The sequence below is a fragment of the Neophocaena asiaeorientalis genome, unplaced genomic scaffold, assembly GCF_003031525.2.
Source record: "Neophocaena asiaeorientalis asiaeorientalis breed wild unplaced genomic scaffold, Neophocaena_asiaeorientalis_V1.1 scaffold205, whole genome shotgun sequence".
NCBI classification, from domain to species: domain Eukaryota; kingdom Metazoa; phylum Chordata; class Mammalia; order Artiodactyla; family Phocoenidae; genus Neophocaena; species Neophocaena asiaeorientalis.
The window spans coordinates 1,123,473-1,195,561 of NW_020174369.1; the positions used below are offsets into that span (position 1 = coordinate 1,123,473).

At 45.4% G+C, this 72,089-nt stretch overlaps 1 protein-coding gene across 1 annotated transcript; it reads right to left on the reverse strand.

Annotated features, from left to right (window-relative positions):
- Window positions 1-9,075: 9,075 nt before the first annotated feature.
- Window positions 9,076-50,398, reverse strand: PLPP3 (phospholipid phosphatase 3). The gene is made up of 5 exons (XM_024756221.1): window positions 50,222-50,398; window positions 35,807-36,087; window positions 35,344-35,401; window positions 24,298-24,474; window positions 9,076-10,995 (listed from the first exon to the last, which is right to left on the reverse strand). The coding sequence occupies exons 1-5, from the start codon at window positions 50,396-50,398 to the stop codon at window positions 10,870-10,872; spliced, it is 819 nt and encodes a 272-aa protein (XP_024611989.1). The 3' UTR covers window positions 9,076-10,869.
- Window positions 50,399-72,089: the final 21,691 nt, after the last annotated feature.

Below are 72,089 nucleotides of genomic sequence, written 5' to 3' on the forward strand. Positions count from 1 at the left end.
ATTGTGATTTATTTAATCGTTTTCCAATTAGTCAACATTTAGATTGTTTCCAATTTCCTTATGTGCCTTCAGCACACATTCTTGTACATAAACTTTTGTCTTTATTTCTGATTTTCTCCTTATGATAAATTCCTAGAAGTAACATTAGTAGAGCAAATTATATGTCCATGCTAAGGCTCTTAGCACTTTTGTCAAGTTGCCTCAGAGAAACTTCTTAGAAATGCAAATCTAATCATGTTACTCCCTTTTGAAAAGCTCCAGAGATACTAGTTCAGACTTCTTAGGTAGGTATACAAGACTGCATGATTTGGCCTCAACTTACCTCTCTGACTTCATCTGCCATTGCTTTCCCATGCGATCCCTTTATTTCAACCACATCAAGCTATATATCAGCTCATGAAATGCGTCAGCCCTTTGGACATGGTTGTGTTCTCTGCCAAGAACACCATGCTCCCTTTTCTTTATGTAGCCATCTCCTACTTCTTGTTTCAAAATTTAACATTAAGCAACATCTATATAAGATAGAAAATATCTTCAACTTAAATGCTTCTGGTGAGTTGGGCTCTATACTAAAATATCATTTCATTTAATCATTATAACCATTTTGCATAAGTATTATGTTATCTCCAACATCCAACTGAAGAAACAGAGGTTCAAGAAGTGAGGGGTTTATGTAGTTAAGTGGCAGACTGGAGATTTAAACCCAAGTCTATCTGACTCTGAACCCATGTTCTTTACAATTTGCTTCCTCTCTGATCTTCCTGTCATTTAGATTCCTCTTTTTTGGGTTTCCAGAGTATCCTGGGCTTACTTTTGTCTTTCTGTTTGTCCATCCATCAGTCTCCCTCGTTAGACTGTAAATTCCTTGAGGACAAGAACTATGTCTTATTCAAAGTGTAGGGGCTCAGTGAACATTCACTGAATGAATGAGGAATGAATAAACAAACACTGGCTGTACTCTTATAACTCTGACCTCAGTTTTCCTTAATTTCCTTTGCTCTCACTGATGATGATTTTATGAGCTTGTCTCCTTGGGGGATCACCACTCATTTCCTCTGATGTCTTGATTCACGCTGGGGTCCTCCAACTGAGCAGAGGTGACATCATGGTCGTGGAACTCCCCTGCCAATCAAGGTGGACCCCCAGACAGCCTCTCGTGAATCAGGCAGAAAGAGAAAGATGTCGAGTGAGAGTGCCAGTAGAAAGTTTCTGTTTGCCCACACATGCCAGAGTAATGAGAGGGAAGGAAACACAGAAATAGAAGGCAGAGGCTTAATGGGATGGAAAGAGGCCCCGGTGTGAGGCAGGAACTGGCCTTAAAGGATTAAAAAGAAAATGAAAAGTGAAAACTTGGCACATAGCTTCTACTGGAGTTAAAGAGATGAGGTCCACAGGAGTCATTGTTCACTGAGGCTGTACCACTGATGTCAAAACTCCTTCCAACCCCTCGTTCCAACACCCTGAATTCAAGGGCAGTGCAGTGCTTACTTAGGTACAATGGATTCCACCCCCCCACCCCCCATAAAAGGCACCTTCCATGGGGCGAGTTTCTGAGAGCTGCTTGGACCACATATTCCACAGTTTGGGCACCAAAGTGGCAATTATCCTTTATTCCCCTTCTCCGCCGTCACCACATCATAGCATCCCCACAAATGCCACCTAAGAGTTTGTGTCACCCACTCAGAAGAAGCAGAGTGAACACTCACGTACATGCATATACTTGGACACACACACACACACACACACACACACACACACACACTTGCGTGCATGCCCAGAGATACACAATTGTGTATTGGCAAATACGTGTACATCCTTGCATATATAATTCACACACACACACACACACACACACACACTTCCAAACATATACTAAAGAAGGGACTCTCTAGTCATCTATTCAATCAAAAATAATTAATTGAGTACTTACTCTGTGCTAGCCACTGTGCTCCATCCTAAGGAAATGAAGGATAAGACATTGTCATTGCCTGCAAGGAGTTCACAGTCAATAGGTGAGATAGTTGGACTTCTAGTCAATTGCAGAGCAAGAGGACAGTGGAAGGCCAGCAAAGCCATCCAACACAACCTCTGGGCTCAGAGTTTTCCCAGGTAGGTGGAGGCAGATCTGATTCTTGACAATCACTAGGAAGAGGTAGCTACATATGCAAAAGTGAAGTGATATGAGTTTGGGAGAATTGCAAGCAATTCAGCATAGCTGGATTTTAGGGGACAAGGGGAAAGGTAGGTGTATCACAAGAAATAGGGGTTGAGGGATAGGAAAATCCCAGATCATGAAAGGAATCCCATGCTGAAATTACAATTCTAGCGACATGGCAGACTTCATGAACGTAGAACTACCTCTCCCAGAAAAAACACATAGAAATACTGAATAAAATATAACAGTTTTCTCCACTGAATATAGTTCCCTTCCTCTGTTAATACATGGACCAGATCAAAAGACATTCCATGTATCAGAAATAAAAGGAGAGTATAAAACCAAGGTAATAACTTCTGGCTGAAGTTGAAGTTGGAGAGGCACATAAAAGCCAAATCACACAGTCTTATATATCCATCTAATAGGACTGAACTATTTTCTGAAATCCTTCTTTAGAAAGTTTAAAAAGAGAATAACATAATTTGATTGCATAGCCCAGGGTCTATGAACCCCCTGGGATTCCTTCCTGGTGGCAGCAAATACAAAACTGCTTTTTAGAGACCAGGATGCATGGGACTCCCATAGACAACAGAAATCCTGCTATAGATAAGCTCACAATAAAAAATTATAAACCACACACACTCAACCTATTTAGTGTGTAAGATGAAAATTAAAATTCAGAGGGATTTTACTTATTCACACTTATCAGATTGTTAAAATGTTAAAGTCCAACAGTACCAGTTGTTGAAGATGGAAATCAAATAGAAATTACATATGCTGCTAGTGATAGTATAAATTTGATACAACTACTTCTGAGAGCATTTTGGCAATAATACCTGTTAAAGTGGTGACGCGTATACTCTACCATCTAGCAATTCCATTTCTTTGTGTATTGGGACTAAAGGGAGAAATACATAAAGGAGCCTACTTCTGCACCGTCTGCAATAGCAACAAACTGGAAACAATCTAAACGTCCACCAGCTTTATAGTGGATTAATGAGGTGTGGTTTACCCACACAGAGATGCTACAGTGTTAAATGAACATTACGGATCTGTGTGCCATCATGTATAAATCGCAAAAACACGATGTTCAGTGATTAGAGCAGATTATAAAAAACATACTACTTTGATACCCTTTATGTATATGCTTATTTAAAACTCACTAAACAATTCTATATAGGGCTCATGGATGCATACATATGTTGGGTCAAGTAAGAAAACCTGATTTGAAAGGGCACGCACCAAATTCAGGATAATAGTTACCTGGCGGAGAGACTGTGTGGAATGAAGGGACTGGGCTAAAACTGTATCTCAACCGCTTCTTTCTTAACAACAACAGTATCTGATCTGGAACAAATAGGGCAACATGCTAATCTCTTATAGTTGAGTGGTAGGCACACGGTTCTCGTGTTATTCTCTGTATTGTATTACATTTTTTGAAATAAATTCAAATTTAAAAAGAAGAATAAATACCATGTGAAGGATTTTATTCCCTGAGCAGGTGAGTGGCATGGTCAGATTTGTGTTTAGAAGGTTCCCTTTGGCCGCTGTATGGAGGAATTCTTACAAGAATGTAGACTGAAGAAGTGATACCTGGTAAAGAGGCTATTGCAGTTGGTTAAAAAAGACTTAATGGGGCCTCACATAAACAAAGGGAATAAAGGAAAGGGATGAGTTTGAAAGCTATTTAGGAAGTAAAAATTGCCAATATCTTGTCAATCTTTTTATTTTCCTTTGGTATTGAACAAATTTCCTTCTGTTCCCTTTTTCAGTTGAAGTGTGACATAGCAATAGACAAATACATGAATCGAAATGTACTGCTTAATAAATTTTCACAAAGTGACTACCACCCACACTAAGTCCACCTAAGGCACTGGTCAACTGCTCTGTGAGGTTCTGGCTTTTTCCTTATGGCTGGCAAGGTAGCTGCCAGAGCCCCAAACACCATACCCTCACAGCACAATGCCGAGGGAAGGAAGCAGCAATAACCAGAATAATGAGACATCTCAAGTGCTTTCCTGTTTTCTCAAATACATAGAACATGATCAGCTGAATGGGGGCTGGGAAAGTCAGTGATCCCCTTTTTTAGAATCTGTGATAGGACATGAGTAGAGAAAAACAAGGTTGAGTATCATTATGACAGTCAAATAATTTCCTTGTTTTCCTACCAGGCCCGATTCAATGCTAGGAATCAAGTGGTACAAATATTTATTTTGGTTCAAGTGTGTTTTTCTGACCAAGGTATAATCATTGCTCTGGAATTTTCTGCTCTTACTGAACTCCTTGAAATGTATTGTTTTTGCTTGCTTGTTTTGGGTTTTTTCTTTTTTTCCCCAGTTTTATTGAGATATAATTGACGTACAGCACGGTATAAGTTTCAGGTGCACAGTATGTTTGACTTCCATATATTGTGAAATGATTACCACAATATGTTTAGTTAGTATTCATCATCTCTTATAATACAAAAAATATATATTAAGAAAAATATTTGCTCCTTGTGATGAGAACTCAGGATTTATTCTCTTAACCACTTTCCTATATGCCATACAGCAGTGCTAACTACATCATCATGCTGTACATTACACCCCTAGTTCTTATCTTGTAACTGGAAGTCTGTACCTTTTGACCACCTTCATCCAGTTCCACCTCTCCACAACCCCTGCCTCTGGTAACCACAAATCTGATGACGTTTTCTATAAGTTTGGTTTTTCTTTTTCTTTTCGTTATTTTTACATTTCACATATAAGCGAGATCAAACAGTATTTGTCTTTTTCTGTCTGACATTTCATTTAGCATAATGCCCTTCAGTTCCATCCATGTTGTTGCAAATGTCAGAATTTCTTCTTTTTTATGGCGGAATAATATTCCATTGTATCTATATTCCACAACTTCTTTTTAATTTTTTTTATTTTTTGCGGTACACGGGCCTCTCACTGCTGCGGCCTCTCCCGTTGCGGAGCACAGGCTCCGGACGCGCAGGCCCAGCGGCCATGGCTCACGGGCCCAGCCGCTCCACGGCATGTGGGATCCTCCTGGACCGGGGCACGAACCCATTTCCCCTGCATCAGCAGGCGGACTCTCAACTACTGTGCCACCAGGGAAGCCCCTCCACAACTTCTTTATCCATTCATCTGTTGATGGACACTTAGGCTATTTCCATGTCTTGGCTATTGTAAATAATGCTACTATAAACATGGGGTGCAGATATCTCAACACAGGATTTTCATTCCTTTCAGATATATACCCAGAGGTGGAATGGCTGGATCATATAATAGTTCTACTTTTATTTTTTTGAGGAACCTCCATACTGTTTTTCCACAGTGGCTGTCCCAGTTTACCATGCCGCCAGCCGCGCACAAGGGTTCCCTTTACTTCACAGCTGCACCGGCAATTGTTGTTATATCTTGTCTTTTTTTTTTTTTTTTTACGGTACGCGGGCCTCTCACCACTGTGGCCTCTCCCGTTACGGAGCACAGGCTCCGGACGCGCAGGTTCAGTGGCCATGGCTCAGCGGCCCAGCCGCTCCGCGGCATATGGGATCCTCCTGGACCGGGGCACGAACCCGGGTCCCCTGCATCGGCAGGCGGACTCTCAACCACTGCACCACCAGGGAAGCCCTATATCTTGTCTTTTTGATGTTAGTCATTCTAACAGGCATGAGGTGATATCTCATTGTGGTCTTGATTTGCATTTCCCTAATGATTAGTGATGTAGAACATCTTTTCATGTACCTGTTGGCCATTCATATACTTCTTTGGAAAAATGTCTATTCAGGTCCATTGTCCATTTTTACATTGGGTTATTTGTTTTTTGCTATTGAGTTGTATGAGTTCTTTACATTTGGGGATATTAACTCCTTATCAGATATAAGGTTTGCAGATATTTTTTTCCCATTCAGTGGGTTGTCTTTTCATTTTGTTAATTTTTCTTTTGCTGTGAGTTTGCCTGTTTTGAACTTCATAAAAATGAACTCACACAGTATGTATTGTTTGTGCCTGGTTCCATTCACTCAATATTCTTTCTGTGAAATTCAGTCATATTGTGCATTGCAGGGGTTTGTTCATTTTCATTGCTAAATGGTATTCCTCATGTGAATATTTAATTACACTTTTTAATGATCTTTTTAATTTTCACTTTTTAACTCAGTTGTTGATGGGGATTTGAGTTGTTTCCAGTTTTGGTGAGAACACATACATCCCTCTGTTGGGTGTATATTTAGGAGTGGAATTTCTGGGGGATGGGGTATGCATATTATTGGCTTTAGTAGATACTGCCAAAGTTTCCAAAATGGCTGTACCAATTTATATCCCCACTTGCAGTGAATGAAAGTTCAATTGTTTCACCTCTTCACCAACATTTGTACTGTCAACGTTTGTACTATCTCACTGTGATTTTAATTTGCATTCCCCCATGACTAATAAAGCTGAGCACACTTCTGTGTTTATCTACCACGTGTATATCCTCTCTTAGAAAGTTTAAAAAATATGTTGTCTCTCTTTTTCTTATTCATTATTATTTACAAACTGTTTGGGTATCAAAAGAAAACTACCAAAGCCTCCCTAAGCCTATATTCATCTCTGACAACTGGGGCCATTCATGCCTCATCTTTTCTCCTAAGGAGGTGAGGAGAATCCAAATGTGATGTGTGCACTCAAGTTTTTAGAAAACTGCAAAGGGCTGTTGAAGGCACAATTATCGTCATTGGAAGGGTTGGTTCATGCAGAAGCTGGAATGTTTTTTCAGGGTTGAATGTCCTAGAAGGGATGCTTACCAGAGATAGGGAGAGGGTCCACATGGAGGACGTCAAAGTCTGACTCATTCTACTTATGACCCTGCAACACCTCCCCTCCTCCCCTTATCACACTACCGTAATTACTTGTCTCTTCTCCTAGACCTACATCTGGCAGAGCTCTTTTCATTCATGTCATTGGTGTAGATAAGTGGTACACACAGGCTTTGACCCTTGGTAGATCTCAGAAAAACCACCATCAGATAGGACAGAGTCCTCCAAATGACGTCTCTCATAGCTTCCTGTATTCTTTCTTCATAACGCTCTTCTTACTTCTTAATTACCTATTTGTGTGATTAGTTGTTTTTTTTGCATTCTTCTCTAGCCCATAATTCCCTTGAAGCTGAGACCCCGTCCCTTTTATCCACTGTCCTATCTCATGTGTTTACAAGTGCCCGGTACAGATTACTTAATTAGTATTAATCAACAAATAACTGAAATAATTTATATCTGAATCCCAGAGCTGCGCCATACTATGGCACAGCCCCATCTTTCCTTAAGCGCCCATGAAATGGCGTTCTCCCTCCTTGAGACTAGTTTAATTCACCAAGTGTTATTGGAAAGGTATAATGGGAAGACAGGGAGACAAGCAGTATGGAATGACCTGATTTGGTCTCCCCGGCTCCCCCACTAACTTGCTGTGTATCCCCCTCCTCCTGCCAGGAAGTTATTTTGTCTATCTGGAACTTTGTTCCCCTAGATTGGAAGGAAAAACTTTGGACTCTGGCCTTAAGAATCTCCCTCGCTGCATCGTGGGGTCCAAAGTTACAACTCCACTTACAGGAAAATGCTGAGTTAGGACAGGGACCTGAGTGAGGCTTGTGTAGCAGCGAAGAGCAGGCTGACCTTGGTGGCAGAAAAGAAGCCACAAGCCACATGGGTTTATTCCCAGGCCCTGAAATCAAATGGGAGTTTGCCTGGCTGCATTTTAAAATTGCTTGAGACCAATGATTCCCTCTTTCCTTCCATTTTCTCTTTTGACTAGGAATGTCTACAACTGTTATTCTATGCCTGAATTTTGGGAGCAGATAACTTATTTCTTAAGTTTCACGGATTCATAGATGGAGAGGAATTGTGCCTCAGGATGGATTAAACCCAGAACCTCATCCTTACCTTATTTAGATGATGTAGTTTGATAATGAGATTTGAGATTTTGAATTGATGCTATAATGTGTTGAGACTTTGGTGAATGTTGGGATAGGGCGAATGTACTTTGCATGTGGGCTGGATGTGAATCTTTGGCGGCCACAGGTAGGCAGAATAATGGTCTCCTCAAAGATGCCCATGTCCTAATCCCTGGAACCTGTGAATATGTTATGTGACATGGCAAAAGGGGAATTAAGGAATTAAGGTAGCACATGGAATTAAGGTTGCTAATCAGCTGACTGTAACCTCCAGGAAATGGAGCCCCTAAAGACTCCAGAACGAGAAGATAGTACATTTGTGCTGTTTTAAGCCACAAGTTGGTGGTAATTTGCGACAGCAGCAAAATAGGAAATGAATCCAAGCTCTGGCACACAGTTTACTCCTCTACGACCTTAAACATCATCTTTGCATTCCTTAGCAGTCCTTATTTCTCAAAATAAGAACTGCTGGAAGGATCAAAAGTGACAAATAGGCCACAGCGCCTGGCACGCAGGTGCTTAAACAATGTGAGTGAACGTCCAGCTTCCCCTCTTCTTCCAGGCTGGGGAGACACAGGGAAGGAAAGCAGGGGGCAAATACCATTCTTAGCGGTGCAGCCTCCTTCCTTTGATGTCGCCGGCTGGGTAAAGGACTCCCTTTGTTACCTCCCGAAGCACACCTTATCTACAGCCTGCTCCTTGTCTGCTTTCGGGGACCCACAGCTCCCCCTGCCCCGAGGAAACCCCCCTTTTGATTACAGAAGCTCTTTAGAAGACCCTGAGAGGAGAGCAGGACCGGAGCTCTCTCTGTTCACTCTGCAAACAGGCTCTCAGAGATGAAAGTGCTTGGGGCATCCCTATCGACAGTACCATGGCCACCATATTTTCCATTGAGAGAATCCCACAGTGATGCCCTAAGGCGAGGCGAGGAGCACAGCCTTCAAGTCCCCCTCCTCCCACCCACCCAAGACCAACCCCCTCAATCATTCCGAGCTTCCAACTCCCTCCTTAGTTGTTATGAGCTTTTATTTAAAAAGCACCTTTAATACAAGTATAGTTTCGCAGATACAAGTTTTCACTTTGTATTCTACAAAAGTCTTTGAATATTATTCTCTTTACAAAATGGAACCTTACAAAAATACTGACAATTTAATGTTTTTATACAGTTTTCTCTAGTTGCAGTTATTTCTTTCATTGTAAAAACAATGTCTAGCACAGAACTACAATATTTTAGTTGATATTAAAAAAAAAATGAACTCCATGCTTTTGAAAGCAGCTAATGTAAATAACACAGGTCGAGACACAGTTTATAGTCATAGTGGATATAGCTAAAATTGTTTCAGAAATAATATTTTACATAGTTAACTTTTAATGTTTTATACATTATTTATATAACATTTATATATAAAAATCATAGCTTGCTATAAGTTGAAATGAAAGGACGGCTTCTGTTGTAAGGATGTACATGTGGTTGACCCATGTGGTTACATTTAGCCCTTTGAAAGGTTTGCATCTGAGATCTGAAAGCATTTCTTCCTTCCTCCTTTCCTCAAAGGTTCAGTAGAAGCGGTCCCTGTCTGCTGCCTCGAGTGGGACCTTGCTTGGAAGGGCACTTACGGAGAGAGGATGAGGAAACTCTGCGGAGATTTAACCCACGTGTTCTGCCCAGCAGAACCTACCAAGAACTGCCCTAGAGATCAACCCCAAGACAATAGTGCTTTACACAGCTTAGCAAGAGCGGCTCCCCCAGAGACCCCCACTTTATCTGGAAGGGCAGCCTCTGGGATGTGAGACTGTCTGCTACTCTGGCTCATTCAGACTTTGAGTAGCCAAAGGGTTGCTTCACTTTTCATTCTGCCCCCTCCACTCCTTCATCTCTTGCATGGAAGGCTGCTTTCCATCAGCTGATGGCAGACCACATCTTTGCTCGTCTCCGGGCACTCCCAGGCAATCCCGGTGGGCACCCAGCAAGGGTTTCCAGGAAGAAAGCAGTGACCGAAGCTAACCATCACTACTTGAGCGTGGCAGCGCCCTGGTGATTGATGTACACAACATCAGCATCCTGTAATTGACATCCCAGGCTGGTGCATCAAGAGAAGACACGGGAGGGCCTGTGCCCTCGAGCGCTTCTGAAATTGTGCTATTTGTGAAATTCACTCATCCACAAAGAGTCACCTAATCACTAAAGTGAGGGACTGTGGTTGCTGGCCTACGGGCTGAGGAAGTGAGTGATAAGGCTTCACAACTGGAAATTTGGATTCAGGATCTGATCGCTTAACTGAGCAAACGTGCTCTCTTCTTATAGTTAAAAACAAACAAACAAGATTCCTGAACCAAAGTCACAGTGGAGAATCGAGTGGTGTGGACAGAGAGACACAACAGGGGAGCCCCCGATGGCTATTTTCTTGATTCACTGCTATTTCTGGCATCGTGTGCTACAAGGTGAATTTGAGCTTTTCCAACAGGCCTGGGATTCCTCAGGTCACACAGGTGACCGGCAGGCTCTACTCAAATCATCTTAGTGTTTGTTCCAGAACAAGCCTGTGTTCACTAGAACATGAACACTTAAACCAACTGCACATCCAGCATCCCCGCACTTGCTGTTACTTTGCTGTTGTTTCCATATAGATGAACACTACCTATTTTGGAAGGCCACAAGGTAAGACTTTTTTTTTTCCTTTTTAAAAATCAGTCGGGCAAAAAGTTTTTCCCTACATTCTACTGTCTGATGAGATAGGAGAGCAGCAAAAACTTGCTGTCAGCAGTCACTTTCCAAAAACAGCTCAGGAGGTGGGTAGTACCTACACCATGTTGTGGTGATTGTTCCTGTCGATAATGTCCACAGGTGAAAGGATGTCCTTCCTGATAGCAGGAGGAGGCAGGGAGAGTGTCGTCTTGGTCTTGAAGAGGTCAGACACGAAGAAAACCTAGAAGCACAAAATCAGAGATCCCAATCAGTCACTGACATCTGAGCCTTGGGGAGAGGCAAAGGCAAGACCATAGGAGCATAGACTTTAGAGAAAGGCGCCCCCAAACTGTAGATCTTTGAATACGGAAGGACCAAGGAGACCACAGAGTCCAATTCTTCTTGTACAGAGAGGAAAACTGAGGCCCAGAGAAAGGCACTGACACGCCCGACGTTGCACAGCCATGGCAGGGGCAGCCCGCACTTCCGTGGGCTCTCAGTCCAGTGCCCCCTATGTGCGAGCCCCACTTCCTTATTTCTCAAGGTAAATGAGTAGCAGTGAAAGATAAGTTCTCACACAAAGGAAGCAAGTCATAATTAGTCACCGTCACTAGTCCGTGATACTTTCCCTTTCCTCACAAAGGAATCTAGGGTGTAACCAAAAGAGATCAGCCAGTATGAATTCCTATCGGCAGGCGCTGGAGCAAGGAAGCAGTCGCTATCACCTTTTCCTGAAAGCCCAGTGATGTCAACAATTTGATGGGGGTCGAGAAGCCAGGGTCTCCTGACTGAAGGAGTCAGCAACTAACCCGGTGGAAAGGTCAACAAAAATTCTCCTATCGCTTATTCCCAACCTCCTTCCTCCTCCTGAGCAAGTGCCCTCACGGAGTCGTTCTTAGAATCGCTGAGAAACGTTTACTTGAACGCTCACCCACAAGGGTATAAGGATGGCTCGGGCAGAGTTCCAGTCTCAATTAGCTTATGATGAAAGATTCAAGAACTTGCTAAGTTACCAGAGTAAGAAAAATTTATGCTTCGTATTAGGTGGCAAAATAAATACACAGATATCCATTTGAGCCATTAAGCAACAGGCGTTTGTACTAAGTAGCCATAAGAGGCAGCTGTCAGTCATGTAATTTAATAGGAAACATATGGCTGAGTTTAGCCACTAGTGTTTTAGTGGCTAAAACACTTCAAAGGTCCTATGGCTAACGGCTCTCTGGATGGAAGTCTGTCCTGCAGATGGTCACGTGCTCACTAATAATGACGGCCCTGTGACTTCATTCAGGGCACATTATAGGCAAGAAAATGAAGTTCTTAATAAGACTGCACCAATACCAAGGCTCTGCAGCCAGGGCCTGGCCACAGAAGTGACTTGGATCCTTTGCTGAACCAATTTCCACAGTGTTCTCTCTGTAGATACAGCCATCAGCAAAGTGCAATCAAAATCACAGCAAGACACAGGCGATGCTGGTCACCCCAGGAGAATGGGGTGACTAGAAGGCAAATGGGAAGCAGAGGCTTATTTACTGGCCACCATAAAATCCTTTGTATTGTATGTTTTGAATTTTTGTACCCATTATATATATATTACTTAAACATTTCATTACTAGTTTTTGGTTAAAAAAAAAAAATATATATATATATATACAGAAAGAAGGCTAGGCGATTTCTATCCTACAGCAAGAAAGTGAAATATTAGCCAAGAAATGGAACATTTTAAGACATTTGCAGCCTGAGTGCTATTGAAGGTACCATTTTGCAAAGGAAAAAATTAAGCCTTTTGTCTCTTTCTTTTCTAAGGAGGTGTGAACAGTGAGAACCGTGGCACAGAAAGGTTTGTCTCGTAGCCAGGGCCAGCTTGAGAACCAGGAGAGAAAAGGTTTGTACCCAACCCTGCCAGGAGGCCCTAGGCTCCCCTGCACGGGAACCCTTTACAAACAGGTGGGGAAGGGGGGTTTCAGGTGGCCCCAGTATAAGGAAATCTGAACAAACATGATTAAAGTTATAGGAGATCATTAAACTTTTCAACTCTTCTCTGACAGGTGGAGAGCCCATGTCCTCATCTCTACCTGGAAATTACCTTCCCCTTCCTCCTTCACTTTGTCCCCGAGGAAGAGATTTCGGTCAATCTCTCCATCGCTGGCTCTGAACTCCACTTTCTCCAGCCTAGCAGCGAGCACCACCAAATAAGGGTTCTTACGGATCTCATTTCTTAGAGATCTTTCTCCCAGCCTGTGTGCCATGTGCTGAGGGCAAAGATGGCAGGGGACACCCTCACACAAACATCCCTCCCTTCAAGATCCCGATACCACCTCCATCTACTGGCTGACTTCCCAATTTAATTTCCTGAGCTCATATCCACTACATGTTAAGAGTTTCCGTTTCCGAACTGCAAGATAGGAATGAAATGAAGGTTAAAGGCAAGAATGTACTTGATAAGAACTAAACCTGCATCTGGCACATAGTTCAATAAAGGCGTTCCTTGTGTGGGTACCAAGGTCGTGTCTGGGCCTAGAGTAAGCTACGTCCTCTCGTGTCTCCAAAACTTTGCCCATCAGTCTTTCTTCCTAATGAGAGGCTTCCTGAGGATGCAGCCCAGCCCTAATCATCCCACATCACCCACAGCCCTTTGCATTGAGCCTTGCACACACCAGGAGCTTATAAAATGTTTGCTGTTGAATTCCTCCATTTCTTTCCACTGGAAACAAACGCTCTGGCCTTGGATCTTATCGGCAAGGGAGAACGCCTACGGATGTCAGGGGGACCACACCCTCCCACGCCACATGCACACACCCCAGCGGCAAGATAAAAAGTGGAGTCGGGTCCAGCAGGATCCCCCCTTAAGCTGTATTTTGCCTTCAGCATGGCCTGAGGTTACGCAAACACTTTTTGGGGGATCATGAAACACGATCCCGTCAAGACTCAAACAGGGCTCCGTCTTCATGCTTGAACAGCAGAATACAAAAAGAACTAGGAAAGGCCAGTTCTATTTCCTGCAGAAGATGATTTCCACCTGGAAAGAAAACCCAGAGGCCCAGGCTGGGAAGGGTCTATACGAATTAGGTGGCTACCCCAGGTCTGAGGGACAAACCCACTCCCAGCCCACAGCCCCACTGCACAGACCTCCTCTGTGGTGTGAAAGAGCCGATCAGACGACAGTCTTGGCAAACACGAAATCTAGGCGTGAAGCACCAGGGAGAATTTTAAGTTCTCCTATCCTGAGCATATGCTTTCAATTCCATTTCTCTTCTCCTCTACCTTTACAAATTGCTTTTTTGAAAAGTGCAATCTGTAAACACTTATTGAACATCTGCTCCGTGCCAAAGCCCTGAGATGATAAATATACAGAAGAGAGAGAGTTCTTTGCCCTCCAAGAGCTCACAGGGCAATGAGGGAGAGATCCGGGTAAATAGAGCAGTTACAATAGTGTTCTGAGGATTATGACAGAGGGAAGCCGGGGTGTTAAAGCAACACAGAGAATGTGGCATCTAACCCAGGCTGAAGTGGAGGGGAGAGGGCCTTAGAAGGCTTCCCCCAAAGGAGGTACATTTGAGCTTAGCTTTGAAGGATAAGTAGGAGTAAGCCAGGTGGTGAATGCCAGGAATGTTATTCTAGGCAAAGGGAGTAGCGCGTGCAAAGGCACAGGAGTGAGGGAGCCCAGCTCGTTCAGGAGCCGCAGGGAGCTCAGTATAGGGAGGGCTGAGCGGTCAGGGAGGCTGGAGGGGGAGCCAGATACTGAGAAGGGGTCTGGCACAGCCCGAGGAGCCACTGTCAAGGCTGAAACAGGGAAGCAGCACGTTGGGAAGACTTGCATTAAGATCATGATTCCCTAAGAAGGAGAAGGCGTCAGAAAGGGAGCATAGGGCCCGAAGACAGGGGTCCCGGTCAGGACACTGTTGCAGAATCTAGGAGAGGATGAGTCCTGTAAGATCACCATGCAGTGAAGACAAAGAAGAGATGGGTGTTTGAAACGTTGAGGACACAACTGCCGGTGATGGAGGCGGCATGTATGTGTGCAGGGGGACATAATGCTTTTATTTCTAGTTTTGTTTTCAACTCTAGAAATCTCTCACTTGTTCCCAGCGAAACTCTTAAAGTTCGGGTAACTACGCTAGGGGGAAAATGACAGCTCTGCTTTCCTCTGCCTTCTAAAATTCTGACTCCCTCAAATATTTGCTTGGGAAAGTGGTTCTGACCTTCTCGCGAGTCAGAAAGGCAAGCTCTTCTGTGATCTGAGGGTGTAGTAATCTGATTCAGACAAGCACTCAAGACAATGAAGCCCTTCCACCAAGAGCAAACACACAAACAAGGCAACTCCTGGCTGGAGGAATCCTGTTGGCGGTAATGAGATGAGAAATGTACAGGAGTCTCCTTCTAAATGGCGACTCTTGTTACTGTGCCATAGGGTCACCACCTCCCACTCTCCATCCTACACATGTAGCACACGCTTTGCTCTTGGTAGTGGGACAGACTTGTCTTTAAATCCAAGTTTTGCCATTTTCAGCAAAATACCTGAATGAGGGATACAATGCCTACCTCAGAGGTTTACTCAAAGGATTATATGATGTCACAAAATGAGCAAGTGGGGCTTGTTAATAAACAGAGCAATGATCACTGGCTTGCGTGTTCAGTGCCTACCCACATCAAGTCACGTCTCTTCCCCTGCCCCTTGGGTGGAAAGAAAAGAAACAAGAGAAGGAACCAGAAACAAGGAAAATTAGAGAGGGGAAAATTGAAATGATTGAGAATATGGACAAATAGGTGAAAGCCTGTATAGATTCAAGCCAGACATGAGATGGGAGTTTTCCACAGGGCAGATAGGATATGCTCTCAAAGTCCAATAATTTCTGGGGCTACTTTGGGGAATGAGTCAGCACAATCAAAAAGGAAGATGCTTCCAATGTCTCGTTGCCAGCATTCACCAGCTCTGGAGATGCCCAGAGCACACAGCCCAGCCTGGCCTAGGTGCTGCCTGCCTGGAGCTCACCAAGAACCACTGGCCAGAAACAAAAAGTCTCGTCTGCAGCCAGGTTTCCACTCCCATTGCTGCAGACTGCTGAGTCAGCAAGCCCTGAGTGTCATTTTGTTAAGGGCAGATTATGACAACAAAATTGTCCTTTAAATATTTCTGGAGTCCCTGAGTGTTTCAAGTCCTGAGAACTCCTTGAGAGAACTCCTTGAAGACAGGCACCACATCCTTATATATTGAAATTTTTATAAGCCCTCGTTGAGCTTAGATGCCAACACAGAGCAAATAAACATAAGAGTGGAAGAATTTTGGAATCTCAGAATCAGAACAGAGTTGTCTATTCCAATGTTTCTCAAGGTACAATCTTCAGATCGTCTATCTCCGAATCAGCAGGGTGCTTCTTGAAAAAGCGGATTCCTGGGCCCACCCAGACCTACTAGAAGTGTGGCCTAGAATCTGCATTGAACAAACACTAGTGGTGTTTGTTATGTAGGCTCGAGTGAGGAGAGCCATTAGTGGACAGTCCATGGAGATGAACAGACGGGCTCAAGCCATAGACTTGCCACTCACTGGCTGTGTGTCTTAGACATCTTGTAATCTCTCTGAGAGCAGCTTCCTTATCTATACACTGGGCTCCATGAGCCCTATCCTTAAGCTGCTCGAATCTGCTCTCTTTGGTACCCATGCTGAACTTTTAATGAACTTCTGTCTTCGCATGAGGCCTACAGGCTCGAGTGCAGACATAATGCTATAAATGCTATGTCATGCTTCCCCTTTAGACAATGAGATACTCAAGCAAATGAACTGTGCTCAGAGCCCAGCAAGCGTAGCCTCAATGAATCTAGTCCACCCCTCTGTGAGGACAGAAACCATGGGCTGCCCCTGTTGCATACACCCTGATGCCCTGGTCTTGGGATATCCTTGGGGCATCCTGCTCTACCGTAATAAACAATCTCATTGATTAAGGAATAATTTTCTTTGCCTTGGGTCTCAGCTCACTCTCATGCCCTACGTATAATAAGTGCCATCTAAAGAAAAGTCATCTTTGGCAGCCCTGTCTTTTGACCAAATGGGAGTTACTTGATTGCAATAATTAGTTTTTGACCTCAGTAGAGGCCTTTCAGTGATTTTCTGGCACGGGAACTTGTCAGTGTCCATACTGAGTAATTTCCTGGTATATCTGAAAGGGCACTTGATGAGGTAGAAAGTGTCATACGAGGAGTCAGGCAGCAGGATCTAGTCCCCAAATTGCTACTGCTCTATGACCCAGGCCAAGTCACACTCTCGTCTAGACTTGCATTTATGCAAAATGAAGAGGTTTATGATTTCAGAGGATGGGTCTGCCCTGCATTTGTGTGCTACCATTATTTAAAAATCTACCTTCTCACAGTTTCTGTCAGGCTTAAATGGAAGAATTCACATGAAAACGCTTCTTACCTATAAAGAGCTCTTCAAATCCTCCCTCAGTTACCATCAGTCATGACCATCACTGCTACTGAGGGTCATGAAGGGAGCTGGTCCCGTTAAAAGAAGGAGGGTTTGGAGCAGCAGAAGAGAATAGGCGTCTGAGCCCTGTAAGGAGTCTCACAGGAAGGCACTTCTTGGCTAATACAAAGGAGGGTTTCTGGTAAGGAGGACCCAGAGGGCTGATGGCAGTCACTAAGATGCTAGATTCAGTATCAGCTAGAGTTCAGGAACACGGTACCCAAGAATAACAGAGGTTAGAGGAAGGCAGGGGCCTACTTCTAGAAGTCCCACCTTTTGAAGCTGAAAGGGTAAAGAGATCTACTATCATTGACTTCCCCCAAATATTCCACAAGTTCCAACATTCTGAACTTTTTAGGGTCAGAAGACATACCACGTTCCCATCCATCTCCATGTCTTTGTGTTATTCCTTCTGCATGAAATGCCCTTCCTTATCTTTTGTATCTCAGAAAATATCCATTCATTGCTCGAGATTCTCCTCCTCCAGGAATTCTTCCAGTCTTCCAGCACCCTCAAGAAGAATGAGCTCTCCCCTCTCTCAAGCCCCCACTGTCCCCAGGACAGGATCCCATCCTAATGGCTGTGCCCTTCTACCGCACTTGTGTGTTTACGTGCCTGTCCCCAGTAGCCCAGTGTTTTTCAAACTGCATGTCACAAGTCATTAGTAAGTTTAAAATCAATTTACTGGGCGGTTACTACCAGCATTCTTAAGGGTTAAAGTTAAAATGTTAGAATGTATCACATACAGTAAGCCTAAGTCTTATTTTGTGAAATATTTTAGTTATGTGTGGGTACCTCTATTGGGTTATAATGTATTTCTTATTACGGATCATGGCTGGGAAACTACTGCACTCAAAGCCCTTTAAGGACCAATTCTTTTCAGCTGTGAATATTTAAAACAAGGCGCCATACTTAACACGCAAAACACATCTGATCAATGCGTTGCATGTGTCAAGCATGAGGCACCTTTAATTCACTGAATCCTCCATCCAAAGATCAGGTGATGTTAAGACGTATCATCCCCACATCGCGGGGTGGGAAAAGGCAGCTTGAGAGGAAGTGACTTGCCCAATGAGTGGCAGGAATACAACTCCCCCTTCTGAGTCTGCCTCACCATCTACCCCATTCATCTCAGCAGGGGAATGAGAAAGGAGATTTTAGAAGAACTGTGCAAATTGTCATTATCTATTGGGGGGCAAAGTTTACCCCCGCCTCTGCTTCCTTCCCTCTCCCACACCCAGGGGTTCCTGGCACCCCTGCCCACCTGAGAGTAGAGGCCCAGGATGACAAGGTCAGCCCCAGGGCTTCTGGGCAAAGAGCTAGGCTTTTGCAGGGCAAGAAATGATTCGGGAGGTCATTTCATCCATTCCCCTGTGCCCAGGCAGTAGTGGAATGAATCCACTGGAAATAGATGGGAATCTCCTGTTACAGAAGATCTCACAAATTCAGGGCATAGACTACACGTGTTTGGAGTTTACTAGTTTAATCCTTTGAGATAGGATCAAGAGAGCCGAGATCTGGTTCCTACTCCGCCACCATGAGTCCTTGGGTGTGTCCCATCCTCTCTCTGTGCCCCATTTTCCCCTTGGGGGGCTGTCATCACTGAACCCTTCTTCCATTCACATTCTCACTTGTCCTTTCTCCCAGGGTCACCTAACTGCGGCAGAGACAAAGAACATCCTCGCCCTTCCCTACATCCTGGAGGAAGATAGCAGCACACAAAAGAGCGACTGCTGGCTGAGCCACACACCCTGCAAGAGGAAAACCAGGAAAGACTCTGCTGCATGTTTATGAAATTCACGAGCAGCTGCTTCCTCTGCTGCACCCACAGCAATGGCGGCCTGGCCCTGCCCTGACCCCTCCCAGGGCCCCACAATTTGCCATCTGTTGGAGGGTCAGGGAGGAGGTGGACAGATAGTCAAGTTGTCACCAGATAGGAAATGAACCGAGGTCTGTCGCTTCGTCCAGGTCCCTGGGTTACGCCAGGGGTGGGAATGGTGAGCCCAGCTGTAGAGTTCACATCTTGGGAGGGGTGGCTCTGTGTGTGTGTGTGTGTGTGTGTGTGTGTGTGTGTGTGTGTGTGTGTGTGTGAGCATATGCCTGTGTTTGCCTTGGCCTGTCTGTGTATCTGTGATTCTGAGTGCTGGTGACGGAAAGAGGATGGATGTCTGTGTCTGGGTACGACTGGGTCTGTCCCCGTGCCTCTGTCCTGTGCACCTCCGTCCACGTGTGTGAAGATGTACATCAGTGTGCCTTCCCTTCTGCCCCTGCGTGTCCGTGTCTCTGTGTTGAGTTCACGACACTGTGTAGGTTTTTTGTCTGTGTTGGCTGCCATTGCCCTCCTCCTCTGGAAAGCGTTCAGCTAGTAAGCAGTGAGGGAGGGGACCAAACCCTCTCCTGTTTGGCGTGTGATTTTTGTCTAGACACGTCTTTTTGCTGTGACAGGACTTACTCTCAACAGACCCGGGTAAAAGTGCTTGGCTGTCGTGGCCTGTTGCCCAAGGCTCTGCAGTGGCTGAGCCAACATTCTGGAGTGGTGCATTGTACTCCCTGGGGACTTAAAGACATGCCATGATCCCCAAATAGAGGTCACCTACACGGACACTGCATGGAGACAGCTCCGACTGAGAAGGCGGGTCCAGCTCAGTTACTACGAAGTCCAAAGTTGGCTGTGCCTCGGAATCTCTGTGGGAGAAGGTCATGGAGCTAAGGGCCTCCAAGATCAATTCAGATGAGAAAACTAGGCTCAAGAGGAAGTGTCTTGCCTGGGGTTACAGGCTAATTCATCACTCATTCTTTAGCCAATGCTTATCAAGTAGCTATTGTGTGTCAGCCACTGTACCAGGCACTGATGATGAACAACGAGAGGGTTAAGCCATGGATTCTGCTCTTAAGGCACCCATAGTCTAGTTGGGGAGACAGACATCTGAACAATTATGACAGAACCAGGCTGAATGTCATAGCAGGAAAAACATGCAAAGGACTATGGGAGCATTAGAAGACAGTTAGGCAATCTGTCGTCAGAAAAGACAGAAGAGAAGGTATGCTAGACTAAACAACAGCCCCCCCAAAGATGCCCACGTCCTAATCCCCAGGACCTGTGACTATGTTACCTTACATGGCAAAATGGACTTTGCAGATGTGATTAAGTTAAAGATTTCGAGATGGGGAGAGTAGCCTGGATCACCCAGGTGGGCCCAATGTAATCACAGGGGTCCTCGTAAGAGGGAGGCAGGAGAGTCAGAGTCACAGAAGGAGATGTGAAGATGTAAGCAGAGGTCAGAGAGAATGAAAGAGAGATGAAGATGCTACGCTGCTGGTTTTGAAGACGGGGGAAGGGGCCACGAGCCAAAGAATGCCGGCAGCCTCTGGAAGCTGGAAACGTCAAAGAAACAGACTCTCCCTAGAGCCTCCGGAAGGAATGCAGCCCTACCAACACCTTGATTTTAGCCCATTGAGACCCATTTTGGAATTCCGAACTCAAGAACTCTAAGAAAATTAATTTGTGTCATTTTAAGTCACTAAGTTTGTAGTAATTTGTCAGAGCAGCAACATGGGGAACTAACACAGGTTTCATCAGAGACGGGGTGAAACTGGAACAGTGTGCTCCATCAAAAGGGGACAGCTGTCTAAGATAAGAGCTCAGGGTGTCGAAAAATCTTGATAAGTTTCATGTGCCTGGAGGTGAAGGGACGTGAGAGGGGCAGGAGATGAGGCCTTATAAGAAGAGTCTGGGGTCTTCAGACCTGTCTCTGCTGGACCGCCCTGGGGTCGACCCTCTACCCTCTACCCTCTCCTTGTTACTTCATCCTCCTTAGTCCCCGTTTTCTCATCTTTTTAGTGAGGACAGTGATGGGTATAGGGTTCAAAATAGGATCTTTGGGGGCTGGAGATGGTCTATGTAAAGTGCTTAACATAGTGGCTGGCACGTGAGCTCTCAACGCACGTCAGCAAATATGATTTCCCTGTTGACGGGGGTCCATCGAAGCTTGGCTCAGGAGGTTATCAGGCAGAGTGGGAAATGGCTTCTGGGTTCCTTGACCTCTGTGCGATGGCCTTGTACCTCACTGGGCTGCCTTTTCTTGGTCCTCCTAACCAAGCTCAGGTAATGTCCCTGTGTTAAGATCCATTCATATCAGCCCCATTCACAGGCGAGAAGAGAACTTGGCTTTGCCTGGTATGTGCCAGGACAGCCTTGATTCTTGGGGGCAAGTTCTGTTTCGAGACACAGCAGAGCAGAGACCGCAGGCTCCTGCCTAGGCTGCAAGCTACCCGGTACCGCTCTGGAAAAGCACCCGATAAAGCTGCAAAACCCGTGAGGCAGATGCCCTTCAGCCACCTCACGGTCCCCTCCCCCAGCACGTGGTGTCCTCAGATGGCCTCTTGGTTCCCCAGACCCGTCTCTGGCTCAACTCAGGGTCTTGATCCTTATACTTCCTTTGATGGGAAGTGACCCACTGCCTTCTCTTCCCCAAGCTGAGCATCCTCAAGCTCCTAGGCTGACTCCAGTGTCTTGCCCTGGCCTCTCAGGTGGCTTAAATGAAACGGCTCACTCAGCGCGGGAGTGCTGAGCCAGCCAGGACCATGAGCCCCTGAGGACCAGGCTGGAAGTCAGGCACTGGGAGAAAAATGATAAATATCAAGTCCCTACCCTCATGTGTTCACAGCTAAGCGGGACAGGGAAAGATGTTTGTAACCCTTTTCTAAGCCATCTTGACACTGTAAAACAGGCTTTCAAACTGAAAGCAGCAACTGTATCAGCCCGAAGGGTTGGGAAGGCCCCCGACACCCTTAAATTCCGCTCTGTAGGCAGCTGCCGAGGCTGCTTATGCCTCGGGTGACTCCGGCCGCTTCAGCTCCGGTGACCATGCCTCCTTGCCAAGCACAGAGGGCAAAGCTTTGGAGTCAGTGATCATCCCGGGAGCCGCTGTCGACTAGCTCTGACCTCAGATGACTCGAGTCATCTCTCTGAGCCTCAGTGACCTCATCTGTAAAATGGCCGCGGTATACAACGGCTTCGTGTCCCTAAAAGGAGCCGATGAGTAAAGGACCCAGAGCAGAGCTAGCATAGAGTAGATGCTTGACAAACGCCAGGACCAAATTCCTATCCAGTGCTCCAGTGCACCCGAGCCAAACAGGATAAAAGTCAGACCCATCATTTCCCTTCTCGAAAATAAACCATGGTCCTCCCGGACACTTTGTCTCATTGTGCGTAGAGAGTGCTCTATAAAAGAGGGGAAGGCTATGAAGGACCCCCCCAACCTTTCAATTTTTTTAACTGGGGATTCGGGAGACTTTAATTAGGGCAGTGGCGCCGAGAAGGAAACACCACAGCAGGCCCCCGTGGGCTGACCTCCTGCCTAGAGCAAAGCTCAGAGGGCACGGTCAGCAAAGGGTTACCCTGTCGTGCAAACACCCATCCCCCACTGTCACTTCACATTAAAGGGCCAAGCTTCAGAGAACAAGCTCTCAGTGACAGCTGCTCTCATTAACGGTCTGCTCCCCCAATTTCTCTCCCTTCTAGCCTTGACTGAAAAGAAAAATGAAAGAAAGCAATGAATAAAGCCCTCAAAACAGCCAGTCCCTAGACTAGGGTTCCTGGGATGAGGCTGGCCGGCAGCTCAGATGCTACTTTCTTTGTGGTGTCCACTCTGATCGCCCCAACTCCCTGCCCCTCTTCTTGCCTCACCTGCCTGCCGAAGTGCCCTGGCCAGTCCCCGTGACAGTCCCTCGTTGTACTGTAGCTCCTGTGCTTGGCTTGGCTGTGAGCAACTAGACTGGGATTTTTTTGGAAGTAAGGGCTGTGCCTTATCCATCCCTCTGCCTTCAAGAGAACGTTCTCAAGAGTACTAGCTTTGTGTTGATTACACACGCATTTCACTTACTCTGAGCTAGAATCTCTGAGAGGCCTTGGTGACACAGGGAGAACAACATATATGTTAACTAGAGTCCCTGTCCCTGAGAAACAATTGAAAGGGAGACACACGTCCACAATTTCAACACAGGGTGACGAATGCAGGAAAGCAGGGAGGTTATTGCAGGGAGACATGGGGCTGCAGCCAGGCTGGAAAACCAGGAAAGGACCAGGGGCTGGCCTAGATCTCACTTCACGATTCTTACTGGGAATGAGCAACGGTTAAACTAACAATACAAGCTGCACTTGTGGTACTCGAACACGGATTCCTGCCGGACCAGGGTGAGTGCCCCTGAGTAGGGCCCAGGAAGGCACAATGTCAGAGGAGGTGCTCAGTTGTGTTTGCTGAAAAAAAACCCTCAAAATTTTAGCGTGAAATGTAATGTTGTACAGATTCAAAAAAAAAAAGTTTCTCTGTTTGACTCTTAAAAACAAAAACTTAGCAGGCCAAGAAAAAAGCAGAGATTCCTGAAGAGATAGCGCCTCAGAGGTAGAAAGCCTCATCCCCCCTCACTGGGAGTCAGAGAGGAAGTACGTGAAGGGGTAGGTCATTTGAGGCCAATCGGAATGTGGTCCATCCCAAGGCCATTCTCTAGGAAGCTCTGTGACTTGATTGTACAAAGCCCTCAGGCTAGGAGCGGGCTTAGCCTTCGCCATACTCCCACCTCCCCAGCCAACACCTAGTTTAGGGTCTGACCAAGTCCTGTAAAGGTCACAGTGGGAAGGGTAGATGTTTTCCAAGCAGCTGGGAAGTGCTTCTGAATAGTAAGTGATCACCAAAGCAGCATGTGAACAACCTGTGCGTCAGAGACTTAGACTCCTGACATGTGACCTGAGGCAAGTTTCTTCCCCTCTTGAACCCTGACTGCCCGCATGGATAGAGTGAGCGAGTAGAATAATATCTAAGACCTCTTGCTATTGCAACTATGAGCACGAACCTTCCGTATTTCTGGAGAAAAGGATTCACAGAATCTGTTGGATTAAAACTCCCAGGCTGGAAAGAAGCAGGAATTATCCTCATTTCACTGAAGGGCTCCTGGGGCAGGATGGCTCCTCAGACACCAAGCAGAGAAGAGGACTGAGCTCCCTGGCTTTGGTCACTGAGCTGGAAACATTTAACAAGCAAGCCATCCAGGGCCCTGCTTGTGTGCTGAGGACAAGAGGCTACTTACTATGCAGCAGGCCACCAGGGCTCCTTGAGCAAACCCCGCCAGGACATCACTGGGATGGTGCTTGTGGTCAGACACGCGGGACAGTCCTGTGTAAAAGGCCATCATGATCAGGGTGAACTGCAGGAGGGGCCGGAGCAGGCGGGCCCCTCGCCAAGTGAAGCGGGCCTGCAGGTACAGCTGGAGGGAGGAGACAAAACGAACAGACACTGAGTGACTGGCTGCTCCCCTGCATTCTAGCCCCAGGTTGACACACGGGACATTGCCACACATGGAACGGTCTGGAAGAAAGGGCATTCAACTTGGACTTGACCTCAAGCCCATGTTTTTAAACCTTGAGCCTTAGTTCCTCTACTAAACACTAAGAAAAATGGAGCTTTTCTAGGGAGGTAAGCTAATAAGAGCCAAGGAAAAGAATTCATGAGAATGGCCTTAGCACGCTGCCTGGCATGTACTAGACCCTCCAGAAACTTGAGTTTCCTTTTATCATCTTCTTGATTGAAACCAACTAAAGAATAGTAACTGGGGTTAGTAAAGGTTTCTTTTTACAATTGATGACAACTCATTCAATGCGCATGTGTGTTTTCCTGGAGATTACGGCTATACAATCCCTACACTACCTGCCTCTCAGGAGTGTCATGGAAACACAAGCATGATGATGGGGTGGGGGAGGGTGGTTTATTATGATAGTCACAAGGGAATGCTTCTGCTTCAAATGACAGCAACTCTATCAAAGAACAAGCTTCTAAGTCACCACTTGGAACTAGGGATTTTGCATTAGAATATGAGGAAACACATAAACCAACCAGACAATGCCAGAGAGCTTTCAAAGAGAGGTTGACAGAGACTGGACTGGGTGGGGTAGAAGAGTAACCTGAAGAAAAATGGAAGAAAAAAACCAAAAAGCCGCTCTGGCGGAGGCAAAGAAGTTGCAATGACGTCAGCTGGGCATTGTCCCTTGGAGTTATCTTGATGCAGTTTCCGTTCTAACCTCTGGGCACAGCAGACTTCTCAGGTTCCTGTGGGAACTTGGGAAATGAGGGGGAAGACACAACGGGACGAGGGGAACTTCCGACTACAAATCAAAGCAAGGCACTGGGAGACCAGAGAGAGGGGAAGAGAGCAGAGGGAAGGGGCTGACAGCCTAAAGATAGACCTGGACAGTGGCAAGGGAGTGACTCTGCCCTTCCTGAGACAAATGGACACCTTCCTTTGGGTGGTCAGGATTGACAAGCCAGCAGTAAACCTGAGGAGATAGAAGAGTGGAAGATTCCAGAGTCACTCTTGCCCGCGTAGGAAGAACCTCTAGCACTGAAACCTCAACGACTTGGAAGACAACTGCAAAAAAAACCCAGGCCCGGAAAACAGCAGGCAACTTTATAATCACTACGAAATTATATAAATGTATTGTTGGGAAATGTAAGAACAAATAAAAAATAATAAAGAGAACGCACTGATGATGTTGGCCACTAAACAAGTGATAAAAACCAATCGTTTTGCAAGAATAAAAAATACCCAGTTAAAAATCTAAAAGAAGAGATAAAATCATCATAATGGGGCCTTCCTGGTGGCGCAGTGGTTGAGAGTCCGCCTGCCGATGCAGGGGGCGCGGGTTCGTGCCCCGGTCCGGGAAGATCCCACATGCCGCGGAGCGGCTGGGCCCGTGAGCCATGGCCGCTGAGCCTGCGCATCCGGAGCCTGTGCTCCGCGACGGGAGAGGCCACAACAGCGAGAGGGCCGCATACCGCAAAAAAAAAAAAAGTCATCATAATGGCCAAGATGATGCTATAAATAGTTATTAGCTTACCAAGAACTGCATAGAGCCTTTATGAAGCCAAGGACATAAAGGACAATTTGAATAGATCGCTAGGATTTTTATTTATAAGAACACCCATTTATAAGAACCCTCAACTTATAAACTCAAAAGTTAATATGTAAACTTAATCAGATTCCTAGGAACATCCTAAAAAGGTTTAGAGAAAAAAACCTTAAAAAATTATTCTAAAATTAACCTAAAAGGCCAAACCTGTGGAACTAGCCAATAAATAAATAAATAAACACACACACACACACACACACACACACACGCACGCACGCACGCACACACAGCTCAATAAATAAGCCAGGCACTATGATAGGTGCTAAGGACACAGAAATGAGAAGTTATAATTCCTGCCCTACGAGCATACAGTTGGAGGAACATATGAAAACATGTAAGTGCACTTATGGGCTTTATAGAAACTAGGAAAGAAGTTGGGGGGACCAAGGTCAGTTACTAAGGGGAAGGTATACTTGACTTGAATCCTAAACATGAATAGGTATTTTCTAGGAGTTAAGGGGATGGTGTGTATGAGGGGGTGTGTATTCCAGGCAGAACAAAGGCTTATGAGACAGCAATCAGAGCAGCAGAGAACTTCTTGAAGTTCTGTAATAGCAGAAAAGGGGGTATGGGGCAGGGGATGGGGGATGGGGTGAAACACAGGGCTACAGAGGCAAACACAGGCAGTTCATGAAGGGGACTGGAGGTCAAACTAATGAACGTGGCCTTTATTTAGTAGGTCAGTCTTTCCCAAACCATACTCTATGGAATACTAAGGGTCTTTTTAAAAAAGATTGGTAAATACTAAATGTTTATTTTCATCACTTACAAGACATTATTTTTACAGAGTATCTACCTAATGAATCACAATTGGGAAATGGTACCGTAGGCCATGGTGTAAAATGATTTTAAGCAAGGTACTCAGTCCCAGAAAATAATCTGCAGGTCAAAGGCTACTCCCTCATTTCTGCTGAAATGACCCAACAAACAGCAGATTCTACAATCACGAATCAAAGAAATCTCTTCCTTTTTGAGAGTGAGAATGATGTGGATAGCTCCAACTCAACCCGGTCTCTAAGACACTAGCAAGTTCAGGGAAAAAGGACTAGGCCCTGTGTAGCGTGACCACCATGGTCTGGCCTTCCTCCAGCCAGTCTTGGCCATGGACAGGGGCGGGGTGGGCAACGGAAGGGGCACAGGTTTTCACCAGAAAAACCTCATTGGGGAATTCCCTGGTGGTCCAGTGGTTAGGACTCCATGCTTTCACTGCTGAGGGTGTGGGTTGGATCCCTGGTCAGGGAAGTAAGATCCCTCAAGCTGCAGGGTGCAGCCCCCAAAAAAAGAGAAAAACCTCATGGAGCCTCAGTTTTCGCCCATGTGAAATAAGTGTAACAACCACTGTTTCACAGGCTGTAGCACAGATTGGTGCTAAGTGCCTGGCACCATGTACTGCTCAAAAAACAGATGCTTTTATCCTCTAACCAGGGGTTTTTTTTCTCTTAATTTGGACCTAATAACCTCAAGGTTTTCTCATTTCCCTCAATTTAAAAATCTGCAGGTCCTCAAAAAATGACTGTTCAAAATCCTCCATCTCTCCCTGCCCCCTCCATGTAGACTTTAGGTCACGGGCCCTGGAGATCAGGGTGGGACAGAGGAAGGGTGGGTTTCCCAACCGGACGAGGCACACATCTCCCCTTCCACTGACTCAGATACTGAAGGCTGGAGCTTAATATAAGGAAAAAGCAAATACATGAGAGGAACTTGAGGAGGGAGGAAGAGACTTGTCATCAGAATAGCTTCAGAAAGGGAATGCTCAGGAATAAGAAAGAAGTGAGGGGCCATCTTGGGGAAAGAATCCCTTCGGGAAGCAGTCAGGCACGGAATGAGTGGGCAGATGGAAGCTCGCGCCCCCAAATCCATCAGCAACTGACACATTTATTGAGAAATGTCTCAAGATCTCAGGGTGGATCCTGGTGTCTATAGCTGGGGCACAGCAGTAGCAAAGTGAATTTTGGGGTGAGACAGCCCTGATTCCAGTCCCAGCTCTACCACTCACTAACTTCTCTAGGCCTCAGTCTCTTTCTCTGTGAAACCGGCAGGACAACATCTTCCTCTTAGGGTTGCCAGGATCAAATGAGACATCACAGGACCCTGCCTGGCGTGAGACAGGGACTCCAGGCACTCTTTATAGAAATCGATGTCACCCTTTCGCTTTGATAGATGAGATTGACTCAATGACTTTGTTCATTTCACCAAAACAAGCGAATTACTAAAGAAAGGATTGCACAATGACCTTTCACCCAAGGACTACTTTAGATTTGAAAAGTCAGCTGAGGGCAACAGGCTTTGAGGTTGACCAAAGGATCTGATAACACCCTCTGCCCTACCCCAATCTAAGTGCTGAATGGATTGGATTTTGCCAGTTGAAAGCCCAGTTCACAAGAGCCACTCACTCCAGGCCAGAGGCCCGGGCCTCACCAGAATCAGTGAGTACATTCTGGAACACCCTGCTCCCTTGGAAACCTGACCTGGGGATACTATGTGGGTCAGGAGGCTCCATTCATTCCCACTCCACAGGGGGCAGGTAACCCTTACTCAGGAGAGGGAGTCAAACCTTGTGGCCCCAAGGATGTAATGCCCTGTCCTAGACCAAATAGCAAGGAGCCTCTCCCAGAATCAAAGCTCCTGCAGGGGCTTCAGCAAAGTCCCAGGCACCCTGAAACGGGTGGTTAAGAAAGGGGTGAGCACAGCTGGACCTCTTCTGGCCATCTGCAGCCCTGAGGTCCTGTCCTCTCTGTCTTCAATTCCCCACCTGTGTGAAGGTCTCTGTGTTCAGAGAATCCACTTCCTGTGTGTCAGTGCAATGCCACAGAAAGTGCCTGACTTGCAAACAGAGCAACTGGATTTGAATCTTTTCTCTGCTACACACCAGCTGTCCGACCCTGGACAAGGCACTCTGCGTCTCTGGATTTCTGCTTTCCCATATGTCACATAAGGAGATTCGTTCACTTAAAAAAAAATACTGTGAGCATCTATTCTGTTCAAAACTGTGAAAGACACAGACATGAATAAAACAAGTTCCTTCACACAAAAAAAGAATATAATCTTTCAATCCCTTTCTGGGACTAAGATTTTTCTTCCAGTTGCTAAAATAAAACTGCTGATTGTAGATATGGAGTTTACAATAGAAAGGTGTATGTCTGTCCCCCCCACCGCCCCCCGATGTATATGAAAGTCCTCGGCACACAGAACTCACTCCAGAAATGGAGCTCTCTTCTTCCTGGTCTGAGCTTCAAAACTGGGATCCTGTGGAATTCTAACAAAACCTCCTTAGAAAGATCTGGCTGAGTTCAAGCCAGCTTGGGGCTGAACCAGCAAGTCAGACTGGGGTGAGTTTCACTGGGTCTTGCTAAGTCATTTGTGTTTCATTACACAATTTGCATACTGGTGAAACAGGTCTGTACTGTCCTCTGGCTTCATTTCCATTGCTCTTGGGAGCTCTCTGCTAAGAGTGAGAAGGAGGCTTTTGTCCTTCCACTGTCCCTGCCCTCTTTCTTCCTGGAAGTCTGTCCAAGATCGCTGACACCCATGGGAGAAACTTTCTCCCTTCTCCCATCTCCTCCATGGCTCAGGTTCACGTGCCTGGTGACTCTACGTGGTGCAGAACTGGGAAGTTATTCAACTACGTTCAGGACAAAGAGGAGTTTTTAGTTGACTTTTCTCCTCCTTTAGAAGGGAATCGGATCTTGTTTTCTGCCACTATCAGGGGGAGAAAAAGAAACTACTGGTTTGCTGAGCTCTTCGACACCGAGCGAAGTGCTTTAAATTATATCCCCTGCAATTGTTACAACCATCCTGGTAGGCAGACACCATTGTGCCCATTTTACAGATGAAGAAAGCAAGGCCAAGAGAGGCCATGTCACCTGCTCAAGGTAACAATGGGCCATGATTTCCATTGAGTAAGATTTGCCTCTTTTAAGTCCATGCTGTAACCACAGAACCACCTGGCTTCCTTAGGGAATTAGTGCTTTGCATGTCAAGTATTGGTCTTTTGTATTGGACTTCTGTCTCTGGAGAAGCAATCTGAGGGGACTATACAGGCGTCATGGACTAAAGGACAACCCGAATGGGACATATGGAACTTCAGGCTCCTCTAATTCACCTGTCACACACTTTTATAGCACGCACGTCTCAAACACAGGTGTATAGCTTTTGTAAGAGTTAGAATAGAAGAGTCTCTTACCAGATCTTAAGCTCAGGAGAGCCTGTAAACTGACTCAGAGCAGAGTTAATAGTCCTTTCCTCCGGGCTCCAATCCCTCAGTCCACCACTATCAGAGAACTTAGCCAACTGATTTGCAACTATTTAAATATTTTTCAGGCTTTCCTCACAAAATGTGAGCTCTTTTGGTGTCCCCAGGTGCTCACACAAGGTCTGGCATAGAACAGGTACTCAGAAACTGCTGGATGGATGGATGGATGGATGGATGGATGGATGGATGAGGCAGGCAGGAAGAAGAGGAAAAACATCTGGTGCTGTGGTTTATCCCCCCTTGGAAACAACAATCTTGTTCCCGGAAGGGGTTTCACCAGACACTCCCAGGATCTGTGGGCATGTGTTGTGGGCATACCAGACCCCACTGCTCCAGGATTCTAAACATGTTGAACAAAAGCTCAATGACTAACAACCAGAGGCCAGAGAACATGGCTATCAGAGCACAGCCACTTCCCTGGTACCCAACAAACCCTCTGACACATCAACAGTATTCACGGGCACCACAGTGAAGAGTCCAAAGGTAAACAGTTCAGCAAAGAGGCAGCAAAGGCCTTCCCTACATCACACAGGCCCTTTGTGATCTATCAAGTCAGTGATGAGGAGATGAACAAAGTTCTGATTGGAATGGAAAAGGAGCACGGCCTGGGAGTGTCAAAAGACGCGGGATTCATCCATCCATCCATCCATCCATCCTTCATCCATCCATCCATCCGTTCATTCGTTCATCATTCATTGCATACTTAAGTATCAGACACTGGGAAGTGAGAAACAGCAGTGAATCAAGAGACCAAAAACCTCTCCTTCATGAAGCTTATAATTTATCTGGTGGAGATACACAGAGTATGTCAGATGGTGAGAAATTGGGGGAAAAAATAAGGCTGCAAAGGGAGTTAGGGAGTATAGGAGGGGGCGTCCAGGGAAGGCTCCTCTGACAAAGTGTCCTGAGGAAGGGGAGGGGCGAGGTGCAATTCCCAGGAGAGGAGCTCGGCAGTCCAGGAAAGGGCTCACTCAAACTTGCTGTTGCCTGATCTGAGTTGCAAAAGGAGGAGCCGGGGCTGACGACCCCCAGGGTCTTCTCAGCTCTCACTGCACCCTCCACGCCCTGCTTCCTACCAGCCATCAAAGCCCTACTCAACTGAACGCCTGCAGATCCCACATCACCATCCTCCTTTCCACCTGTGCACCTGGCAGTCCTTCCAACCCTCCCACCATCCCGTGACTACCTAAGGGAAGCCTTCCCCGGCTTCTGCTCTCCACTCCAGCTTAGCCAGGGTGCCACAATTCTGAGCTTCCATAATAACCTATACACCCCGGGCCCTCCTGTAGCATGGACCAGACTATCGTTACTGTCCACCTGTTCCTCTAGACTGAACTCCCCAAGGGCCATGCCCATGCCTTGCCAATCGCTATATCCCCACCCCTGGCATGGGGCTTGGTGCATAATAGCTACTCACTAAATACATGCTGAATGATGAACGTTGAAAGCATAGGTGAGCTCCTTGAGGGCAGGGCCCATGTCTGATTCATCTAGCAGCCCCAGAAGGCAGCAGCATGCCTGGTACAACAGAGGTAACTCCAGGTGTGCTATGTGAATTGGTGCCTGGCTCCTGTGTTGCCATTTTATCCAGACAGCCAGGCCATCCTCAATCCCTGACCATGGAGGCGCGGGGCCAATCCAGATGTGGTCCTCTGGAGTTCAGACCAGGGCTCAAGGGTAGGAAGCACTGTTTATGTTTATATAGGCTGCGGGATTTCTCTGATTAGAATTTGCATTAATCTCTGACAGGCCTTAACCTCATCCTTAAGCTTCCATGCCCAGAGATAATTTGGTGTTTGGAGCATGGTTTTTCCAAGCTATCCATTTTACAAATCAAAACCTAATATGGAGCGCCCTCCAAAGCCACGGGAGGCTCTAGATGGTGGCTGGAACTGAAAGGCCTGGTGAAGGGATGGCTGGCGCTTCTGGTCCGCCACTCTCTGAACTCCGTGGAAATCTGGGCAAAACTGTCTCTGAGTGCCTCCCATCTTCTCTTTCAGCACGTAGTCCAAACTGCTTTTAAATAGAACCACAGAGATTGAGAATCAGAAGACACCTTCTAATTCCACTCTTACATTTGACGGATGGGGAAAGCAGGGCCCAGAGAAGAAAACTGGCAACAACTCTGCAAAAACAGACACAATTGTCTCCCCTTGACAGATGAGTATACTGAGGTTCGAAAACCTAAGTAATCAACTCCCGGTTCCACAGCTAGTAATTGGCATGGCCAGAGTCACCCAGGTCTGTCCGACTCTAAAGGCAAACATTGTCAATGCCATGCCCAGCTGGTTCAAACGGGCTTCTCCCCAAGGCTCCAGAGAAGCTGTGGATCACAGGCTGCCTTCATAAAAGCCCACGGGGCTCTGTGGGAGGCCAAGTGCTGCTCCGGCACTTCCTGCAGCCCAATATAAAAGCCCTGTCGGAGGAGTCTAGGGGCTTCTCTGATGGACTGCAGGATTTCCCACTTCCCCAGACAGGAGGCAACGGTGTTCTTCAAAATTCCTTTAGAAAGCTTTGCAAATTGGACTTTCAAAGAGTTGAGATTTCTGTGTAATATCACATAAAAAGGAGCCCTGGTGAAGGGCACTGTCCTTACTTCTTAGCCCTTACCTGCAGAGGTTGTTTTAAGACAAGATAATCTTCGAGCTAACAGGAGAGCCCTGTGTTTGCACGTTGTATATGTGGGTGTCTGTGAGTTGTGAATGTATGTTCGCAAGAGCTCTGAAGAGTGTGCGGTGTGTGCACGGGGGAGTGTGTGTAAAAATATGCTTCAGAGATGAAGGATTAAGGAGGCTGTCTTCTTTCTTCTTTCGTCCTCCCCTCCCTCCCTCCCTTCCTTCCTTCCTTCCTGGAATATAAAGGCACTATAATTTTTTCCTCCCTCAAAGATGCAAATAAACATTCAATCACAATCTACTCCTCACCCATCACCCCCACAGAGAGCTCTTGCTATGATCATAGCTTCCAGGAGGTGATGGGTGCTGGGGGGAGGGGGGCATCTCACCCATTAAAGCAGATCTGAAGAAAGGCAGGTCACCTTCAAGCGACATTGAAATTAGGGTTGGAGCTTATATTCTGTAAGTCTATCCTGCAGAGGTTTGTTTGGCCTTATTTTTTGTCATGCAGCACAATGAAAAGAACATACAACGATGCTGGGGTCATGAGGACCAGCCTTCAAATACCTCTTAGATTCAGGTTTGTTTGTTTGTTTGAAACTGAAAACAGTGTAATCAAAACGCATCTCATGGGCTTCCCTGGTGGCGCAGCGGTTGAGAGTCCGCCTGCCGATGCAGGGGACACGGGTTCGTGCCCCGGTCTGGGAAGATCCCACATGCCGCGGAGCAGCTGGGCCCGTGAGCCATGGCCGCTGAGCCTGCGCGTCCGGAGCCTGTGCTCCGCAACGGGAGAGGCCACAACAGTGAGAGGCCCACATACCGCCAAAAAAACAAAAAACAAAAAACACATCTCACCGGGTTATTGAGAGAATCGAAAGGTATAGCTTGAGTGCGACACAGTGCCTGGCACCTAGAAGGTACCAGAAACCTGTCAGCACTTTTACTTTACAAAACACTGAATTATATTTTGTAAAATTGCTTCCAGCCCTGGGTAAAATATAAATGGAACAGGAAACAAAATATTGCTGCTAAATTGTCCTTCCTAAGAGCAAAGCAAAAACTAAAACAACAACAAAAAATGAAGAATGGTGGGAAGTGCTCTCCATGAATTTTTAAAATCCACATTTAATGTTTTTAGAGGTTGGGGCCTACCTCTTAGCGCTGTATCCTAGGTAACAGGAAGCCTGGAGGCCTCCAGACTTGGAAAGGATTCGGGGGAAAAAACAAAACAAAACAAAAAAAACCTCTCTGTTGATTTTCCAACTCCTAATTATGCTTTTCAAATAAGTTGAAATCAAAATGTTCTTTTTCCAAACAGCTTATGCTCCTCTGAGCTACATCTGACCTTTCAGCGCCTTCTCGCTCTGAACTCCATCAAAGCAGCCAAAAGCAGGAAGTTCTTTGGCACACGGAACTCATTCAAGGGGAAAGGAACGGCAGTGGGACCATATTTAATTGACAAAAAGAAACAGACCAGCGGCTGTCTGTCTGTGTGGCAGCTGGAGGGGAGCAAGGCGCTTCACCTGCACCATCCTGGCATCTCCAGGAAGCATGGCATGGCGAGGGCAACAGGGGACCTCAGACCATGGCTCTACCACTATCTGAAGGTCCTCCAACACACTACTGATCCTCTCTGGGCCTTGGTCTCTGGATCTGAGCAATGGGGCCAAGGATTTCCTACTTCACTGTGCTATTATGAGGTCACATGTGCTCAGGGATGCAGAAGGATTCTGTAAAACTCAAAATCACTCTGTAGTCACATAATGATTTTGAAAGCCCTTCCATCAGTAGAGGGTGGGGGAGGAATGGCACGGAGAACATTACGAGGAATTCGAGCACAAGGCATGGATTTGAGCGATAGTTCTGGTGTCTACGTAAACTTTGGCAGTTTGCTTTAATTCTCTAAGACTTACTGAGTAATTCTTTCCCACAGTAGAGATAATATTACTTATAACATAAGGCTTCTGAAAGGATCAACTGAGTTCATGGATTTTCAGAAAACGGTGCTTATTACCATAAAATGTTATACAAGTGTCTTTATCACTTAATCATTCCAAAATGGGTGCTCAATCCTTATCAAGCAGCCATGGTAAATATTATTTTTATTTGAAACATGGGAAAAGTCTGGAAAGTGAAACAACTTCTGCTAACTCAGTGGCAGAGCTCAGAATAGAAGCTAATTCTTCTATCTAACTTCTTTTTCAAAGATTTCTCAGTGAAGTCTGTCCCTAACAATTCTGATGGCTCTTTGCACAGACAGGATTGAAGCTGGGGCTGGACTCCACTGGAATCAAAGTACTTACCACCAAATACAGCATGGTGTACATGGAGAAGGAGGCGTGGCCAGAGAAGAAGGACCTCCTGTAAGAGCAAGAGAGGGCAGTGTAAGGGCCGTATTCATATCCCCGGTACATGTCTGTGCATCTTCCCTCCCTAGACAGTGACCCCGAAAGCAGCACTGCCTTGTTCATTTTTGCATCCTTGGTAGTGGTTTGCCTGGAACCTAGCAGGCACCCATGAATGTGTGAATAAACGAAACAAAGAAAGAAAGAATGAACCAATGGACTTAGCAATGCTCTATTGCAACTGTTTATTTACTATCTGTCTCAATCATCTGACTGTGAGTTCCTTAAGAATGTGGACTCTGCTTTATTCACCCATCTAAACCAGGGCCCAGCTCTGAACTTGGTACCCTACTAAGTAGGTGCTCACTGAACTGCCTACAGCAAAGGCATGGACACAGTGCCACGGGAGGTGGGGTCTCACCTGGCTTCCTGGACTTTGCTGTCGTCGCCTCTGCATTTGTAGTTTTGAATGTAGCCCTCGGAGCAGTTGATTTGACTGAAATCAGGGTTGCAGACGTTCAAGAAGTGAGGACGCAGGCGCCCTATGGAGACTTTGGCAATGTCTGTGAAGGACTGGCTGATGGCACAGCCAAAGAGGAAGCAGCCCACTTGCTTATAGAGGGCTGCCACATAGGGATTCTGAATCGTGGACCGGGACTTCTCCTTCAGGTAATAGATGCGGTAGAATTCCCCTGTGATGATCTGAAAGACAATGGATGGGGGTTAGGCAGTATCAAGACCCATCAACAAAAGTGAGGCGTAAAGGATATCTACTGACATAAGAGATATTCAGTACATAACTCCAAGTTATAATCTAGAACATCCCAATTTTCTATTTAAGAAGTATACAGACATAAATATGCACAGGAGAAAAGATTAATGTGCTAACACAGTCATTTTTTCCTTGTTTTAAAAAGTTCTACATGGCCATATAGTATTTTTGTGACAAGAAAAATATGCAGTTGAATTATTTATATGCAAATATATAATATATAAAAATACATAATATATAAAAGTATATTATACACACACACGCATATATTTTAAAACAAAGAGAGAGACAAATAATGACTTAGCTATTGAAGAATCAAGGTCATGGTCTGAGGGCCTAAACAAATTTCCGGATTCTGGGATTTGGAGTAAAGGATCACCAGCAATGATCTAACTTTACACCGGGCCTCAATCTGTGCCATGTCGAGCCACGGCCAAGGTTTCTGTGGGAAAGGGCGAATGCCCCCAGACCCAGTCCTGGGTTTGAATCCAGGCTCTGCCACCTACCTGGCGTCCTTCTGAAATAACTTAAATCTCTGCAGTCACTGCTGGAAAGGTGGTAACATGGATGGGAAATGCCCTGTTGGGTCATAGAAAGTGATTCTTTCATTTTACTCTTTAGAAGTAGCGCATGATGAAAAGAACACTGGCCTACAAACCAAGAAACTTTTATACAAGGCCCTTCAGATCATACCCTTCCTCCATCCCACAGTGCCTACTCCTTAATGCTCAGGGGCGATTTATCACTACTTTAAAGAGAAAAAAAAAAAAAGAAAAAGAAAAGGGCCACCAACTATTGATTATCTATTGCATACCAGTATTTATTTTTTATACACTTTATTTTATGAACTCCTCAGGACCACCAGGAGGTGGACTGAGGCTCGGGGAGGGAAAGCACCTTAACCAAAACTGTCGGGTTTTACATTAAGAACGGGGGGTGGGCAGCTGACTCAAAACGCCTCTGCTGCCTACACGGCCGAGGACCAGTTCTGCGCCGGTGATGTACCACCACACAGCCTGCTGCCCTTGTCTTAACTCCACGGCACAGCCCTGGCCACTTCCTGGATGCAACCAGAGTCCAGGGACAGCGATGTTCAACTCACCACTCACCACAAAGTCCCTTTCACACTTCCTCATGGGGTTAGGCCACACTGATGAGACACACTTGCCCTTTCAGGGAACAGAGAACATGTTCACAACCACAAGGGAAGCAATAGATTGACACATCCGGGCAGTCCTTCTCAAAGTGTCCCGTCATTCTTTTACAGCTAGGGAAGGCATCGAGGCTAGGGATCTGATCCAAGTCCAGGGCTCCCAAGTCTCGGGGGAGGATGGCCACGAAATTCCAGCTGGGCCCAGGGGCGAGCAGGTGCAGTCGTGACAACAGCTACCAGCACCGCTAACATTTATACAGTGATTCTGTGTTTACAAATACTTGATATTTCTAAGTGCTACCCTTTGGTTTCCTAGATCATATTGAGTTTCCTAGATCATATGACTCTATATTAGAGAGAGCTGATCAAAGGCCAGTCTGGTCTGGCATCCTGGCGTAGCCACTTAGGACGATCAGATGAAGGAACAAATGAATGAAAGGGAGCAGGATGGTGGTCCTCACAGTTGCTTTATTGCAAAATTGGAAATGTCATCTAAACATTACTAAGAGTCCTTTGACAACATGCTGCAGAGATTAAAATCTGAGAAGCCTAGCCGGTCATAACTGAAAGGCTCCATTATATACGGAAGAAACCGAGGTCCAAATTAACTCACATCTAAAGATTAGACCCAGGTGTTCTAACCCTCCACCCAGCATTCTTTCCTACCATTCATGGTCTAATTCCCCTTTTGAACCTGTTTATACTTTTACCCTATGTAACCTTACAGGCTAACACATTCCAGATGTTTGTTACCACCATCATGTTCTCTCTTTCTTATTCTTCTTTATTTATAAATCATGCCCACGTGACGTTAGACATGGGGGGGAAAAGCACTAAACTAGGAGTCAAGGGGCCAGGGCTCGAGTCCCTACTCACTGAGTGACTTGGGATAAGTTAGTTTCTCCATTTGCAAAACGAGGGCACGAGACTCCGTGATTCATTCCTTCATAACGGCAAAGACATTTATTCCCAGCTCTCCTGTGCCACCTCCGCCAGTAGCCTCCCAACCAAACAAAGGTAATAAGCAGTAGCAGAGGAACGGTATACCCTTCCCTGGAGATGACACCACAGGCAAGGAGCAGAACCAAAGCCCCATGAATGATCCCTGCCCTTGGATTGCTCCTGAGTTCCTTGAGCCATCCACTGCCACAGATTAAGAAACTGTTTCTAAATCTGCATGGCCTGAGCGTGATTTCCTATCTGATGCTGAAAAAGAACATGTGGGTTCCCACTGCGTATCAGCATCTCTTACATCATTTTATTGATGAATCTCAGGGGAGTCACCTCTCTGCGTCAGCCATCTTAGGGAGAAAGGGTTTGATTACACCTCAAGGACTGTTTTCAGCTCTAACATCCCTTCATTCTAAAACTGCAGTTTTCAGTGCCACAGACTTGCAAATAGCAAGCTGCTAATTAAAACGCTTCCTCCTCTCATGGGAAGATGAAAAAGAGAATATGTGATGGCCCCTCAAATTCCCAGTAACAACCTTAATAATACTAGCAATCTTTTATGTTTCTTTAGCAACCTACAGTTTCATTTAATCTGCAACCTGTGAAGACAATACACCCAGTTTACAGGTGGGAATACTAAGGCACTGAGAAATAATGACTTATCTGAAGGACGTGAGGCTAGTAAGCTTACAGTGTTAAGAACAGAGCCCAGTTATTCTGACTCTCAAGTTGAAAGACACACAGAAGAAATACATCGAGATCATTTTATTATTTCTATTGTTATTAAAAACAATTTCCACTGTAGAATGGCAACTGCGTATTTTCGAGGACAGGACCAGGCTGAAGCCATTTAGCAGACACATGACTCCAGGACCACATGGCTTCTGGGGCAGCCCTGACAGATCTTGGAGTTAATGAGCAACAAATTATGTATTTTCTCCATCCCCTTGTACAGAAGGGTCGGGGAGTCGACAACACAGCCATAAATCATCATTATGAACCAGCCGGGTTTGGCTTCTTGTAATCCTAACCCTTAAAAGACCATTTAATGAAATTCGGGCTACCCAAATACCTCGCTTCTGCAGAAGAGGCGAGGGCTTAAATTGTTCTCCAACACGTTACACACGTAACTCTGGAGTTCCAGATTTACTGCTTTCGGACTTTATTCATTACTCACAATGTTTTTATTCCCGGGTAATAAAATAAGCCCTTCCCTCCCCCTCCCTCTCCCCCCTGCAAAGGCTCTGTCCCCACTCGGGCCCATACTCCTGCCCCTGGAGCCCTCATTTCTGCTTCAGTCAGCAAGGTTATGATATGTAAATTTCACGGCTGAGAAAAATGCCTTCAATGTGGATCCCTTTCTGAAACAGCAAGCAACAGATTCGGGGGGGTGATGGCAGGCTGCCAGCGAGCAGAGAAGAATTCTCCCCTACCTGCCTTTTAAAGCACTTGGCACAGAATCTGGAAACTAATAAAGTGGGAAAGCATTGCAATTAAGCTATGAGTGGAGAGAAAGGGATCAGTCAATCAGTCCTTGCCCGAGAATGGCCGCAGTCTGGAGGGAGGGAGTCTCCAACTCTCAGACAGCTCCTCTTCCTGTCTTTTCTGATGTACAAGAGCTCAACTGGCCACAAATTCACAAATATTGAACTGTTCCAGAGGGGAAATTTGGAGAAACATTAGGAGAGACATTTTGGAAAGAAGAGAGCACATGGTGGTGAAAGAAGCACTGACTGTGGAGCCAGAAAAACCTTGGTCTGAATCCCATCTCTTACCTTGGACCTAGATAAGTGACTTCACCTCTCTGGGCTTAGGTCTCCTTGTCTATGAAATAAGAGTAATATCTTGCCATGTACACACTACTATAGTTAAAATAGATAGCCAACAAGGACCTACTGTATAGCACAGGGAACTCTGCTCAATATTCTGTAATAACCTAAATGTGAAAAGAATTTGTAAAAGAATAGATACATGTATATGAATAACTGAATCACTTTGCTGTACACCTAAAACTAACACAACATTGCTAATCAACTGTGCTCCAATATAAAATAAATTTTTTTTTAAAAAGTTCAAAAAAAAAAAGAGTAATCTCTACCTGACAGGATTGCCAGGGGATTCAAGAAGGTGGTATATCAGGGGCTTCCCTGGTGGCACAGTGGTTGAGAGTCCGCCCGACGATGCAGGGGACACAGGTTCGTGCCCCGGTACGGGAAGATCCCACATGCCGCGGAGCGGCTGGGCCCGTGAGCCATGGCCGCTGAGCCTGTGCTCCACAATGGGAGAAGCCACAACAGTGAGAGGCCTGAGTACCACACACACACAAAAAAAAGAAGGTGGTATATCAAATGCCTAGCACCTAGCAGAAGAGCCATGCAAACATTGTTCTTTTTTTCTGCCCTTGGAAAAAAGAGAAACAAAAACTTAACACAGGCATACCTCATTTTATTGTGCTTTGCAGATATTGTGAGGTTTTTTTTGTTGTTTGTTTTGTTGTTGTTGTTTTTTACAAACTGAAGGTTTGTGGCAGCCCTGCGTTAAGCAAGTCTATCGGCACCATTTTTCCAGCAGCATTTGCTCAATTCGTGTCTCTGTGTGTTACGTTTTGGTGATACTCGTAATATTTCCAATTTTTTCATTATTTCATAATTATTTCATTACTAGTATATCTGTTATTGTGATCTGTGTTCAGCGGTCTTTACTGTTACCATTGCAAAAAGCTTATGATTCCCGCAAGCCTCAGATGATTGTCAGCATTTTTTTAGCAATAAAGTGCTTTTTAATTCAGGCATATACATTGATTTTTAGAGATAATACGATTGCACACTTAATAGACTACGGTTTAGTGTAAACATAACTTTTACATGCACTGGGGAAACAAAATTTCGTGTGACTCGCTTTGTTGCAATATTCACTTTATTGCAATGATCTGCAACCGAACCGGCAATATCTGTAGGAAATGCCTGTACTTTTATACAAGACATCTTTTCCAAGATAGTTCTAAGAGACCCTTGGAAAGGAACATTCCACACTAAAGAATGTGGAAGTACCACCCCTCCAGGGTAGAACCAGAAAATATGGGTGTGGAGATGTTGGTTTTGACCATTTTATCTAGGATGTCTCTTTCAGGGGAACAAAGCAGAAGGGAAGTCTAAAATCCCAGGCAGCGAGGGCTATTTACAACAGTCCCCTCTATAGATTTTCCCAAGAAAAGACTTTTGCACACAGTGTCCCAACAATCCTTCTTTCAGAGCCTGAGAACTCATCTTCTTCCCCTGCTGAGTTCGAAGGACAAACTTCCCTATATTCTGATCTGCTTGAATGATAACATCTGCACAGCCTGTTATGGCTTACAAAACATTTCCCTATCCACTGTTATCTGCTTCTCACAACACCCTATGGATTACTAAATTATTATCCATACTTTATGAGTATGACGAAGGCCAGAGAGGCCATTGAATCACCCTCAGGTACAAGGCAACGGGCAGTGGCAGGGCTGTCGCTGCAGCCTGGGCCTCCCGTGTTCTGTCCAATGGCGTCAAGCTAGCTTTCTCTTAGAAGCCCTAGCAGGTGGTGGCAGGATGGATGTCTCCAGGGGGACAGACGTTCCTTGAGCACCTGGGAAGGTCATGTAACCCTGTCAGGCACGTGCACGTCTAGATCCCTGCCAGCCACAGAGCACCAAGCTCCCCCTTCACATCTCAGCTCTGTGGATTAATGAACTTCTCTCAGTCCAGAAGAGATTCATTCATTCAACAAACATTAAATGATGGAGAATAATGGAGAATCCTTTTCTTCACATTATTTCTCAGTCCCAAGGGAAAGGAAAAATGTAACGTATCTGGGTCCTGCTTCTAAGGATGGAGATACATGTAGCTGTGCTTTCTTTGAGCTGAATGCTCCATCTACCACAATAAAATGCAGTATCTTTCGTGACGAGAAATAACTGATGAGAAATTTAATATCCCATTCTTCTCCCACTAGGTTGTCTTCAACCTCTTGGCAGGAGATCAGCACCTGACAAATCGGGAAAGGCAATGGGAACCTAAAGCTGTCCGAGGCCACCGGTGGAGATTCTGGGCTTTATGGGTAGGTCAAAACTCCAATATCTAGAATAATGGACAGCAAAGAAGCCAGAGAGAGGTCACCACAGAAGCTATGAATGGTTGAAATCAGTAGTGGCTGCCCTAAGCCCACAAGCTTTACAAGGCAGGCAGTTTGAAGCGTGAAGCATCGTATTTTCCAAAGTCAGGGACTCACGGCCATGTGTCTCCTAGATGACCAGCTCTGCCTATCCATGCAAGAGTCTCCCGACTGTTCTCTCTGTAACGTTGCCTATTGCCTACCTCTCGTTCCTTTTGACCTTGAATTTCCTAACGTCCTTAATATCACCACTGTGCTTTTCTTCCTATTTCTCAAACACCCTTCTTCTTCCAGTAGCTCCACTTTTGGGTTCTACCAGGTAAAGGTAGGTCTTCCTAGGGTTGTATCCTTGCCTTTTCACTGTGATCTCAGCTGCTCCAATAGCTTCAATGATTACCTCTGTGAAGATGACCTTCAAAAGGGCACCTTTCTCTCTCTAGTTTCAGCTTACCATTTACCCCTATCAGTCTTGTTCCAATCTTCTGCCAAATCATCCAACTAGTTAGTTATCAAACCGATGTTATCAGCAAGTCAACCTGACCAAGGCACACTCATTGCAACTTCTGCCCCAAACCTCACTTCTCTTCCCTTCATTTCTACTCAAGATGCCACCAAACATAGAACTGCAAAGACAGGAAATCTTAGACCCCTCTGTCTCCTTTACCCCACTGTCATCAAATTCTGTTCATCTCACGTCTGCAAGGTGTCTCACATCCATTCTTGTTTCTCTCTTCCCCTTGTATTACCACCACTGTGGTTCAGGCCTCATCCTTAACCTTGGCTGGAAAATTGGCCCAGTAGGCTGAAAATACTTTCATCAATCTCTAGGCAATTAACTGGAGTAAAAACTCCTCAGCACTCAAGGAGTTTCACAGTCTTGCAGTTATCTCTTCCTACTTTATCTTTGTCTACTCCCTTACACTCTAGTTCTCCAGCCAAACGGGTCTGGCTCGACTACTCTTGAAAACACCCTATTGTTTCGGTCATGGTGAAGCCATCCCCTCTGCCTGGAGTATCAGGATCTCTGATGAAAGTCTCGCCTCTGCTTCAAAGTAGAGCTCAAGTGCCGACTAGTGCACTGGGTTAGAGTTTGGGCTCTTTTACTCAGGAGTCTTGGACAACTGAGCTCTATGACTCTCAGCCCTCTTATGTGTACAAAGGGGGATGATATGATGACAGTACCAAGAGCTCAAGGGTTGTTGTGATATTAAATGGGACAAGTGTTCCATGAAGGAGGATGATGATGAAGCCTTCACCAATGAAAACAACCCTCAGTGATCTTCCTCTCAACTCCCATAGCACTTTATTTACACCTTAGACCATCTATAGCATTTGGCCTGTTTTGTCCTTAAAGCTCTCACCTCTCTGGGGCCCACCCACCCTGCACACCCCTGACGCTCTTCTAGTTCTCAGACCAATTCTTTAGTCTCCTTGAGGATCTAATGGTACAGTCAGTCTTGTACTTGCCCTGCTTCCCCTTTATACCATAAGCTCCAAGGACAGTATCTATGTCTTGTCTATCAGCTTCTAGGCCAAGAGGAAGCCTAGAAGCTGCCTGCTTGTTCTAAGGAAGGTCTCACCCAGAGATTCTGCACAAACCACTCGCTACAAAACACCATCCCACACTGTCAATCTCGGGCAGTCATCTGCCCGGTGCTCTAGATGTTTCGTCTTCCTCTATACATTGAGCTCTCTACACCAGGAACTAAAGATTTTCTAGCTCACTAAATAAAGAACACTCTGCATAGCCCCTAGCACTGAGGGGGTCTTCAATGTCAGTTCACACGCCCGGCTCTGAAGCCAGACAGACCTGGGTTTTCATTCCTGCTCCCCATTCATTAAGCAGAGTAACCTCACACTAGCCACATCCCCCTTGTAAGCCTCAGGACCTTCCCTCATTTGTAAAATGGGGTAAATAATCTAACTCACGCAAACAGATTTCCCAGCCCCCTGAGCGTTATCACTTAAAGTGGAGAATATCACCACCTTCATATTCGATACATATTCCAAATAAACCTGAACCCTTAAGAGTGATAGTAACTAAGGAAGAATTTCTGCAGAGTGTGGGGTGTGGAGGGGAAAGGGAGAAACCTAAATCCTAACCTCCATGCCTGTGTTTGTTACATTGCAAATAGGGCCCCTCCCCCCACCGCACCCCCAGGGGTAAGAAGGTCTCAGAAGAACTCTGTAGCTGTCTGATCCGGGATGACACAGTTGAAGGATTAACACGGCCACTCTCTGTTGGTGGTCTTGGTAATTGCACAGATGTAGTGGATTGTAAACTGGGGAACTGGGTCTCCCACCAAGGCACCACTGGGCCAGCTCGACTTCATGTTTTTCAGAGTTGAAGACTCGACTAACCTTTAATGAGGAAGCAATCTTGGGGAACCTTGTTTTCTTGGCAGTGCTCTCTCAGATAAAGGGAGATGGGGGGGTGGGGAGGAAGTAATGAAGTCCAGATGTGGGCAAACTGAAGCCTGATCCTGAATAAACAAGTCTCGGAGCTATAAGCTCTTCTTCTTGTCTCTCCAGCTAGAAATGTGCATATGGTAGAGAGCAGGCCCCCACGTGCATCAGGGACCACAGAAAAGATTTTAGGGAGATAAACAGGACACTTGTCCCTGCTTCCTAGGTCCTCTGACATCTTTTGGCCTAATGCTTGTGAGTTTCTGCCCAAAATGCATGACCTCCTCTGTGATTTTTACAAACATGTATATTGAGCACCCAAGTCTGTGCCTTGCACTAGCAATACAAAATCAAATCAGACCAGTCCCTACCGTGATGCAGCTAGCAGGATAACGAGGAAATAGACAATCAAACAGACATGACAGTTCAGCAGTGACTGCAACGATAGCGGTGGGCCCGGGGACCTCTGGGACCTTTGGAAGGTCGGGGGAGGAGGCAGCCAAGGGATGCTTCCTGGAGAAGAGGTGATATTTGCTTGGTGTTTATTTAGTACTTACCATGTGCAGGAGGAAAAGACCTGATCCCTGCCTTGCAGGAGCCTATTATCTAGCTGGGAGACAAGATGTGGACACATTACAAGGCGATGTGTATTGAAGGTGCTATTCGTCTGCTTGAGATGGGGCAGCTTCTGGAAGTTTAGCGACAAGAGACAACACACAGATTGTTGGGCTGAGAGGTTCAACACTGCATCCCCAGCACCTGCCACGCCCTGGGGGCTTGATAAGTAATTGTGGAAGGGGAAGCAGCCTTTAGAAGGTAGCAGTGGTGTCGTTATTTTTCTTAAAAGCCTCGCCTTAGGATCCAGAGGACTACTGGTCTGGCCCCGCCGCTCCTTAGTTATGGGAAAGTCACTTCATATCTTGATTCCCAGTTGCCTTAGCTGTACCAATCTACCCCCTAGAATCACTACCAAGTACAAGTGAAAGAATATGCGTACGAAGGTTACTTTGTATGCACAGTACAAAGGCTACGGTACGACACTACAGAAAAGAAAAGGCTGATTCTCACTGACGACACACATAATGTCACTTGATTTGACTCCCAGAACTAGCCTATGGAGTTGGTGAACTCCTGTCACCAATTTACAGTAAAGGAAGGTATAGCTCTTTTCCAAAGGGGTCAATGGATTGCTCGAAGTTGACGGACAAGTCACAGAATGGATAAGCTCAGAAGGTAGGCCGTGAACCTCAATCAGAAGATGCCAAAGCCTGAGCTTTTTCTCTAGTTAGGAATGTCATGACAGAGGTCAAAATCAATGGGATCTGAGGAAAAGTAGTGCTTTTACGGCCAGAGGGAGAAGGGGATTCACTTGGCATTCATCATGCTTCAACTGCTAGATATTAAGAATCTTTATTAAACCCCTTTCAGGGTCTGACCAAGGCAAGCACTGAGCTCATGTTTATTTAAAAAGAATATTAAGCATTTTTCCATATTAAGATCTTTGCCCGTAATTCTCTTCACAGCGCGGTACAAGGCAAATCGAGAGAAGGCTAGATAGGAAATGATATGTACTGCTTTCGCTCCTGATCTCACTGCTGTAGAGTCATTAAACCCTTACAAGGCAGGGATAGGAACCACTGCCTTGTGGATTTAGAAGGAATTCCTATTATGCTATAATTCCAGAATCTGCGATACATCTGAAAAAGAGGTCAAAATGACTAGATTTTTCCACATCTCCTGCCATAGAAAGGTGTCTGCTTTCTCTATAACTTCTGATTCGTGCATCTCTAAACCACACTCTAAACCCCACTGGCATGCGATTCCTTTGTTGTGGGGACTCAGACTGGAACAAGGGCATCCTAATCAGTAAAGGCTTCTCGTGTTGTTTTAAACAAACCTGACATTCGGTGGGAGGAGACCGGGGCAGCAAGTAGCAGGATGATTAGATTTCCAGCTCTGGGTACCCCCTCCACCCTCCCTGACTGTCATTCACGCCCTCTGATCAGAAGCAGATTCTGGCCGGGGCCAGCCAGGCTCTCTGGCCAGTCACAGTGGGAGAGAGTGCTATCGTTGTTGAATTCTAGTCGTATAGCTTTTCCAGAACTGAGAATACATATGAATGGGAATTAGTCACTTTTCCTCCGAGGTCTTTGCTTTTCCTTTTTCCCCTGAGTGCTCCGGTCCTTAATGGCAGGTGAGCAGGCAAGCAGACCTCATTAGGAGCCCACCTCTCACACATGCCTCCAGCTGAAATGCAGGGGCAGCTGGACCAGGAGGTAAAAGTTTTCTTGCAAAGAGCACTGGAACGAGAGTCAAGAGCCCCGGTTTCTGACGAATAAACTACAAGGAAAGAGCGGGAGATGTGACGAGTGCAAAGGCTGGAAGTCATTTCCTGATTCCACTTATACCGGGCATAAGGTCTTGGCTAAGTCACTTCACGACTTTTTGACTGTTCACTCATTTACAATAAAAATAGTGAACATTTACCTACTATACCGCTTGTGTCGGGCCCTAAGTGACTTTCCATACTTTAGCTCATTTATTTCTGAAAACTTTCATAAGTAGACATATAATGTCCATTTCACAGATGATCCCACTGAAGTGCAGTGAGGTTCATTAATTTGCTACACGTTCCATAGCAGAGGAGCTCAGGGATGAACCAGCGCTTACGACTTTAACCCCATGAGAAACTGAGACACCAGAAAACCTCGTGTCAGGGTGGCGGGGTTTCTACGAGGGCAAAAGGCTTGAACACGGTCTCAGGTTTCCATGGCACAACAGTAGCCCCTGACAAAGGACACCAATTATTACCGCATTTGCTTGGCTGGCCTTTTTCAGAACCAGAGGGAAGCCCCACCAAACCTATTTTGCTAACCCTGTGTGGGAGAAGGAAACATCGCTGCCGCCCATCCTATATAACCAAGGCCACAGCACGTGACCATTTCCAGGAAACCTGGGAGGTCAGGGAGAATTTTAATTAAAACATCCACGTGACATGAGGAGAGAGGCCAGCCACAGCTAAGCTCTTCAAAGCAGATTTTTCTTAGAAACACTAGCATCTCGTGAGGAAGAAGGGGCTCTTGGCAAACAGCAGGGAAAGAGCTGCTGACCAGGAATTTCGCTTGAGGAAGGAAGGATGGAAGAGACACGTGGACCTCAAAGAAGCCACTTGAGCACGCTGGGTCCACCCAGCCCACTGCAGCCGAGCATGTACCCACGGAAGGGATGGCATTTGAGTCCCACAGCGATCCCCAGGAGTGAAGTCAAAGAACACTCTCATTTTACAGACGAGGAAAACGAGGCCTAGAAGAACCAGCGATTCACCTAATTCACGCAGCCAGAGGGGCCCAAGGCCTCTGAGGAGTGTCTCTCTCCAGGGCGCCACGTCTAGGAGCAGCCCACTAGGCATGCCACTGATAATCGCACGTAAAGAGTACGAAGATCACAGAACATCCCTGTCACTGTGCTATTCTTATCTCAAGCCCTCCCGGGTTAGAGTCGGCTTCTAAAAGCATTCAATTAACGGAGCCTCCAAGTGTCAAAAGACACCTGTTCAAACCTTAGCACAAGATACTGTATTAAGTATTCGAACGCTTTTTCCAGGCAAAGCCATTCTTCCCAGAGAACTCAACCCCGCACTGTTAATTTGGAGCAAAGAGTAAAATTAGATTTCATATTTCTCAGCTTTTGAACACAAAGATCCTTAGTCCACCTTTAAGAAACTACTGCAGTTGCCAAATGGACTGTTTTTCTTCTAAAGGCTGGAAAGAATTCTACTAGCCTCCCTGCCCCCTCCCCAATGTCAAACTGTCGATTGCGCGCCTCGTTTACAATGTTATTAAAAAACAAACAGGGGTCTCAAAGTTATCACAAACCCCCAGAGTGGGGAAGTCAAAAGAAAAACTTCATGCACTGTGCTCCATGACCATCAGCAGCTTGCATTTGATGCAGAGAAGGCAACAGTCGCTAACTGCCCATCCCACTGAGCACTTGGATAGGACAGCCAACCTCCAAGCCTAAATCAAGCCTGCAAGATGGACAGAGGGTTTGGGAATAGCCAGGTTTAGGCTTGAATTTTTACTTGCTTTACACTTTGAGCATGTCACTGAATCCCTCTAAGCTTCTGATCTTCCATTTGAATGAGGAGGATACTAAGCCCTTATTTCACATGCAGTGTTCTTAATATTAACTCCTTCCTTCTTGGCTTGCTGTTACAGGCCAAAGATAAGCTTCCAGGCTAGGATGAACACAAAGATGGCTCAAGGATTTGAAACAAAGATTTTCGATCTTGGTGGATGTGATGCCTATCCCTTTGCCCATTTGGCTAAAGTTCAAGGACAAAGAAAAAATTTAGAAAGTATTGGAGGTGTGGAATGGATGGCTGTGAAAATGTATGAACTACAAATGATAAGACTGGAACACCCTCAGTTATTCTCCCTCTCCCCTGCCCTAAATGGACACATCTGAAACAGGGCAGTGACCAAGTAAAGCCCAGATAGACCATACCCTGATTCCCATGAGGCTACCATTGCTCAAAGTAATTCTGGACCTTGTCAAGTCGGTGGCACATTCTGGCATCTTCAATGAGGGCTTCATCCTCTAAGGGAAGATCTGGACGTAAGTCTAGATTTTACACTGGTGTATGAGCAACCTGGCCGGAAATTAAGAGTTTGCCAGTGACTTCAATATTCATGATCTCTTTTACTTCTGACTGCAAAGTTTTGAAGCAAGATGGTCACCCCTGATTTTAAAGACGTACAGCACTGGAACGAGATTCTAAAGACGTACAGCTTGGCAGTGGAGGGCCAGGTCTAGAACCTAGGTCCCTGGATTGCAAGTCTCATTCTATTTTCACTTTGACACTACAGTCCCTGGATAAGAGAATTAAACAATATGCCAGAGAATGTCAGTGGTGTTACCACTGTCAAAGCAGCACCACGAGAGTGTGGAAAGAACACAGAAAAGGCCTGAGATATTTGGTAAGGTATTACCCCCGTCCTCTGGGGCTCAGATTTATAGCACAGTGGCTAAGAGCTCAGACTCTGGGGTAAGGGACAATAGGTTGAAATCCCAGCTCAACCACTCATTAACTAAGTGACCTTGGACAAATTATTTTTACTCTGCGGACCTCAGCTTCTTAATTTGTAGAAGAAAGATAAGAACGATATCTAGACTTTGTTAGATTGTTGTAAGGATAAGGTATGCAAAGCATTGTAGAAGTTTGCTTAGCATACTTTTATAATACTTATAGTATATATATAAATATATATTTAGTATTTTAAAATACTTATAGTAATAGTATTAACTGCATGAAACAGTGTTAATCAAATGAAATTCTACTTGATCTTCCAAACCTATACTAGCTCGGACAGTCCACGATGGGCTTTGCACACGGCGGTCTGGGCGCTTACCGCGAGGATGGCGATGACAATCCCCACGGCGCAGAGCACAGCATCATTGATTGTCTCACCGGTTTTCAGCGGGTACTTGATGCTCTCGTCATTGCAGTAAAACCCCCGGTGGTAAGGCTTGATGGTGCTTGTCTCAATGATGATGAAGGGCAGGCCCGCTGGTCCAGATGGAACCATCATCGAATATACCAGAAAAAAACAAGAGAGAGGGAAAAACATCAGTGCGAGGAGGCCAAAGAAGAATGACCTACAGCAAAGACCAACCCAGATAACAACATCGACGGCAATGTTAATTCCTTGCATTTGATCTACAGCCTACAGAGAGCCTTCTCTACATGCACCCCCTTTCCTCCTTTAGTTGCCACTAAGAAGGGTGTGGTGTGATCCTCTTGCCTTGTCCAAGAGCACAGAGGGAGGCGGTGGAAGTGGCAGGGCAGGAGCTTTTCCACTGCTCTACAGCATCCTGCTAAAAATCAAAGCCCGATTTGTAATTATTCCTAACAAAGCCCCAAATCTAATGATGCCTCCAAGTGCCTTCCTCTCTTAAGTCAATCATTTCCCCCTTGAGAAGCTCATCCCAAGACTTTGTGGCTTGGAATTCTGAAGACTCTGGAATCAGACAACCTGAATTTGCACCCCAGATCCACCACTTCCTAGCAATGTGACTTCTGGTTCTCTCTCCATCTTCCCGAGCCTCAGTTTCCCCACAAATGAACTGTGGTGATGACTAAAGGGGAATAGGAAACAAAGCACATAAAACTCCTAGTACAGTGTTAGCACATAGTAGCTGCTTAGTGAATGCCATTTCCAGTGCTTTTCTTTCACTGTTCAAAGAGTCTTTGACAAGACTGAGCAGAGCTGAGCTGTGCCCTCCTGCCTACAGACCTGGAGCAGAGCCCAAGGGCATCAGGGGTACCGAGGCACTCTTGCAGCTGCTGCTAGTTTATCAATGTCCAGCTCAGATGCCATTCTCTTAAAGGTCATGGAAAATGGATTCCATCACCTGCCAGGAAAGGCCCTCATAAGCCTGAAGCAAAAAGTGAAGGCCCACAATATCTCTTTCTTGGACACGGCGGCAGCTTCCAAATTGGTCTCCTGGCTTTCTGTGCCTCTTACCCACATCCACCAGTCTGCTTCCTGACCGTAAGTATGTCATGGCCACGCTCAAGCTTCTTCAATGTTTCCCCATTGCACAGGACAAGATGACATCCCTAAGTATGACCTCCAGAGTTCCCCACGACCTGAACCTTGATACACCCTCCAACAAAACAGGACACAGAGCCTCTGTCTTGGTTCATGGTCTTCTTTAGGCTGGAAAGACACTTCCTCCCCTATATCCAAATTCAATACCTAGCCCCAAGGCCACCTCACAATGGTGAGTAAAAGGTAAAGTAAAAGTGCAAGGTGAGCCACTGAATGTCAGGCTAAGGAAGACCATGAAGACCATCTTGTCGATGATAGCAGCCCACCACTGCTGTGCACCAACAACAGGTGACGTATTTTGCAACCATTTTTGCATTGACTCATCCAACAACCCTGAGCAGTCATTTTAAAATCACTTGAGCGCTATCACTCATCTGCCGGTGGAGAGAATAGAGGCTCAGAAAGAATGCTTAGCTCGCTCAGGGTCTCTCAATCCACCCCGAAGTGCCTAAATCCCTAATTTAACTTTGCAAATTGGTTTCATCCATATATGAATTTCATTAGTGGAAAAAAAAAAAACCCACGATAAGCAGCCGTTTAAAAGGTAAGATTCCATTTTCATGTTTTTCAAAAAGAATTAAGCTCACGTCATGTGGCTCGAAGGCCCGGACGGCCTCTTAAAGAAAAAAATATATATACCGTGAACTCTGCAGTTTTTCAATGACTTTGGTCCTGACTGACAGCGATAAAAATGCTCACTTTCTAAAAAGTGTATTTATGTATCACTGCATACACACATGGATTTATTTGGTTTTATTCTTTGGATTTATTTGAATTCTACGGCTATTTATTTTGTGACCCACCCCCCCCCAACTGCTTCCTGCTAGAACAACAATTTACTTTATCAAATTCATACTGGTGCTTTGAAAAGAAAGCCCAGCCGCACACCACAGCGTTGTGCGGAGAGTAAACACAGAGGGGCCCTGGAAGGCAACAACTATTAGCTCTGCGATGGAGAGAAGGAAGAAAGGGAAACGGGGAATCCATTATTCTGGCTTCGAGATGGCAAGTGCAGTTAGCTGATCTTCTTGGGTTGGGGGCTGGGAGAGAAAAGATATCACGTGGGCCTGAGCCGTCTTCATTCCACTGCCTAAACATTTTGAAATGTGGCCAAGTTGGCTATGAAGAGGAGCTGTGAAGCCAGCAGCATGATATTAATAGTCCACTTTTAAAGTTCCACACATCGTGATAAACACCGTTAGCTTCACATCTGAGCCCGGTCACAGTCTCTGTGGTGCCAGGGAGCCAGAGCGTTGCTAATAAAAGGAAGGGAACAGACCCCAAGTTCCTTACATTTGTGCTCCGCTCCTAAGGCCCCCAGCTTCTATTTTTACTAGTGTTCACATGATAAGCCTGTAAAACATATGTTCCTAAGGACAATAAAACACATATAAAAGAGCTGTGGAGTCAGACTGAACTCGGTTAATGATCTCAACTCTGCTCCCTACTACCCGAGCAAGTTACTTTTCAGCTCCAAAACCCCCCTCTCATCTGCTCAACGGGAAAAACAAAATCTTGCTTTGGGATTGCTGGGAGGATATAGTAATGTATTCATTCATTCATTCGCTCAACAAATATTTATTGAGTCTTAAATATGCCTACTAAGTACGAGAACTACAAAGATGACACAAGCCCTGCCCTCAGGAAGTTTACAATCTAGTAGGGGAAGACACATATCATGGAATAAAACCAGTACAGGAAGTTGTTTTCGTTGGAAGAAACCAGGCAGCAGCACAGGGCAGTGTCAGCACCGAGTCTGGCACACACTGTGGACACTCAAAAACGCTAAAAGGAAGAAGGAGGGGAAAGTCCCACAGAGAAGGTTAGGAAAGAAAATCTGTCTGGTCAGTTCCTCTGTACTCTTAACCTGGGAACAATCCAAATCCTTTCCCTTCCTTCCTTGTCCAAGGCTTGGGGAGGGTTTCCGGTTCCAATTATGTGGATGATGGCCACAAACAGACAAGAAGTTGGATCGGAATATGGTCCATTTTATTTTCTTGAAAGGCGTGGAGACGGCATTTAGAAAACCCGGTGGCCTTTTCTGTCTCCCCTACAAACTTGTGGTATGATTGGGGGTGATGCCAGTCAAATCTTGACTTGGCTCTGGGAAAAGAATAACCTCAGATCCCCTTCAGTTGATGGGAAAAGCATGAACATGTTCCCCCAATGGGACAGCCAGTCCTCAAGAGACATAACACCATGCCTTGCCTCTCCACGACAGAGACGAGGCGTTCTTTTCCAAAACGGGATCTCCATTTCCAGCGTTGGCACCATCTTTATTACCAATCACTGCAGTCCCTGATCGTTTCATTATAAGACCATTCCCAGGGCTAGACGCTGGGAATCAAGGGGTCAGTACATCAAAGTACAGTACCTGCCTCAAGAGGTGCATCGTGTTGTAAGATCATGAAAACAAGTGCACTAAAACGTTTTTAGTGTGAGGACTGATGGATGTAGAGAGTACAGCACAGGCACAAAAGAACACTACTAGAGATACTAAAGATGGCCCGGATGGGAGGCTTAATTTGACCCTTATGTGAGTCAGAGGTTTTTCTGGGGTCCAGGGGCTAAATACACTCATAAAAACAGTGTAGTTTAGGGACCGCAATAGGGCATCAACAAAACTGATGGCCACTGCCATCACGAGAATACAGTTTTAAGTTTGGCTACAGAGCTGGGAGAGATACACAAGGTACCGAGGATCCCCACGTAAACTGTGGCAGATCTGACAAACCTGCTGCCTGTTCTGTTCTCAGCACTGATGGGGCTACTGAGTTGGAGTCCCAGCCTTCCAGTGGCCCAAAGGCCAACAGGAGGAGCAGTCATAACAGCTGACACGTTAAGTCACCCTAAGGTTCAAAGGGATTAAAGTGACTTACCGGAGTCCCCCTGTCCGTGGTAGTGGTGGACAGGGCTCAAATGCTCTGACTCCTGGGTGCTTTCTAAAGTAAATGAGTCACTTAAAAGAGAGCGAAGGAAGCACCTATGAGTTTAATACATTGATTGAAGCCCAGCAAATCTCATGGGCTTTGAAGAAGAAAATACTTTGTTTGGAACAGTCAAGGCAGCAGCACTGGCTCCTGCTCTCTGAACATTCACTGTGCACCACACACGACAGTACTGAACATAATGAAGACTCCGAAGCCAATATCCCGGAATTTAGATTTATCTATAATGAAAGGTACATTACAAGCTTTCTGCTAAGCAGAACCAAAATGTATGTAAATAGACACGCACGCACACACAGGCCCCATCTGGTGATGCTAGACCTCAACTCAAGCATTTCTCCTTCTTTTAATCAAGGATCAATTAACTTCCTAAACCTCCAGGGACCTCTTGGGATGTGTAGGCTGCAGAGGAGGTGAAATACGAACTCACTGACAAACACTTAATGGGCAGAAAATCAAAGCATGAAGAAAAGCCCCTGTGTTGGGTTCAGGCCTTTGAAAGTTCTTGGGCTTCAAAAAACGAACACTTGGGCAGGTTGGGCGGTTTGGGGGTGGGGTGTAAGAAAACATGGGATAAGTTTCCGTGGCCCACCCATTGATAAAGTCATGTGGGAAGTGTTACCAAAGTGACCCAGCCCCAGAGCCCTGCTCCCTCCAGCCATAGCTTCAAGTTTGTGCAAAATTAAACACAGCCTCCTGCTCTCAAAGTGCTTTTTAGAAAGCTCTTGTGAGGGTAGGAAAAGAGTGGGGGTGGGAGAGTGAATGAGAAATTTTTGCACTTTTGCGTGACCGAAATCAGAGCATCGGGGAGAGATTTTCCCATCGCTCCTATGGACCATGCCCTTCAAGTACCTTTTCCAGAGTTGTCCAACTTTCTACTTCACCCGAGCTGTAGTTACCTTAAAATAAGCCAAGTTCAGCATCTGTGTAAGTGATAATTAAACTAATATCTGCAGAAAGCCTACATATCTGCTCACAAAATAATACTGGATATAGAATCTGTATGTGTCAAGCACAGTCTAGTTGCTCAAATGATTCTGTGACAGGAATTTATGCATCTTACCTACGGTATAGAGTTCTACCAACTTTACTGTTTTACTCACTTTACAAGTGAAAAATTGAGGCTCAGAAAGTTTAAGCAGCTCATCTGAAATCAAAGCAAGCAAATGGCACCAATATGGACCAGATGTGAGAAGCGTAGGTGGACGCCACCGGGCTTCTGATTTCAAGGAGTTTAGAATCGAATTAGGAGTTCATGTATTTTCATCACCACAACAGCTCTGAAAAGTTACGGGCCATTATTTTCATTTGTACCCAACAGAAAACTGAAACCAGTAGTTTTGTAACGTGGCCAAGGTTCCCAAGTGAGTCAATTGGTTGCTGGGATTTGAACCCAGGTCTGTCTTTCTTTGGGCTTATGTTTTCTTACTCCATGACCTGACCCTCCCTTTCTTTATAAATGTCTTCCCTGTTAAAATATGACCAACTGATTTTTTTTTTAATCACTTAAGGCCAGAATGGTCAACCCAGCTACTACTTAGAGGTTCAAAATACAAATATTTATGTTGCTTGTAAGTGACAAGGTTTCTATTTAAAGTAATTAATTGCTACTTGTCTTAGAAGTGTGCAAACTTTCTTTGGTTTACGATATTTGTCCAGATTTCTAGACTGGCCACAATCCAGATGAGACAAAACTAAGTTTACTATGAAGGCATTTCCCACCTTTGAAAGAGGCTGCCATGAAAAACGCTTGCTGTTGGCTGGTGTGAACATGCAGTATTCTGGGTCTAGAGGTTCTCTTTGACAAATGCTCAGTCCTTCGGTACTGGAAAGTTCAGGCCCTTTCTTTACAAAAAGAAGATTGTCAGAACTTAAAGCAACCACATGGTAGAAATGAAGAAAGGAATGGCAGATCCAATCCTGGTCCCTGGGTTTCCTGAGCCCAAGTCCTTGGTCTTAGCTGGATTCCACAGGCATGTATAGACAGTTCCTGAGTTTAGTTTCTGGGCACCGTGTGAGGCGCTCAGGATACAACCTTGAGCACTGTTTTTGAGTTCCTCAAGTTTGGAAAAATCTCAGATTCCGTGACAAAGAGACACCTGTCTTTAGTCTAATCGTGGGTATGAAAAAGGACTTAGAATGATCTTTCTTATTTGAAAGGGCTTAAAATAAACACATTTTATCCTTTAAAATAAATAACTTCAGCCACCTTAAAACCCCCAGCTCTGGCTGTTTCGACTTTTGTGCAGTTGGATTTTTAAAGGGCTGCCACATCCACCAAGAACTAAAAACTCAACCAACAGCCCATGATTCATACCTTTCACTGAGAGAATTCCAGACCTCTTTTGTTGCCATTACGTATTTCACAAACAAGATATTTTATTTCTAGTACTACACAACTACTAGAGCCTGAAGGACTAACGATTCCTCTGCTCCAGGTCAAACTGGGTCACTTCCCAAGACCTCCTTCCTCTCTTCTCTTCCCTCTTTTAAAAGGGTGAGAGTAAATTTACATTCACTGGGCACCTATCATGTGCCAGGAGGTTTGGATATATCAACTGATTTAACTCTCCAAACAATCCTCTAAATTAATTATCAGTATATAGCCAAAGCACTGAGGGTCAGAGATTATAATTTGCCTCAGTGCCCACTATGCTGATAAGAGGTGTAACCAGGGTATTCAATAGAATACCCTGACTCTAAAGTTCATTCAGAGACAGGGCCAGTTAGCCTTTATTCTTAAGTATACATGAACTCTGTCTATGCAGATTATTCACAAAGCTACAAAGCTCCGGAAAGTGTAGGTTGACCTTGAACAAGGATGAAAAGCAAGGCTCCTCCTGCTTAGATGCTGAGATGGATTTGTACAGATCCGGCCACTCTCCTGCCTCAGTCTCCCTAATGACCCAGATGTGTTCATAGGCAATACACTGCCCAGAACTAGTACAGAGAAAGAATCACATGCGTGCACAGGGTTTTACAGCTCTTACATAAATGATCACCTCTGATCTTCCTGACAACTCTGGGAAGTAATGTTTTTAACATCTGGATTAAAGTACCACTGGCAGACTCTGATTCAAGACCTAAATATAAATATCTTTTCTACAAAGGAGTCACTCAGCCACGTAACCCACTCCGGCAGAGTTACTTTTTTCCAATTTAACCAGGAACTTTGGAGTCAGGCAGACAGGATTCCACTTCTATCACCTGTCATGCCTACTGTGTGACCTCGGGCATGTCAGTTTACCTCTCTGAACTCCACCTGCATCATTGTGCAATAGGCCTTTGTGTAATAGTTCCCAACGTAAAGAGTGGACTGGAAGGACTAACTGGGACAATTTATAAAACAACCAGTAACCGCTGGGCTCCATAAATGTTAATTCTTGCTTCTGTATGTGACAGGAAGCCATGGAAAGCTTTTAAGCAGGGATAAGATGTGATCAGAGTTCTGTCAAAAGCCACGGGCCCACCAGCCTTTTCCCCAGTGCAATCTGATCCCACGGGAAAAGCATGCTCATAAAATCCTTTAATTCCAGGGACTTCTAGGGATTGTGTAAACAGAATGGGCTTCGATAGTGGTTAGCAGGACCTGGCACCCTGACACAGAGAAGAAATATCACAGCAGGAACCCTGCCCCGCATTCTCAAAGATCACAGGAGGCTGAATGGGAGGTAAGTCTATAATAAGGGTGAAAAAACATTTCTTCTTATTTTTCCAATAGTTAAACATGCATTCGTCAGCAGTGTGCTCCCATCCAAGCCATGCTATCCAGGTGTACACCAAACACCAGGTTCACGTGGCGGTAAAATAAACAATATGGGGACTGGCAGGACATCAGACACCTGGGAGGGTCAAAGCTCGAGACAGTCAAAAGGCAAGACCGGAGCCAGATGCAGTGCCAAAAATGAAGAGCTGAAGCATTACTGGAGGCCTCACAAGAACAAAGTCATGCTGATAGGAAATCCAAGGCCGTCAGGGTATTCCAAGTTAACCCATCAGGCTACACGGTCCTACCAAGTTCTAGGTTGAAGGTGACACATTGGCAGTGCATGGCCGAACCTGGCCTGCAGAGATGTTCCGCTTGGCCCACCCAGTGTTTAAGATTTTTAAAATTCGTTGTCAACATTTAATAACAAGAGGTCTCACATAACATTCAGATTTCAGCTTCTTAAGCCATCTCTACCGCTCTGTGGCAATCAATGCAGGCAGTGGTAACTGGCTACACAGATTCTCCAGGGCACCACCATGCCCTATTGTCTCCCTGAACCAAGGCTGTCTCTCAGTTCCATTCCCATTGAGCTTGTACTGTCAATCTTCCTATACCTGGTCTACTTCAGTCATTTATGTTAACTACCTGGCCCCTGGAGACGTTTGGCTCTTCCATCCCTGCTCTAGAGAACATAAAGTCCTTGGCTGAAGTCATAAAAATAGAAATAATGAACTCTTGATTCAACAATGTCCTCCATGATAGGTAATGGCTACATTAGACATATATGGATGAGTATGTGCATGTGTGTATGTCTTAAACTTAACCAAAGACTGTGCCTCCTATCAACGTTTTCAAATCCAAAACTTGTGTCAAGTCATCACTGCAAGGTGGTTAATAACATCTGCATTTCAGACGTGAGGAAAGTGAGGCTCAGAAGCTACGTGACTTGCCAAAGGTCTCACGGTTAGTAAAATGAATGAGGGCTGCTCTTGAACTGTTGGTGGGAATGTAGATTGATACAGCCACTGGAGAACAGTATGGAGGTTCCTTAAAAATACTCCAACAAAGATGTTTAAAAAGAAAAAAAAATGAATGAGGGTTGGAAGTCAAGGCTTGTTGAACTACAAAGGCCTTAGCAAGCTTATTCCATGAAGCCGGTGGTAGGGCCAGAATGAATCTGCCTTACTGGCCAGTTAAACAATGTGGACGTGTTAATAAATTACATGGTTATGCTTCAGAAGAAAGAAGTGGACCCAACTTATACACGTCTATGTGACAGAGTGTTCTATTTTTCAAGGCAACAGTATTAAAATGAAAACAAAGCCTCTTTCTGATAGAAGCTCATTCATTCTAAAAAGTCAAAGCCAAGTGAGAAGGAATTTACAAGTTAAAATCCACTAGATAATTGTTGGTGTTACAAACCTTACTCTAGTGGAGTCAGGAACGTTTCGGTAATACGCTGGTAAAATTTTGGAACTACAAGAGATCTGAGGTGTCATTTATTCCATTTACTAGATGGGAAGGCTGAGACCCACCACCCCCTAGCACTGTAATGACTCTTTTCTGGTAAGTCTCCTCACTAGCTGAGAGTCTCTTCAGAAAAGGGTCCATATTTTATTCATCTCTGTATCCCCAGCACAAAGAAGAATTCCTGGCACTTAGTGGGTGCTCAACGCATGGGTACTGAATAATTGTATAGGAAATAGACTAAAATTCCGAGGATATGGCTCCGCCCCCAGTACACTCTATGATCCCCCCCTTAGATTCTCCCCAACACCTCCCCCTGTTTCTGAATTTAACCTAATCTCTCTCATATCCCCAAATCCTGTTTTTTTTTTTTAACACAATCTCCCAAAGCAACACAGTACCACATACCCTCACAAAGAGCAGACAATTGCACCAGGAGTAAATTATGGAGAACCCAACCAGCTTCAAGTCTCAGAGGAGTGGTTGAACTGGATGATCTTTAAGACGCTTAATCTTCAGAGTTCCCCAGACATTTAGGTAGTGAAACTATCAGAAAATACTTGGAAGGGGTAAACTGAGGAGGCTGCTGCTCAGTGATTCAGTGCCACACCCACCCTACCTCGCAGGCCAAGGGCTAAAGGATCATTTTCAACACACCCCGACCTAACCCACTTGCTGTGATCCTCTTGGGAATCCCTGCCGTGAAGAAAGTTCCCAGTAAGAGGAAGAGCACAGATTTCAAGAAAGCAACAGACCTGGATTTGAAAACCAGGTTTGCCACTTATCATGTAGGCAATCTTCAGCAAACTGCTTAACTTCTCTGAGCCCCAACTGTAAAAAGAGGACGCCAAGAGCCACTCTGAAGAGCTGTGAGGATGAAATACCATATGGTAGGTATTTAACAAAGGTTCGTTCCCCGTGCTCCCAGTCTGAAAATCGACTCTCCGGGACTGTTTCCATGCCAATCAACCGGCTTGACTGGTTTCCTCAAGAAGGTCACCTGACCAACCTGGACACGGCTGTGTCAGCTCAGACAAGGACTGTCACTCGAGCTGCACAAGACTGGAGCAATTCCAGTGTGTGGTGGAGAAGACAGCCCTCACCCCAGGAGCACACTCCCCACTCCCAGCCCTGTCAATGTTCCTTTTGTAAAACACAGAAACCTTCTTCAAATCTGACAGCTGCCACCTGCACAAATAATTCGGGGATGTAATTTTGTAACTGAATACAAGCCCTGAAAGCTGAAAAGTTTGAAGTCCAAAATAATCCCTTTGACCTTCTGCCTAAACACTCACTAATCACTTTTTAATTTGTAGTTTATTTCCTCTCTCTGTGCTGTCCTTCTAGGCTATATTTTCATTTTAGACATATCCCGGGAGTGAATGGCATTACAGAACACCTGATTAAAGTACAAGTCAAATTTCTCTCCCAGACATCTGAGGCTTGGTGCATGCCCCACTGAGTTCTCCAAGTTGCAATGGGTGGCAAGAAAGTGAAGGAGAAAAAGCCTGCTTTGATGGAGGAAACTCCTCACTGAGAGAATTATGAGCTACAAAAATTAATAAGAAGTGGTCCCTGCCCTCTGAGAAGGCACACTCTGGGGACAACTGCCCATGATGCCACATGACGGGAACTTCCACGTAGGCATTTCTAAAATATTCAGGGAGCATGGAAGATGCCCTTTAGCACATGACTCAGCAGCCGATAGGTATGCAATACCGGTTTATAGACTAGCTCAATAAATGCATTTCAGATTCCTTGCTGTTATTTGAATGCTAATGATGTATTTAAAGCAATACAAAAAAACAAAAAGAAAAATCCAGAACTGGGAAGTCTCCCCCACCCCCAAAAAACTGCTTCAGAGCTTCACCCTCATCCCCTACCCACCTCTTACTCTTGAGGCAAAGTGAGAAAAGTAGTTTGAGGGAGCCTATCTAATTCCTAACACACAAATGCTGAAAAGATGCTAAAAAGGAAAAACTGAGAGGTAGAAATGTTGTTCAGTTCAGAAGAAATTTCTTCCTTGGAGGAAAATCTAACTTAATCATCACTAGATCGCTATAAATTATAGTAAGTTGAAGGCAGATAGATATATTGGGGTCATTCTACTTTGTGTCTGTTCTAATAAGTTAGCCAACCTTTCACCTACTGAGCAAGAAAGAATCTCAAGTAGTCTGAGCTGGGTCAGCTCAGCCAATATTCTGGAAGGAAAATGATCTCCACACTAGTTTTTGATTCAGTGAAGTAATGCCTGGTAGCAATAAGATAGCACAAGTGAGTCTGGGGAATTTAGTCAAAGTTTCTCTAGCCAAGGACACCTTAAAAACAAATACTAACCAGTGGTAACTGATAATAAAAACTTGTATTCGTCAGCATTAACTCTGCTGCTAACTAACTATATCATTGCACTTCTGCTCTCTTGGGCTCTATTTCTTCATGTGCAAAATGAAAGAGGTGGTCTTACCAGGTGTCTTATGGACCTTCCAAAGTTTTCACCTTTATCCAAGGAGTGCAGGGCATCTTCTGAACAAACTGAAGGCTTTCTTTCCATGGCATCTTTACAGAGCAGATGGGCATCACCTCCTGCCCACTATCCCAGCTGGGGTAACTGGGGAGCAGGCTACTTTAAGTTTGTGAAGGTAGCCTGGCCAAGCAAAGCCTTCCAGGGTTCAAAGATGCTCATTTATAAAGAACAGCCCCAGAAAACATCCCCAAATCTGCAAACCTTCAGATACAAACCAAATTCATGATTGGCAGCTCTTGGCTCAAAGAAGTAGGTATTTATCAGCAATACTGCAGTGTGGGTTAGAGGCGGAGGGGGGGGCGGGAATTAGCATCAGTTACTCCTGCAAACTGGATACTATTCTAGGCACTTTGAGCTGGCTCTCATTTATCCCTCCCAATAATCCTTTCCAGTAAGCAGTACCAGCTCGATTTTGCAAAGGCCAGAACAGAAGATGAGAAATAAGGTCACAGAGCAGCAGGGCAGAAACGCCGCCGGGTCAGGCTGGCTTTGCACAGTGCCCTGCAGCCATCACATTTCCTACGTTTAGGTGCCTTTGACTGGACCTCAGAAGGGGTACTTCTCGTAAATGGGTCAGCCCTCCCGAGATAGAGACCCTTGTGTTCTGGGGCCGCCCTTGGTGGCTCTGGCAGAGAGCCCCGCCCCTTCCCCACCAGGATCAGGGAAACAAAATGTGGTCATCCAGATGCACGTGGGAGAGCGGGCTGCAGGGAAGGACTCCTAGGTGGCTTGCTATAGGAACCCTATTGTTCCAGAGGGAAGCTCTTTTGCCAGAACTCTCCAGGAAGCCACTGCTCCATGATGCATTTTTCAGCTGTGGAGAGAAAAGGGTAGTTCCTGGGATGTTTCTTCCACGGTTCTGGAAGCCAGGCCCTTAATCCTTGCAAAGCAGCAAGGAGCCAGCTTCTCTCCGAGGGACAGAACGTCTAGAGCCCTTCTTCCAAATAAAAACATAAAAACTCCTCAACATCCCCTTTGCAACCTCTCAAAGTGAATGAATCAGGGAAAGGGGGAGGAGAAGGTATTGAAGCCCAAGGAGGGGGCTTTGAGGCCTTCCCTGCAGCCTTCCTCTCCTCATGACCCTGCCCACCTGACCTCTCTATTGCAGGAAGTTACAAAGCCCACACTGTTCTCTCTGCCTATCCTCTCCCGCCTGTCCATCCGCATCACCACCCCCGACACACACATACACTTTCTGAAAAGGGCGGAATGCCAAATAACATTATTCTCCATCACCATAGTATCGCCATGAGAGCTGCCTGGTATGTCTGCCTGAAAAATGGAAGGTTTTCATTGAAATCTCGGCCTCCACTACAGCTCTCCCTTTGTGGAAATGGACTTGGAAAAAAATGGAAGGAGGCCCCCCTGGAACCTCATTGGGCTGACAAGAGCAGAGGGCAAGGCCCCTGGAATTGCTCAAAGGCCCCAGGCATACCTGACTGCGCCCTTGGCAGCCAGTCAGAGGCCTTCGCACTCCTGCAAAGCCACCCTCTGCGGCCCCGCTCGGTCCCTCCGTGCAGCATGGCTCTCTGTGATGGCAGCCTCACCCCTGAGCAGGGACCCTATTATATGATCTGAGGAGGGAGGTGTGTACTTACAGTACATATATTACCCAGGGATGCAAACAAGTATTCCCGCACAGGATGTGAGTCTCAGAAAAACTCTTACACTGCCCAGATTCATCAACTGAGCACCAAGAAAAATTAAAAAGGGTCTTCCAGCTTTGGTTTGTTTGGTTCGGTGGCAGTTTGCAGCAAGCAGACCCAGGTGCGAGTCCCTCCCCTCTCCGCCAGGTGTAGTGGCGTGACCCTGGACTAGCGAGTTCTCAGGATCTCCACGTCCTCATTGGCAAAATGCGTCATGTCATGCAGTTTGGAAGGGCTGCTGTGAGGATTTCCTGAGATGGTGTGTCACTCAGCCCAGCTCTAGCAGATGCGCTCTTAACGTTTCTTCCTTCCCCTGCAAGCGCACCAAGGGGAGGGGGACAGATTCCTAAGGATAGGACGGGATCCATGAGAAATCATGTCTCCTATCATGCACCAAGGACTGCTGAGTGCAGAGCTGCATATATGGGCTCCAGCCTGTCCATCAAGATGACAGAATGGGTCTTGGGGAATTAATTATTGAACAAACTCGCCCTTCACAAATCCCATCCAAAGGAATGGTTTGATGCCTTTTAGTACACTGACTATACAAAATACTGAAAGAGCAGCGCGCTTCAAAAGCCTCACAAAAACCCAGGCCTGGGTTTGGCAGGAGTTCCTCAGCCACTGGGTTTTTCTGTGTGTGGTTTATAATAACATGCAAACCTGATGCCAGGTCCTAATCTATTAAGGGACTGCCAATTAGCAGGAGGCTTAGAGCTGCAGGTTTGAGCACTGGGGAGGAGGTCTAATTAGGCTTGCAAATCATTTCTATCCATCGCCCCTCTCCATCTGACCCCGGCTATACTGGCCAATTGTTCTGCATATAGCCTTTCTGTATTCCTTCGCACACAGCTCTTTGTGTGTGTGTTTGTTTTAAGGTTCCAGGCCTGAAGGCCAGTGCTTATTTTCATGTCTGTCTTTAAGGGTGACATGGGGGATCGAACAACGTTACCCTCTGGATACTGACTCTCCGATTTGGCCAATCATCCAAACCATCAGGGGCACTTATTAAAAAACACATTCCAGGCACTGCCCAGAACCCACTCAATAACTCAATCAGAAGTTCTGCGGCGAGGGCCTGAGAATTCTCCTTTTATAATAAGACCTTGAGATGATTCTATCCCAAGGCGATCTGGGAATCACTACTCTAAAAAGTCAAGACCATTTCACGTTTGAATTCAAGGGGTTTTACAATGGAATTTTTATATGCATACACCAAATAAACAAAATTTTTAAAGCATATTGAATATCAAAGGTTTACTGAGCGTCTGTTTTGTGCTGGGAGTGGGAAATACTGAGATGAATAAACCAGGGCTCCTGCCCTCAAAGAGCTCCCTATTTAGGGGGCTGGTAACATTCCCATAGAAACCCCGTCTTTCCTACTAGGGCTCCACACCTGCAAGCCTCCTCTCACTTTCTCTTCTGCCTCGTTGTGAACCTAGCTTTCCAATGTCTTTGCCAAAACAGCTCTGAAAAAGAAACAGAACGATTTCAGACACCAAACACCAGAGGCCTATCTTAGAAAGGGAGAAAAAAAAACCTACGAAACATATGGTTTCAAGATACAGGAGAAAATATGTGGTTTAGGACTGCCTGGTCTGAGATAGAAGCAGAGCGGGGAGTAACATTAGGGGGCCAGTGCAGCAGAATAAGCCCAGGGCTGGGTCTTGGAGCCCAACATTGGATTCTTCGGTGACATCAGAAAGTCCCTTTTCCTCGCCAAGCCCCCTTATCTATTAAAGAGAGGAGCCTGCACTACTTGGTTATATCCCAAAGCATATTTGGCACAAATTGTTCTCCCTGGAGACTTCATCAGAGTTCACTTTTGAGTTTCAACAGGGAGATGTACAACCTAGAAGAACCACAGTTCTCCAGAGCCCTTGCTAAGGAAAGCTAGCCTAAATGGTCTCTAACCAGCTCCAAAATTATGTTTTGAGGGTATGGCTTTCCAACAAGACTGATTTCCTAGGCAGCGGGGATGGTGTTTCTTATTCATCCTCTACACATTGCTGGGTGCACAGCAGACACTCAGAATAAAGGAATACGTGTGGGGTAGACAGTATGGCCAAGTTGTGTTTGAGGGAGAGCACCCTGGCGGCCATGGGGAAGAGGGATTGGAGAATAGGACTTTACATCTAAAGCTCCCTGCTCAGTGACACATGACAAGCATCTTCCCAAGGAAAAACCTTCTACATTCTCTAGACACATCCCCATCCGCCCTGAATAAGATGTATGAAAGCCTCTCACAGCCTGGACGCCAAGCTAGGTCCAGGACAGCACAACTCGAATAAACACTGCCTGCTCTCCAGGAGAGGCTGGGCCTGTTCCCCTCCTTGCTTCCTACACCTCTCTGAAACTCATTGCTAGTCTCAGACTCTCTCAGGTTATCTTAACGCACAGCACTATTCAAAAGCATTACTAGGCGTATACGAGAAGTATGAGGCTAAAGGGGGTGGCAATCCATCTGTTGGCTACTGAAGCACATGGCAAAGAGTAGCATGGTACAGCTCCACGTGTGTGTATTCTGGAGTCAGACACACCTGGGTCCTGTCTCCACCTTAAACACGCCAGTTAACTTCTCATAGGGATATGACATAAAAAAGATACTGTATGAGAAAATGTTTCATACAATGCCTAGCACACTGAAATGCTCAATCGGTGTTACTCGTATCATGAATATGGGATGGTGTGTCTTCTGTAAGAAGGAGAGAGACAAGTGTTATCTCGGCCAATAAAGAAGTCTACTATGTACTTCACAGAGAGTTACTGAATATGTATCATGAACGTCACCAAGCCTTTGGGTTTTTTATGAGATGGGAGCGGGTGACTGACAATACAGACTATCAAGAAAAGCACGGGCTTTTGGGATTAAATGGATTTGCTTTTGAAGTTTGCATCTGCCTCTTTTTAGTCCTGTGACGTTGGGTAAGCTGCTAACCTCTCCAGGCCATCTGTAACATGGGGCCAGTGGAGGGGTTACTATGAAGTTTACACAGAGTGCACTCAATTCATGAAGCTATGGTTATGGCTCATGGTTTCCCCACAAAATACACTGGAATGAAGCGAGATGACTAGGGTAGCCCTATGTGCCCACGTGGCAGTTCTTCCTTTCCTTTAAAGCAGGCAAGGGCATCAGCATATGTGGAGTTTTCTAAAATTCCAATGTCTTTTCAATGTTTGATTATTTCCAGCTAAAGGAAAATAACTGGGGATTTTCTCAGCACTTCATGTTGGTTTGAATGGAATGTCACTTGGATCTTCCTTAGTTCACGCCACACTATGGAAACTATGTGTTCACTTTCTTGTCATTCAATTTGTCCAACAGATATTTATTATGCACCTACAATGAACAAAGCACAGACGTCAGAGCAACTGGGGAGATGCAGTGATCGTAAGTTAAATCGTTTTCTTTTTTAATTCATGTGGGGAAATTAAGAAGAGTAGTGATTTGCCCAAGTGCACTCAGTGACAAAGAGACACAAGTACAGGTATCCATGAGCTGTACAACTGCACCATGACTGGCTACATTAGCCGGTTATTGTTATGCTGGTTCTAGCCTTCCCTGGGGCCTAATGGTGTGTGTGTGTGTGTGTGTGTGTGTGTGTGTATACATATATGTATATATATATATATGTGGGGTGCAAATGTGTGTGTGTACATGTGAGTGTTTGTGTGTGGCTTGCCACAATCACTAATGCAGGAGAAGGAAAATGAAGAACTAAAAGGAATCTACAAAAAAGAGAGACAAACAAGACAAAAATTGGTGACCAATATCTAATACTGATTGGTTTTGCTATAAAGTGTGATCCAGTTGCCAGGGAACTGATGGGATGCTATAAAGCCTACAGGTCACTGTATTATAAATACCAGTACTTATCTGGTACTTTCAGATAAGAATGGCTTAGCAAATGCTTTAGAGCAATAAAACATTTTAACTAAGTATGGTGTGCTGTACTTAACTTCATTTTTAAATAACATGATTTACACAGGTTTCAAATAGTCAAACTCAGTTAAATTTAGCAGTTAATAACCATCAAACATTGTCTCACACTAATTAAATTCAGATCAAAGAATTTTTTTTCCCTTTGTTCATGGTGTTTTCAAGTCATGGGGAGAAGACAGGATGCGATGACAATGCGTCACTCCAGATTCACTCAGGCCAAAATTAAAACCTCCAGCTACTTGGCCTGGGTCTCAATCTCCTCATATACAAATGCGGGGTGTTAAGGATTGAATTATGCCCCACCTCAAAAATTTCATATATTGGAGTTCTAACCCCCAGGACCTCCGACTATGACCTTATTTGGAAGTGGGGTCTTTACAGTAGTCATCAAATTACAGTGACGACATTAGGGTCAGTCCTAATCTAACATGGCTGGTGACCTGCTGCAAAGGGGGTATTTGGACAGAGAGACACGCATACAGGGCAGACAGGGAGAATGCCATGAGAACATGAAGACGGCCATCTACAAGCCAAAGAGAGCGGTCAGGAACAGATCCTTGCCCCACAGCCCACAGGAGGAATCGCCCTGCATCACCTTGACTTCAGGCTTCTATCTCCATAGCTCTGAGACGATACATTTCTGCTCTTTAAGCTATCCAGTCTATGGTACTGTCACAGCCATCCAAGCAAAACAGGGGCAATAGTACCATTCCCACGGTGAAGAGAAGAGAAAGGGAGTGAAAGAGAAATCTATGTGTGATTAAAGGGTGATGCTTAATTCTGAATGATCATAAAGGGTCATATGGTCAAGCAAAGACAAAATAATTTTCATTATGGTGACTATTAGCAACATAGAAAATTGTATGTAGGACTTCCCTGGTGGCACAGTGGTTAAGAATCTGCCTGACAATGCAGGGACACGGGTTCGAGCCCTGGTCCACGATGATTCTACATGCCGCGGAGCAACTAAGCCTGTGTGCCACAACTACTGAGCCTGAGCTCTAGAGCCCGCAAGTCACAACTACTGAGCCCGTGTGCCGCTACTACTGAAGCCCACGCGCCTAGAGCCCATGCTCTGCAACAAGAGAAGCCACGACAATGAGAAGCCAGCGCACGACAACGAAGAGTAGCCCTCACTCACCGCAACTAGAGAAAGCCCACACACAGCAATGAACATCCAACACAGCCAAAAATAAATAAATAAATAAATAAATAAAATATAAAAAAATAGAAAATTGTATGTAGGACTTCCCTGGTGGCGCAGTGGTTAATGATCCTCCTGCCAATGCAGGGGACACAGGTTTGAGCCCTGATCCGGGAAGATTCCCACATGCCACAGAGCAGCTAGGCCTGTGCACCACAACTACTGAGCCTGTGCTCTACAGCCAACGAGCCACAACTACTGAGTCTGCATGTCACAACTACTGAGCCCACGTGCCTAGAGCCTGTGCTCTGCCACAAGAGAAGCCACTGCAGTGAGAAGCCTGCACACTGCAACGAAGAGAAGCCCCCGCTCACTGCAACTAGAGAAAAGCCGGCGCGCAGCAACGAAGACCCAGCGCAGCCAAAAATCAAATAAATAAAATAAATAAATTTAAAAAAAGAAAAAGAAATAGAGAAGTAAAAAAAGAAGGTCCCTGCCTCAGATTTCACTGTCAAGGTTCCACATAAACCCTCATTTATTCTCTATACCTCTCCAAATATACATAGGAATACAGTATTTTCCCCAAATTGTAATCTACCATACAAATACTCTAATTCAAAAAGCAAGAGAGAGAAAAAAAAACAAAAAACTAAAGAGCAAGAGAAAAGCTATGTGTGTGGCCTGGTATCTGTAAACACACCAGAAAGTTTTCTTCTGAATGTTGTTCAATCAACCAATCAGACATTGTCACTTCTCTGATTAAGTCCTGTCATCAAAAACACCACCTTCAGTGGGAATCAAGACATCCCTACATCTGATGACAACATCCAACTAATATTAGGGGAACCTCTATGCAGATTCAAGGCCCCGGCACCTCTGAATTCAAGAATGTTTGCATTGGTTGATCAAGCCTACGTCTGTAAAACTACTGTGTAGGAACAATCAGTAGTAAACTGGCACATAAATAACGCTACAAGGCAGAGACTGAGTAAGCTTGGATTCTTGACTCTTGGAAGACACGAACACATGGGCTACATTATCGACACACATTTGGGGCACAGAGCAAACATCTAAGATCACTAATACATGAAAGGTTGTCCCTTTTTGCCTCACATCTTTGAGCCCTTTCTGTTCCAGAAAAATCAGTTTTCCAAATGTACAACCCAAAGCCACCGCGCTTCTTCTACGGCGACGGGTTCCAGCTCCTAGGCTCTCCAGCGTAAGTTCTCTTGCCAGTGGTTCTGCCAAACCCACGCTTTTCCTTCTGTTGTTCCTACTCTTGTGTTTCCACTCCCCTCCCTCCGCCTCACCAAGCCTTTGACAGGAAGTGGGTCTTTTCTGGTCATGGAAGTTTGTGCTTAATAGGTGAAGTTTAGATATATCAAAATGAAGAACTGGGAATTCCCTGGTGGTCCAGTGGTTATGACTCGGTTCACTGCCAGGGCCCAGGTTCAATCCCAGGTCAGGAACTAAGATCCCACAAGCCGCATGGCCAGAGAAAAGAAAAAGGAACAGGAAAAAGAAAGAAAGAAAAAAAAAACACGAAGAATAGAATCCATCAGAATTTAAATTATTTTCTCTTCCTTAAGCTCCATCACTGAGCCTTCCCCCGTGCTTACAGCCCTTCTCTACCTGAACTGGACTCCTTCTGTTGGTCAGGGCGCTGCTGTTTAGAATACCTGTAAAGGTGAGTATTCGAAGTTTCACTGCAGGGAAGGTCAAATGTAAAATCCTGTGTGCGTGATGGAGGAGAGGAAAGTCACGTGTGCGTGCACACATTGGGAAGTACTTCAAGTTTTGGTTTACTAAATGTTGAGCTCCTTGAGCAGGAATTGTGCTGTTTAACTTTATACCTCCATCAAGCTAGCACGTAGCAGGTGATCAGTAAATATTGCAATTAAGTGAGTGAATGAATGAATCCACGAATGTGGTTGCTTTGGGTCTTGAAAGAAAACCACTGGTCTTCAGGTCAGGCATCTTGCTAGAATGGGAACGTCCCCATGTACCTTGGAGGCTCATTTTCCTTTTCTGCTCAAAGACATACCATGTCGTTAAGTCCACATTTTAGAGGCATGCCGATGAAGCAGACAGAGGAAAGATGACAGCTTCCGAAACCAACTTTCGAGGCTTTGGAAAGAAAGTCTCACTGTATGGAGAAACTTTATACTTCCTCCCATCGGTCTCATAGTGCCTCTTCTCCTCAGCGAGTCCTAGGGCGCTTTTCCAATCCCACACTGCTCTGTGCTGAAGCCAAAGCCCAGTTTCCTGCTTCAAAAGGCCCTTTGTTTGGACTCTATTTCCAAATCAGCGCATCCTGAGCTTGAACCATCTTGCTTTTGAGAGCTCTGATGCCTTGGCAGCAGAAGCCTTTGCCAGCAGGTTTGTGGTCCTCACAGCTTTCAAAATCCTCAATGTGAAGTTATGTCTATAGCTAAAAACTCTTTTCATGAGAGGAGGGGCAGAGAAAGTATTATTTTAAGAGTTGCAAAAACAACTGCAAATTGACTCTTTAGTCTTTAATTGCTACCAGAAGACTGAGAACTTCTTGTTCCATTGTATTCAATTAAGATGATAGTTTTAATGAACTTTAAATGATATTGGTTCATAGGCTCTGCTCAATCTCTTGGGCAAGTTTTGCCTCGGAACACTGGAATGCATTAAAGACGAGTTTGCAACACGTTCTCTCCAAATTGGAAAACACCTTCCTTCAGCAAGCGCAGACAGAAAGGTAGCTACATCTGTACAGCTGCTCGATGATTCCCTGGAAGGTCTCCAAAGTTACTTTTGGCAGATCAGGTAAACTGCATCTAATCCATACTGTGTACGTTGCACATCCTATCAATCCAGGTAGCACTCTCTCTTATTCCTTGTGAAGCTTGCCAACTGTGACAGAAAAGTTTCTCAACGAAAAGGTTTTAGAGAGTAGGGTAGAGATTAATGTGGAAGAGGCTACTGTCTGTATCTCCCAATCTTGGAACACTCTGTCAGATAGGAACTGTTGTCCTTATTTTACAGATGAGGAAACTGAAGTTCAGAAAGGTTACAACTCTGGCTTCGGGTTGTAAGCTAGCAAATGGTGGAGCCAGGATTTGAGTCCAGAACTGTCCCCCAGGACACATCCTCTTTCCATTGTGCCATATCGCCTCTGAAAGTTTAAAACTTTCTAACTCTTGAGCTCAAACTGTGGGAACTTCTTAGGGTGAAGCTCTTTATCTCTCCTCTTATGTCGCAACCCTGTACAGGATTCAGCAATTCAACACGGATCAAGACATCTAACCATGAAG

Excerpts from the sequence above, each read along its gene's own strand:
- PLPP3 (XM_024756221.1), bottom strand. The coding sequence starts at position 50,398 with ATGGTTCCATCTGGACCAGCGGGCCTGCCCTTCATCATCATTGAGACA. Across the intron at positions 24,475-35,343 it reads ACACCATGCTGTATTTGGTG|CTGTACCTGCAGGCCCGCTT; the intron begins GTAAGTACTTTG and ends TCCTCCCTCCAG. Across the intron at positions 10,996-24,297 it reads CCCTGGTGGCCTGCTGCATA|GTTTTCTTCGTGTCTGACCT; the intron begins GTAAGTAGCCTC and ends TTGTGCTTCTAG.